The 54,363-nt window shown below is 38.4% G+C and overlaps 1 long non-coding RNA gene and 1 other non-coding gene across 2 annotated transcripts; both read left to right on the top strand.

Annotated features, from left to right (window-relative positions):
* The first annotated feature begins 19,609 nt into the window (after window positions 1–19,609).
* On the top strand, window positions 19,610–19,718 carry LOC138872265 (small nucleolar RNA Z279/snoR105/snoR108). Its single transcript, XR_011400732.1, has one exon. It is a non-coding gene; the product is annotated as a small nucleolar RNA Z279/snoR105/snoR108 (small nucleolar RNA).
* An 8,299-nt stretch (window positions 19,719–28,017) lies between these two features.
* LOC104241742 (uncharacterized) lies at window positions 28,018–35,183 on the top strand. Its single transcript, XR_011400251.1, has 6 exons — window positions 28,018–28,107; window positions 28,523–28,609; window positions 28,998–29,268; window positions 29,346–29,441; window positions 29,528–29,652; window positions 35,110–35,183. It is a non-coding gene; the product is annotated as an uncharacterized lncRNA (long non-coding RNA).
* Window positions 35,184–54,363: the final 19,180 nt, after the last annotated feature.

Genomic DNA, 54,363 nt, shown 5'->3' with positions numbered 1-54,363 from the left:
CGTATGAATGTCATGTCGTGCATAGGTACATGTTTGATAATATCATCAGCCTCTGAGGGCATCCCATCATATCATATCGGCCATTGTGGGAAAAATCATCATCGTATACCAGCTGATCAGGTGGTGGTGCGTATATAACGCCATAACCTTTCCCATATCCCATATACATATATACATACATATATACGCGTATATAACGCCGTTTGAATCATACTTACATATATATATATGCGTATATAACGCCGTTTGAATCATATTTCGGCCACTGTGGGCAACATCATCATCATATACCAGCTGATCAGGTGGTGGTGCGTATATAACGCCGTAACCTTTTCCCATTCCATATACATATATTTACATATATACGCGTATATAACGTCATCTGGTCATGGGTCAATGCACATAAATGCAATGCATGAAATGTATGTCAATAAAATCATTCGGAAGGTCATAAGACCACTTTGCCTCTTGAGCAATATCATAAAGTAACATCTTTTTAACTTTCGTATTTTTCTGAGACCCATGAACAGATGATAAAATATTATGACACATGGGAATTAAAGAACATAGATATTTCTATTACTTCTATGAGTAGAGTCACTTATGGAATTTGTGCATTTGCACGTTTCGTTCATATCGTATGGATCATGCCAAAAGAAAGAAGGGATAACCTTAACATACTTGTTTTTTGAATTATTTGAACGAATCTTCTTCTGCGAAATTCTTGAACGGAACTTATACTTGGATTTTGAAATTGGAACGAAATCTCCTTCTTCTTCTAGCGTTCTTTTGGCTTTAAGACCAAAAAAGAATGAGATGCAATCTACTTCTTAACTTAGTTCCAACATTTTCTTTGTTTGAAATTTAAGAAGAAAAACGTTTATGATTCTTGAAGAATCATTTGGGTTGAAATTTGAATGGTCTGCTTTAGCTACAATTTGGTTTCAAGCCAAAGTAACAAAATTTGTTCAAACAAAGATACTAAAATGAAGGTTAGAGGCATATTGGACAAGTCTTTCTAATACTTAGCTTTGAGTCATTATTTCATATATAGCCACATGGAATTAATGACTTATGAGTCATGTTTGGACATTGTGGCTTTATGCCACGTGGGAGGGTGCTTAATTATTATTTATTTTTTAAATACTTCATATATACTTTATATATTATACTACTGTGGTCATATGGTACCTTGCATGATACTAGTTCATAAATATGGGGTATTAACGCTCGGCCTGAATTGTACCCCTAACATGCCAAACTTGGACGAAAATTCATTTTGTTTGACTTTCTTCCGCTCTCACTTTCTTGAATTTTCTCATCACTCATTTGAAATAGTATAATCCTTATAATCTCCAAATAATCTTTCCCTTAGACTGATGTCAATTACCTTACGACAACTTCAACATACAATACTACAGGGTACAACATCGTCGTAATATAACACTACGGGACGTAATATCGACGTAATATTGCGGAGCATAATATTTATCCCCAACTGGAATATATGCCAAACTCCCCATACTCACTGCCTTTCGGCTCAAAGCATCGGCCACCACATTGGCCTTTCCCGGATGGTACAATATAGTGATATCACAATCCTTAAGCAACTCCAACCACCTCCGCTGCCTCAAATTGAGATCCTTCTGTTTGAACAAGTGCTGAAGACTGCGATGATCAGTGAACACCTCACAAGATACGCCATACAGGTAATGCCTCCAAATCTTCAAAGCGTGAACTATGGCAGCCAACTCCAAATCATGAACGGGGTAGTTCTTCTCATGGGGCTTCAACTGACGAGAAGCATAAGCAATAACTCTACCCTCATGCATCAACACACAACCAATCCCAACTCTCGAAGCATCACAATACACGATATAGGAACCTGAAGCTGCTGGCAAAACCAACACTGGAGTTGTGGTCAAAGTTGTCTTGAGCTTCTAAAAGCTCTCCTCACACTCGTCCGACCATACAAATGAAGCACCCTTCTGAGTTAACTTGGTCAAGGGCGATGCGATAGATGAGAATACCTGAACAACCCAGCGATAATAGCCTGCCAAACCAAGAAAGCTGTGAATCTCTATAGCTGAGGACAGTCTGGGCCAACTCTGAACCTCCTCTATCTTCTTCGGATCAACCTTAATACCCTCGCTGGACACCATGTGCCCCAAGAAAGCCACTGAACTGAGCCAGAACTCATATTTGGAGAATTTTGCATAAAGCTTCTCCTCCCTCAACCTCTGTAACACAACGCTCAAATGCTCCTCCTAACAACGCGAATACACCAGAATATCATCAATGAAGACTATGACAAACGAGTCAAGATAAGGTCGGAACACACTGTTCATCAAATGCATGAACGCTGCTGGGGCATTGGTCAGCCCAAAGGACATCACCAATAACTCATAATGACCATATCTGGTCCTGAAAGCCGTCTTGAGAATATCCGAGTCCTTGATCTTCAACTAGTGATAACCTGAGCGGAGATCAATCTTGGAGAACACTCTCGCTCCTTGAAGCTGGTCGAATAAATCATCAATGCGAGGCAAAAGATACTTGTTCTTGATTGTTACCTTGTTCAATTGTCTATAATCAATGCACATCCTCATAGTGCCATCCTTTTTCTTCACAAATAGAACTGGCGCACCCCAAGGTGACACACTAGGCCGAATGAACCCTTTATCCAGGAGTTTCTGAAGCTACTCCTTTAATTCCTTCAACTCCGCTGGTGCCATACGATACGACAGAATAGAAATGGGCTGAGTGCCCAGCACCAGGTCAATACCAAAATCGATATACCTATCCGGTGGCATGCCCGACAGGTCTACAGGAAACACATCGGAAAAATCCCTCACAACTAAAACAGAATCAATACTGGGAGTCTCAGCACTGACATCCCTCACATAGGCTAGATACGAAAGACAACCCTTCCCAACCATACGCCGGGCTTTCAAGAATGAGATCACTCTACTGGGAACATAATCAGTCACACCTCGTCACTCGATCTGTGACACACCCGGTATAGCCAATGTGAATGTCTTAGCATGACAATCCAGAATAGCACGACACGGAGATAACCAATCCATGCCTAAAATGACATCAAAATCCACCATGCTCAGTAGTAATAGATCCACTCGGGTCTCTAGACCCCCAATAGTCACCATACACGACCAGTACACATGATCTACAACAACAGTATCGCCCACCGGGGTAGATACATGAACAGGTAAAGCAAGAAACTCATGGGGCATACCCAAATAACGAGCAAAGTATGAGGACACATAAGAAAAGGTGGAACCGGGATCAAATAATACAGAGGCATCTTTGTGGTAGACTGAGATAATACCTGTAATGACAGCATCTGAAGCAATAGCATCGGGTCTGCCTGGAAGTGCATAGAAACGGGCCTGACCGCCACCTGATCGACCTCCCCCTCTAGGGCGACCCTTAGCTGACTGACCTCCACCCCTAGCTAGCTAGGCGGGTGGTGGTGAAGTAACTGGCGCTAAAGCCGATGACTGACCCCTCTGCTGAGATGAACTCACAAGACGACAAGGGCACTGCCTCCACATGTGGCCCATCTCTCCACACTCATAACAACTCAAGATATTCCGTGATTCTCATACACCTACGAAGCATAACATAACCTTTTCCTCTACTCGAGCCATCCTCGATCTCAAATATTTGTAAGCCATAACTGATTCTCCCGAACGCCTCAAACTGGAACCAACATAGCACATAACCGTGCAATCAATTAGTCAGTAACAGACTCCCCCACTTGGCTCGAAGCCATAGATCGAAACATACACAATAACTCATAACACATATACTTTATTGTTGTCATAATACCATAGTGAGATTAGACTCAATCCTTCATAAGCTCGTGGAACACAGACCATCTGGTACTTTATATCTTCTACAAATCTCGCATTCACTCTCGTAGTAGTTAAACTCACTCTCTTAAGTGACCCAAATTTAAATTGCAACACATATATTCCACTTATAAATGAGATCTTCTAACATACAACATAGGGATCACACAACCTCAAAACACTCCGCAGGAGATAACCCACCTGTTTTGCCTCAAACTGGCATTTCTTTATACCTTCCTCCGTCATAAATGTTACGCAGTCACTTGATCTTCCAGAGTCTGAACTCATATCGCAACATGAAATTTACTTCACTTCCATCTAGAAAACATGAAAAGATTCTCCACACACCCACAACTCAGGGTTATACCTCAAATCAAGATGAAAATCGAGCACCTAATAGTCCTTTTATCCTCCAACAGACCCTTCTCGTCGCTTCCAAATCACATGAATACATCTCGCAGTCACATCACACTCATCACATAACTATCCAGTCATCGCCTCCCTTAATAGGGACACAACAGAACATATGGATCCAGAAATACGCGCTCACAAAATCAACAGCTCATGGCTCAAGCTATAGACAAAAATCCAGCCTCGAGTCCTCCAGACTGGCCCAACATCAACGCACAGAGATCACATCTCGCCCCTTGATCGGGGAAATCACAAGCCATCGATGCATATCCGATACTGAGGGCTCGTGCGCGCATACGAACGCGTGGAAGGAATTCAAAGAGTTACTTTTCAAGCTGAATCAAGGACGCACGATAAGAATTTCAAGAATATGAAGTTTTTCCAAAAGGTTCTGCAGCCTCTCGAGGATAAATACAGACGTCTCCATACCGATCCGCGAGACTCTACTAAACCTGCTCATGAATCGTGAGACCTATGTAACCTAGGCTCTGATACCAACTTGTCATGACCCCAAATACCGGTCGTGATGGCGCCTATCACATTACTAGGCAAGCCAACTAATCAATAACAACAACCCTCTTTCTAATAACATTAAGCCATTTTCTAATGCAAGTTTTAGATACCAAATTCATTATAAGCATTAAGGCCACAAAAGATATGCAAAAAGTCAAAATAACAATAAACTACACAGCCCCAACAATCTGGTGTCACGAGTCTAGAGCCTCTAATACAAGTCTGAATACCTAATACATCAATAGTCTAGGAAATGCGTAAAAGATAATAAGATAAGAGGGAGAGAATAGGGCTGCGGACACCATGCAACTACCTTGAAATCTCCGTCAAATACTGGAATAGCTAAAAGCTCTCACTCGGCCGCTCGGGCACCTGGATCTGCACACAAGGTGTAGGGAGTAACGTGAGTATGCCAACTCAGTAAGTAACTAGAGTAAATAAGGACTGAAAGTGGTGACGAGCAATTCAAAAATATATAACTAGATAATCAACAGAATATCAGGTCACCTTTACAGTTTAAAAATCAGTTTTCATTATAGAATCACATTTCAGTTTAAAACATTGAAGTCAGTTGCTTAGCAATATATCTAACAGAGGTTTATTTAAAAGAAGAGTGAAATCAGTGAAAACATCATAACAAGGCCTCTTGGGCAAGGAATCACTCAGAATATGGCCCCTTGGGCAGCCTCTCAGTCACTCGTGACTCGACTCTCGTAACACAGTACTCACTCTAAGCACTCGGCTCTTTCGTATCTCATAATAATAGAAATCATAGTAACCGTTGCGGCATGCAGCCCAATCTGTAATTTATAGTCGACTACGCTCACTGGGGGTGTACAGACTCCGGAGGGGCTCCTACAGCCCAAGCGTCATATTGCTGCGACGCGCATCCCGATCCAATATACATATCACTGCGGCATGCAGTCCGATCCAATATATGTGTCGCTACGGCGTGCAGCCCGATCTGCTGCGGCGTGTAGCCCGATCCATAATATATACATATCATATCCTCACTATTTGGTTCTCAACCTCTCTCAGTCATTAACCTCACAACCTCTCGAGCACAACAATAGAAATTAGGGAACTCAGCCCAAACAGTCCTCACAATTAGAAGTGAAAAGATAAAACCAGTTTTAAACATTTAAACCGGCAAGACATGACTGAGGATATTTTTTTAGCAAGTAATAGTGAGGAAAAATAGTCAAAATGCCCCTAAGGGTTTCTACAGGTCAGCACAAGGCCCAAACATGGCATACAACCCACAATACAGTATAACTATCCAAAATACAGAATAGTATAACTATCCAAAATACAGAATAGTATAACGTTTCCAAATCAAATACGCAGCTCAATAGTCGCTACGGGACGGGCCAAGTCACAATCCCTACCGGTGCAAGCCCACACGCTCGTCACCTAGCATGTGCGTCACGGCGTTTATCAAAACAAGTCAAATACCGGGGTTTCGTACCCTCAGTTCCAAATTTACAAAGGTTAATTACCTCAAATCGGTGAAATACTACTCCGCGACGCCTTTGCCTCTCGAATCGGCCTCCACGCGCATCGAATCTATCCAAAATCAGAACGAGGACGTCAAAATATGCCAAGTGAACGAAGCCCAAGAGAAAACAATCGAAAAATACCAAAAATCCCAAAATTACCAAAACCCAACACTCGGGCCCATGTCTCGAAATTCAGAAACTTTTACATCAATAGATTTCTCGTCTTCCCACGAGTCTATGCATATCAAGAACACTAAAATTGTAGTCCAAATGACCCCTCAAATCCTCCTTCAAAGGCTTCTTAAACTCAAGCCCTAATCCTCCATTTTTAGCCCTTTAATTCCTTTAATTACACCCTTAATCCATGGAATACTACCATAGAAATGTGTTTTAGGTCCACAATCCTTACCTTAACGAAGTCTCCTTGATTTCTCTCTTCAAAATCGCCCAAAGCTCCCGAATCTGTGTTTAAAAATGGTGAAACCTTTCAAAAATCGTGAAGGAAGACATATATACATTTTGCCTAAGGATACCCGCATCTGCGGTGAAAAACCTGCTTCTGTGGTACTACATATGCGGTCTATCCTCCGCTTCTGCGGAAATCACTTAATGGACCAATTCCGCATCTGCGATCCAGTCTATGCACTTGCGACTCCGCAGGTGCGGCTCAATTACCGCATCTATGGTTCCTGCCTCTTCCTCTCAAATCCGCTTCTGCGGCTCCACTTCCGCACGTGCGGCGCCGCACCTGCGGTCCCCAAACCGCAGGTGCGAAAACACCAGAAGTAACAAAGTTCAGCAGCTGCAATACATCTCAACTTCCCCATTAACCACCCGAAATCATTCCGAGGCCCCCCAGACCTCAACTAAAAGCATAAACATAACCCAATAACTTATTCAAACTTGTTCCAATCATCAAAACGCCTCAAACAACATCAAATATACCAAATCACATCGGATTCATGCCTAAGTTTCTAAAATCTTCCTAAGTACGCTTTCGATCAAAAATCCAACCAAACCACGTCCGAATGACCTGAAATTTTACACACACATCCCAAATGACACGACGAAGCTATTGCAACTCTCGAAATTCCATTCCGACCCCTATATCAAAATCTCTCCTACCAACCGGAAATCGCCAAAATATCAACTTTGCCAATTTAAGCCTAAAACTACTCCAACCCTCTAAAACCTATTCCGATCACGGTCCTAAGCTAAATCACCTCCCATAGCTAACCGAACCATCGGAACTCGCATATGAGGCCTTTAACACATAAGTCAACATCCGGTTGACTTTTCCAACTCAAACTCCCTTACAAGAGACTAAGTGTCTCAAACCTTACCAAAATCATTTCGGATTCGATCTGACTAACCCGATACCATAAAACACGGATAACGAAGCATAAAAAAGCAGAAATGGGGGAAACAGAGGGGTAACTCATGAGACGACTGGCCAGGTCATCACAACGCAAGGTAATGGATGTAAAGTATGTGTCTACAAAATATATGTTAGCAGATCCATTGACCAAGCCTTTTTCTAGAGATGCATTTGAGAGACACACTAGGTCTCAAGGCTTATGTAGACTCTAAGATACTTTATTTTGTTATTTATTTTTTCGTGTTCACAAACTGATGTTCTTTGATTATCAATAAAGTTGATTTGCATACATACATATTTTTACCGTTGAATGTTATGTGCATTATTTGTTTTTTTATAAGTATGTCGAGTAGACAAGAGGTTGTCCTTCTCACACAGGAAACCGCCTCCTTATCTTAGTGATGTGAGGAGATGAGACATGATTTTAAGCAAAAATATCATAAGGATAATTTGAGAGCGATTCGCTTAAAATCAGAATGTCGCTTAAACAATGACATAAGGTCATTAGGGTGAAAAACGTTCACCTAGTCTATTTTGTGAGGCAGATGCGAGTTAAAAATGATATTGTAGATCAAAGAACTCAAATTTAGATACTTATGATGTCTAAATATCATCTGTACAACATTCTTTATGAGATAAAGACATACTCTCCTTGAGAAAAAGGAGAAAATATTGTAGCACATGTTTCATACCATGTGTGCTAATGTCGACCAATTGGGTTAACATAAGTCAATTCTCAACTTATTGTTGTGTGAGACCCAGAGCTTTTATGATAACTCAAGATTTTGTACCCTTAGAGACTCTGATCAGATACTTGAGACTTAGTGTGATGTTAGCTATCTTAGTGTGTTTCCAAAAGACCGTGGATACAGATTCGGTCTAGCGGAGCATAACTAGAAAAGTAGTCATACTAATGTTAAGGGAATCGTGAGAAGAGGAAGATCATTGATGGAATCTCATTTATTTGTATTCACTGGTGCGCCAATTATAACTTATGAGTTATGATTGTGAAAACAAGAAATAATGATATATGAGATTTTGAGACTATATCAAATGTGATTTACATGATCTAGGGTACTGCATACTTTATGATCTACTTGCAAGTTTGCGCTCGACGAGAGGCTATATACTCCTAACAGATGTATAACACTCAGCTCTCACAGTATGCTGGTCGCACGGTCTACTTCCCTGTATGAATGATTGAGGAGATGCGTTGAGAATATGTTTCTCAAGCTAGATGAGCACTCCCATTATGTATGAGTGGGACATGTAGGAAATATTGGGTACACCCATAAGGGATGCTCTAAGGCCCAATATGGTTATTAGTTAACCCTAATATTCCCTATATAAGTACACTTAGTGTGTACATTAAAAATACTCTAAGCAGTTTTTTTTTCTATGCTTATAGCCTGTTTGGCCAAGCTTCTTTTTGGCCAAAAGTGTTTTTTTTTTGCCAAAAGCACTTTTGCCCAAAAATTGAGGTGTTTGGCCAAGCTTTTGGAAGGAAAAAAAGTACTTTTGAGGATAAGCAGAAGCAGTTTTGGAGAAGCAGAAAAAAGTAGTTGAGGAAAGGATTAACAGTCAATGCTGTTATAAGCTCACAGCAAGATGAACCTTTGTTTCTGACAGGCACTGCCTCTGGATTATGGCATTTAACTGTACCTGATGCTGAACCTAACATAAAAATGATTACAATTAGTATACAAAAAATTTCATGCAACTCCAGATTTTTCACAAATGAAAAAAAAATAAAAAATCAAATTTTAACATTTTTACAAGCCAAGATAGAGATCAACCTTTGTCACTGAGAGGAGTGAATGATCTAACTTATAATAGACAGTACCCCCCTCCTTTTCTAGGCTTGGCATCGGATGCGTTGTTGTATAACTCAAACACAGGTGGAGTTAATAACTTTTGTTTTCTTCTTCTTGAGATAAGGATAAGTTTTTCTTAGTGAACTTGTATGATAGACCTTATTACTCGCAACGTGATTACATGGTAAACATTTTAAGGTATATATTCAACACATCCCGATAATATGAAGCTAATTAAAGACAAAAGTGTTTTCATCAATTGCACAAGCAGAGCACCTATGAGAAAGCTTTGTGAATAATTTGATAATCTACATTATATTAGTCATGCTTTCCCTTACAATCGTATTTATGCATTTAGGATGGTATTTGAGTTTTTGGCCTCACCATCGGTTAACCTACATAAGTTTAAAATTTTCAATTATTGAATATACAGAAAGCTACTAAATTTATAATTCTTTTAAGGCATACCAACTATTTAAGGAATTTTTTTTTTGAACATAAAGATACTTATTTATTAAACATAAGTACTAAGCATTACAGGAGTAGTTTTGATCATGATGATCAAGGATAGATGGTAACCCATGCATGGCATGCGAATTATCCATAGCAGCTAGAGTTCTACAATACTTAACAGAAATTATTTTTTCACAAACTTCATCACACTTGTCTTCTAGTATCCTGGCCAAGACAAAAAGGTGGTGGATACAACCAAAATGCTAATTTATTTGAGACTAAGCTGGTCATTCCATGCTTTGCCAATTTGTGAGCTACTTCATTCCCCTGCCTGAAGAGGTGATGCATTTCCACGGTGTCCCTTTGTTCCAGAAGTAACCTGCAACAATTTATAATAAAATCATAAGTTTTGCATCCATCACGAATAAAAGTGATTATCTATGTAGCATCAATCTCTATTTCCAACGGATAGAGTTTCCTGTTATTTGCAATACAAAGTCCTTCATAGAGAGCCATGAGTTCCGCTTGAACTGGATTTCTTACACTTATCTTTGAAGCAAAACCAATTAGCCAGTCCCCTTTCTCATTCCTTATGACCCCTCCAATGCCTCATATACCTTTTTCCTTATTATAGGCACCATCTATGTTTAGTTTATACCATCCCCTACAAGGTTTCGTCCAACTGATGGTGAGAATGACTTTCATATTCCAATTAGACTCCTTATTTGTAAGTAACATGTATTCGATTGATTGATCAATGATCTTACTGAGGGATGAGCGAATGGTAGTATTATTAATATTGTTATATTCCAGATAATAAAGGGAAACAAGGTGTTCCAATTGATTAACTTATTGGGAATAATGGGACTTTTTAATTGGAGAGAATGAAGCCATGTTTGGCTTGAAAGATGAGAATTGGAAGTGTCAGTTCCCAGATTATCCAAAAGGGTTTTAGCATTTGGGCATACGAGAAAAATGTGCTTAAGAGATTCAGGTTCCTTACGACAAATAGTACATGTTTTATCTATGTTCATGCCAATATGGGAAAGGTATTTTCTACATGGCAATCTATTGAGGTTGCATAGCCACATAAAGTGCTTAATTTTATTAGTACAGTGCAATTCCCAGATCCAGTCACTTTTGATTTCAGGGTGAACTTTCCCTTCCAAAAGTTCGTAACAAGACTTGGTCGTAAATAGACTGTTTGAGTTACTATCCCAGGACAAAGAATCAGATTTGGTGTCATTGGGGATTAAAGTTGATTGTATTTTAGATATAATTTCCTTAGGGATATCTAAGGAAATATTACCCAAATCCCAGTTATTCCTAGTTCTAATATCAAATACCCTAAGGGAGGATTCCTCTTTAGTTAAAGGGCCAATGACATAGCTTCTAAGGGCTTTGGAGTTGGTTATCCAATTATTATCCCATAAGTTGAGGGTTGAAGAATTATGAATAGTCCAAGACATACCTTTTTGGCATAGTTCCCATCCCCTGATCACACTTTTCCAAATGAAGGAGCCCTTATCTTTTGGCTTATGAGAGTATTTTTTTAAGAAGTGTTGAAGCCCAAAGATTAGTGGTATTGTTTGCTAATCTCCATGCTAGACTTGCTAGTAGGGTTATGTTTTTTGACCGAGCTTTCCTTAGTCCCCAGCCCCCCTTCCTGTTTAGGTATAGTAACAATACCCCAATTAACTAGATGTAATTTTTTCCTATTTTCGGTTGAGCCCCAAAGGAAATTTCTTTGAATTTGGTCAATAGTCTTAAGGGTTTTTGGGGGAAGCATAGTATATTGCATGTAGTAAGCAGGTAGACTTGCTAGAGTAGATGTAATTAGGGTGCATCTATCGGCTAGGTTAAGCTTGTCACATTTCCATCCTGAGAGCTTACTCCTCATGGTATCAATGATAAATTGGTAGTCTTTGTGATTGAGGTTTTTGCTAATGATGGAAAAACCTAGATATTTCCCAAAAGAATTGCATTCCTTAATACCAAGGAATTTAGAGATATTAGATCTAGTTGTCGTACCACAATTTTCTAAAAATATTATCCAAGATTTTGTAACGTTTATTGTCTACCCAGAGATGGCACAAAATTGCCTAAGAGCAGATTTTATAGAAGAGGTTGTATTATTATTTGCTTTGCCTATTAGAACCAAATCATCTGCAAAAAACAAATGAGATAGTTGGGGGCAGTCTTTACTAAGGGAGATAGGGTCCCAACTTCTTATATCTACTAGGTGATTTATATAGTTTGATAACATCTCCATGCATAGAATAAAAATATAGGGGGACATAGGATCCCTTTGCCTAATTCCTCTACTAGGTTGAAAAAACATAGTTTTTGTTCCATTTACTAAAATAGAAGTGGATGAAGTCACTACACATGACATAATAAGTTTAGAAATATTAGGAGGAAACTTGAAGAAAAGAAGAGTCTTGTATATGAAGGACCATTCAAGTTTATCAAATGCCTTCTCAAGGTCAATTTATATTAACATTTTCCCATTGTTTCCTTTTGCTTTTTTGAAAGAGTGAATGAGATCTTGGATGATTATAGCATTGTCACTAGCTCTCCTATGTTTTATGAAGCTAGATTGAATAGGACTAATGAGATTGTTTAGAAAAGGTTTTAGCCTATTTGCAATAATTTTGGTGATTATCTTGTAAATAGTATTACATAGGCTTATAGGATGAAAATTATTGAGGTTGTTAGCATTAGGAAATTTGGGGATAAGGCAAATATAAGTAGAGCTTATTTCTGGAGGAATTGCATTATCCTTAAAAACTTTGTGACAAAAAACCTTCACTGAATCTCCTATTATCTTCCAATATTTTTGGTAAAAAAAAAGATGTAAACCATCCGGTCCGGGAGATTTAAAAGGTTTGAATGAGAATATAGCACTATTAATTTCTTCATCTATCAAGGGTCTGTCCAGAGCAGATAGATCTATTGTATGGAAACTAATTGTGCTATGAAGTAAGTGAGTCATATCTGTAAGGGTGTGACTAGTGCAAAATAACTTAGAGGAGTGATCAAGGGTATGGTTAATAATGTCAAGGTGATTGTCAATCCATACTCCTTCACTATTCTTAAAAAAGCTAATATGATTTTTTCTTCTCCGGTTAGATGCACTTATTTGAAAAAACCTAGTATTTGCATCCCCTTCGTTTAGCTAGGTGATTCTAGATCTAAGCTTCCAATAGTATTCCTCTAATTTGAGAATGTTATTATAATTTGTAATTAGATCTTTTTCTAAACTTTGAAGGAAAGAACTAGAGGAAAGATAAGGGGATTTTTGTATGCCATTTATTCTGGCTAGAAGCAATTTTTTTTCCCTAAATATGTTTCCAAAGTGGTCATTTCCCCATTTCTTAATAAAGGTAGTGAAGGAATTGGTTGCCCCCATTAGATCTTTATTCTTCCATTGGTTTGCAACTATATTACCAAAATTAGGATGAGTACACCAAATATTTTCAAGTCTAAAAAAATTTTCACAGTGGTGAGTAATAATATTGAGCTTAACAAGGATAGGCTTATGATCCGAGTGTGTCTTAGGGAGGTGAGTAATGGTAACATTAGGGAATTTTTTACCCAGTCGTCATCAGCTAGGACTCGGTCTAACCTTTCCATAATTAACCTTTTTTCTTCCTATGATTGAACCAAGTAAACTTACTTCCATTGAAGCCAAGGTCTATTAACTTGCATGAGTCGATATTGTCCCATATTTTAGCTGCCCTATATTTCTTTAGAGGTCTTCCTCCTATTTTTTCATTTGTGCTAATAATATCATTTAAATCACCCCCCAGCATCCACAGACCTTTATAATTTTGTGAGATAACTTTTATGTTTTCCCACATAATATCTCTATGTTGAACTTGAGTACTAGCGTAAATAGCTGTAAAAAGCCAATTAAAATTAAAAGGACGAACCTGAAGGAGTGCATGGATCTCCTGACCATTTCTGGTGAAGTGCTCAACCGTAACTATGTCATGGTTGTAGAGGACAACCATTCCTCCTGATTGGCCTTCAGCAGGTACCTCTATGAGTTCAGAAAAATTAAATTCATGGAGGAGGGGTGTATGCAAATGCATCCTAGTTTCCAAGAGAGCCACCAAGCAAGGTTTGTGGGTATCGATTAAATCCCTAAAGTTACGACGGAAATCATCATTATTAGCACCTCGGACGTTCCATTATATAATAGTGGTTTCTCTATTCATTAGAGGGGATTGAGGTTGGATCACAGTGGACTCCCTTTCCACTGAGTTGTGAATCCTCCTTCTTGATGGAACTAGAATGATAGCTTGTTTTCCTACGGTGGGATCTTGTGGTGGACGAACATGCATTGAGCATTTGTACATGGTGCTCGGGCAACTGGAGATGTATTTCTTGCTCCATAGTTCAGGGAAGAGAAGTATTTTTACTTCGTTTAGGCTTGAGAATTCTACACTCGGTTGAGTACCTTGTGGATGGTGTTCTTCTTCTTCCTCTACTGGAGGTTGTGGAGGGCCTTGTTTTGGAGCATTGGCTTGAATAATTGGATCTAGGTTGACCAGGGCCATGTTTGGAAGATTGTTGTTTCCCTGGGATGCATGGTGACCCCATGGCATAAAGATTGGGTTGATCATCATGCTCTCCTCTGCTGGGAAGAAGGGGAGAATCATTGGGAGATTGATATATTGGTTGGGAGTTTGAGGGAGGTCCCATTGACTCTGTATTTCCTGGATCAACGTGTGGTTCATATGTGGGGATAAGGGGTGGAGAATGTTGTTGATCCAAGCTTGGTTTGTGTAGTTGTTCATAGCCAAGTACATCCCCTCCGCTATTAGTTGGGCTAGGTAACGAGTATTCTGTATTATTATTACCATTTCCTGACTATTGATATGAATATTGAAGGTTATTGCATGGCCTAGGAGACCTGCTTCTAGCCAAGAGGTCGGTTGGTAGTTCTGGGATTGAGGGGGTGATGTGAAGAAGAGGGGCTGGTTCTGTAGTTGTGGAGGGTTGGCCATTTGAGAGGGTCTGAGTTGGTTTGTTAGGTGAATCAATCGAAACCTTCTTCTTGCTGATAGTGGGAGTCTTGACATTGTTGTCTTGGATGGTATTTATGATGTTTATACCGGTAGTAGGAGATTTAGCTTTTGTAGGATTATTGATTTCAATAGTGGTCTTTTGATGCATGTCCGGTAATTGGTTTAGCGTGTGTTGATATATAATATCTTTAGAGGATATTGAGTTTGCTAAGAACTCTGAATTTTCTGCCATTTGGACGTCCCCCTTTGCATGCATGGCCATGTGTAATGTAGATTGGATAGGGATAGTAGTGTTATCTGGATTAGTACTAGTATTGTACATTAGATTAGGGGCAACCGAGTCATTCCTAAGTTTGTCTTTAGTGGAAACTTCTTGTAATGATTGCGATGAGGGTTCCAATGTGGGAGTATTACTTGACACATGTTTAATTTTGTCTTTTCTACTTTCCATGCATTGGGCAATAGGGATTGTATCCGGATTGTCATCTAAAACATCATCCAAAACCATGTGCTCTATTAAGTTCAGAGCCTCAAAAAAGTTTGGATTCTTTCCAGTATTGAGGAAGCTATTTTTTTCCTTGTACTGTTTATTCATTGGCATATTACCAGTAGTATTGGATGGTTCTTTACTCAAATTTTTAGAGGTATAGTAGGGATCATTATGAGGTTTGGAGGACATACCTGTGTCAGTGCGAGATGGATTCATATGTGTACCTTGACTGTTACCTTTTGCAGTGTGGACTTGATTTACTCCATTGGCTTTCTTCTTCTTACTGAACGTGACAGTTACCCAATCGAGGAGTCTTGTTGTTGAGGTCCTGTTATACCTCCTTGGATATCATTGGCTTTATGGGGTGGTGAGGGTACTAAATATTTTAATTGGTTATGACCTAATTTCCACATTTAATACATAAAAAGTTTTTCCCCTCATAGTGTATATGTTGCTTGTAATTTCCAATATAGACGAATGGCTTTACTGGTTTGTCCATAGGAACTTAAACACAAAGTCGAGCATATCTTCCTCTTAGACTTGAGGAAGTGCAGGCATCAATCCTCAATAGACGACCTATAGTATTCCCTATTTTTTGAAGAATGGTTAAGTCATAAAATTCAATAGGAAGTTGTGGTAATCGAATCCACACGGCTGATTTTAATTGTTTTGCCTCACTTGCTACAAAATGAGGTTCCCATAGGTGATAGCCATTAACAAACCATGGTCCGTTATTGAGGGCTCTGGACATATTCTCTTCTTTGGAGAATTTTACTATGAAATAATCAGCCCCTAGATCCATTAGGGTGAAATTTTCGTTTGGTTTTCACAGTTGGTATATCTTCCTTCTGAGGTATTGATGGAGGATACGTTTTCCCATGAGCTTAATAATAAGAGAATATTTTCATGGTTGGTATATCCTTTGAAGATCACCTACTGAAAAGGGAAAATTGTAGGTTATCATTTGATTCTATGGTGTTTTGTGGACTAGTTATATGGCTAGGCAGACCATAGGAATTATAGTCTAGTTGCGTGGGAAAGACTTGAGTGGTTTGTGGTTGCATGGGGTTTTGAATAATTTGGCCGCTAATAGTGTCCAATAGAAGAGCTTCCTTATATGAAGAACCTTGAGGTTGAGGTATTTTATCTAGCATGATTGGTGAGGAGGAGTTCTCTGCATCAATCATTTGATTTCCCCTACTAGTAGAAAGAATATGCGGATTAATTTCTTCACAATTATGCTGTATATCAGGTGGTTTGGGTGGGATTTGGGAGGCTGGGTGAGTGGATAGTGAGATAGTTTCCATGAAAGTGGAGATAGGGAATGTAGAGAGAAGGGAGAGTTTCTCTCTCTTTCAAGTGTCGGTTGATACGCTTCTAACTTAACTACATAACTTCTATTTAAGGAGATATTGATATTCAAAAAAGAGCTCTTAGGTCAGGTTGAGAATCTTGAAGATTTGGAGTAAGTATCTTACTGTAACATGAGAGTAATTTTTTACCAAGTTAGATCATCATGAGTTTCCAAAATTTGAATTTGGTGAAAAGTAATAAAAAAAATCAAAGAGAAGAACGTAGCTAAATCCAGGGGAAATCGGAGAGCAGAAGCAAAGTAAAAGAATGAAAAAAAAAAAATGGCGACCTCACGGGATAGCTATGAAATTAAGATTCCGAAACCTAAATGTTATTGATTTTGACTCAAAATACGTTTTTAATGTGTAAAAAAAAGTTACTTTTCTATATATAACGCGATTTTAAACTGTGCTATACTTTAACGGTGTTTTGACCGTTAAAGTATAGCGCGGTTTAAAACCGCGTTATACATATAAGTGTTAGAAGTTAGCTTTGGCATTGAGGTGATGGGTTCGAATCCTTATACAAGCATTCCTTTATTTTCCTATTTTTTATTTCTTTTCATTATTTGGTTTAAGTATTTAGATATAAATACTTTAATAGAAAAGCCTTTTATTATTTCTTTAAAAAATCAACCGACATTTTTAATAGTTGTTCTTTTGTGCTATACGTAAAACAAAATTATTTTTTCTCATTTTCAAATTAGAATTATGAGTTTTATTTTATAGTTAAAATTTTCATAAGAGAATAACATATATAATTTAATCTATTGGTTGAATTATTTTATTTTTTGATATAAAAAAATATGTTCACGCACACAACCAAAAAATTAGAAGGTACCATAAATTAAAAGAATTGTCAGTAGACTAGTGTGCGAACATATATTCATCTAGTGCAGGGCGGACGTAGCACTAAATCTATCGGTTCAATTGAATTCATAATTTTCGATTTGAACTATAAACTTATGTGTAAATCACTAAAATTGTAACAAATAGTATATATGAACCCATAATTTTTAAAAATATAATGGGTTCAATGCTAAGAACCTTAAAAATTAAACTCATAAAGTTTAAATTCTAAATCCACATACGATCTAGCGGAGGATATTAATTATCACAGTTACTTGTTTCATAAAATACTCTCATGATTAGCGTGATTACATTTACATATGCTGTAATTCATGGCCTAAACTAGCAAGACTTAGATTATGGAAATTAGAAATTTTAGAGAAGAAAAAACAAATTAATTAAGGAAATCCTACTTTAGTCTAATAAATTAGGAATAAAATGGTTAAAATGTTAGCAACTTACTTTAATTAGGTATGAAATTATTTTGGGGGATTATCGTGATACGATATATCTTTCTCCTTCTCATTATGTAAGTTATTAGGGAAACTCTACTTGGTGGACATTTTTTTCCTTTATATACCTTGATATAAGTTTTATAAATAATATTATATCAAAGATAAAGTTTTTGTCTGAATAAGCAAAATATGCCAATATTGTTTGCTGAAGGAATTTATTATTTAATGTGAAAAGGAATAAATAAAATAAAATAGTTAGCAGGCATATGTGCATTCAAATTTAAAGACTAGTGTTAATTTCAACGCACAATTGTTTTGCTATATATTTGAAATAAATAAAATAATTCAACGAATAGATTAAACTATATATATTATTCTCTTATGAAAATTTTAACTATAAAATAAAACTCATAATTCTAATTTGAAAATAAAAGGAGAAAAAAATAATTTTGTTTTACGTATAGCACAAAATAACAACTATTAAAAATGTCGGTTGATTTTTTAAAGAAATAATAAAAGGCTTTTCTATTAAAGTATTTATATATCTAAATACTTAAACCAAATAATGAAAAGAAATGAAAAATGAAAAAAAAATAGGAAAATAAAGGAATGCTTGTGTAGGGAAAGGAACCCAACACCTCAAGGCCAAAGCTAACTTATCAGCTATCATTTAATCATTGCACCACCCAACACTTATGTAGAAAATGCGGTTATTAAAGGTGTTATAGTATAACGCGGTTTTAAACCGCGCTACACTTTGACGGTGTTTTGGCCGTTAAAGTATAGCGCGGTTTAAAACCGCGTTATATATAGAAAAGTAACTTTTTTTTACATATTAAAAACGTATTTTAAGTCAAAATCAACAATATTTAGGTTTCGGACTCATGAAATTAACCTGAAATCTTTTTCTGAAGCAAGCCCACCATCACAATGGCGTAACAGACATTTTAAGACAGAAGCTACCTAAAGCAATTAAGATATTAATTTGGGTACCTCTGTATTTTAAAGAGCTTCGTAAACTTAGTATTGTCAAATTATATCAGTAGAGGCAAATACAGACTTAGATGTATAACCTATTTTCATTACAATGAACCAAGCATTCATCTTAAATTGCATATGCATTAAAAATAGAGACAATTCCAATATACAATCTTTGTAATATCATCTTGCTTAACTTTATTTGACAACCAAACTACCTTTAATGTTTGCGACAGTTCTGTAGAAGGAATCAATCCCTATATGATTTTGTGAAATGTAGTAAAAGCATGTTGAATTTGAAACGTGTCCTCAAAATGACATCTTTTATTTCTCGATGTTGAGTCTTGAGCTTCTCACTCCCCTATTCTGTATCATTCAGAAGTGAGTGAGAAAATTTGAAAGTAACACTCCCACATCGAAGAATGAAGAAAGCTGAAGGCTGATTGAATAGAATAAAGAATAGATGCAGTGGGCTGTGGAAAAGCATGATCCTTCAGGCAAGTTTAAAGGGGATGTGATGAGTGGTCGATGCTCGCAAATAAAATATGCGAGAAGGGTGTCACAGCCCAAAGCCTGGTTACGACAATCTGGGCGCCTAGCTTTTACCAATCTGATCCCTATTCTTGAATGCACCCCCCGCAAATATTTGTCTAGTTTAAACTTTAATTATTGTCAGCCTTTTTCTAATGTTTATTTCGTTTCATCTTGTTTGTACATTGTTTTTTATTAGTTTATTAAGTAAGAAATGACACAGTTCTAAATTTTTTTATGACAAGTTTCAACTAATTACACAAATGCTATGAATTATTTAGAATTAAAAATTTCAAAAATCTTCTTTTAATAAAATATTGTGTTAACTCAACCTATAACAAACAAAGTAAAATGAAAAGAGTAATTTTTACTTGTTCTTATCCCAGTTTCTAAGCTTCTCACTCAATTTAGTATCATTGATTTCAATTTCAGTAAAGGCAATTTCCTCAGAATAACAAAATTCAGTAAAGCGTTGACATCTGTAAAATGATGATGGACTAGCTTGCCAATCATAGGTCTAAACACCTATGTTAGTACTTTTTACCCGTTAAAAAAAAAAGACTTTCGAAAATTTATGGTCTTAAAAGTTTAAGGGGTAAAAGCTTTATGGGGTCATGACATTTGTGTAGTTATAAAAATTTCTCATTAAGGGTAAAAATGAAGAGTTTAAAATTGAATTATTTTCTAAATTTAGAAATGTGTTATTTATTTTGGAACATACCAAAAAATAAAATACATCATCTAATTTGACATGGAGGGAGTAATTTATAAGTAATAATTTAGATGTCTACTCAAGGAAACAAGTATAAGACCACACTAGAACGTTTACTGCGTGAACCATTATCATTAGACTTTACCTTAAAGAAGAAATATAACTAGACATTACCATTTTTCAAAGCTTGATCGTCTTTTATATATATAAGTCAATCACATTTGAATGCGAATACCAGTTTAAACTAGTAATGCTTATGTTATCTTTAATCAACCACCAATTTTGTTATGATTTAAAATACTAATTTTGTTATGAATTTAATTTTTTCTAATGGTGTAGCATTTATACATGAAACAACATTAATGAGTTGACTCAGGCTCCGTGCCATCGTTAATTCTCCTAGAGAGAGAGATCAACTTCTCACTAGAATTCCCAACCATTTTTTTCCTTAATCAACTTTTTAATCCGATGGAAACCAACGGGGAAGAAAACATAACACAAATGTTCCACCAAAATCCTCAGATAACATCATGCAACCAAACTTCTCAAATCCCTCCTACAAGGAAAAACTCCTACAAGATGAAGTTTTTTCTACCAACCCACAAAATAATATCACATCATTTCCTATGGACATACAATTCCCAGAAGAAGATGCTAGAGTGGAAGGTGACTCGTTAAAGGATTTAAATCAAATAATCTTAACGGGCATTGATAGACAACGTATTTAATACTCGGTCATCATAAAGCTTATGGGGAAACGATTGATGCAGCACAACCTAAAGAAGAAGATCCAAGATTATGAAGACCTACAGAAAATTTTTCTCTCGTTGATCTTGGTGAAAACTATTATACTGTAAAATTTGCCAAAGAGGAAAATATGCTAAAGGTGCTTCAAAATGGCCCCTGGTTTATTAATGGTTTCTTCCTCTCAGTTCAAAAATGGATACCAAATTTTATGGTTAAACAAGCCCGGCGGTGTTATTCAGCGGTGTGGGTAAGATTATCCCAACTACCTACTGAATTTTACGATGGAATCATCATAATGAAAATTGACAATGCCATTGGGAAACTACTAAAGGTGGACGCCTGTACATTAGCCACCTTACGGGAGAGATACACCAGATTATGTGTTGAAATACCATCAGAACAACCAGTTCCAACACAAGTACTAGTAGGATTACACAAGTAACAAATCCTATATAAAAGAGAAAATATATTATGCAAATCCTATGGAAGACTACAACATGTAACAAATCAATGTCCCTACAACTCTCAACCAATCCAAGCAAAGGGAGAGCACACCATTCCATGCCCATTACAAGTTGAACAAGAAAGAGATCAGGAGTGGAAGACGATTTCTATTCCCAAAAAAGGCACGATCAGAGAACTTAACCAGTTCAAAGCAATGTCAGGCACTCCAAAAGTCCTAGGTATAAATGTTCGAACTTATGATGCATCAAAGGGTAAGTACATTGATACTCAACATCTAAAATATGTCAATAAGCAATACTTAGCGGATGCAGATTTGCCTACTAGTAACCATAGACAATTTCCTAACTTGAACTCCACAAATTACATTGCCTCCCTTAGTGCTAATAGTGCCAAAAATCTTACCAACAAATATGCTCTACTTGAAGAAGAACCCATGGTTTTAGGAAATGAGACTAGTTACCCAAAAATCACTAGCCTCTTGCATGACTCTAAAAACTGGAAGCAAACATGTGGCCAAAATGTGGCAAATCCTACATGCACTACTAATGACATTCAAATTGATTTTATTAATCAAAATCTCAATAACTACAAAAATCCTATCATTACTAATCACTACACTATAGACTCTAACAATAATGATAAAAAACAAACCTACCACAATGCCAACGGATTAACCCAAGATCACCAACATGCAAAAACCTCTGCTACTAACCAACTACAAAAGGAACACATGACAAATGGGAAAAGACATGTGGATATGACAATATCCATACAAGATCTTAATAAATCCTTCACGCAAGACCCTTCAAAATTCATGTAAATAGACCAAATCATTACTACCCCTACTACCATTTCTCTAACTAACACTCTTGCTATATAGAAAGATCTAAAAAATGCCAAGGATTCCAATGACACTAAGAAAGAGGTACAGATTGATCCAATTGTACCGAGTCTATCGGAACCAAAACATGAACAATCTCCCACCTCTCCCTCCCCACTTCCCTCAAAATACAGTAATCTATGCCCAACCACCAAACATACCAAACCACCATCCTTAGTTATGGGTGGAGCTGGGACTCATAGGACATACCATATCCTTCAACTTGGAGATCAATGGCTAAGAGTCCATTTTGATCATCCAAAATACTCACTACCTAGATCAACTCATCTTAGAGGGGATGAACTTAGCAATGGGCAATTATATAAACCGAATGTGGATAAATAACATATTGCAACCACTGGCTCCATTCATGAACCAGAACTTGATACAAAAAATGCACCACATGTGGAACATACCGACCAACTCTAACAACAACATCCCACAAAATGTACCACTGACTCTACCTTTCTTTTCACCGGAAGAACTGACCCTTCACTCAAGGGATAACTCAACAGATGGAAGCACACCGAAGCACACCAAATGGCACACAACCACAATGCAGCCCCTATGGAGGATCAACAATCGGTTGCAAATATGGAAAATCAGGAAGAACAACAAGAAGAAGAAGAAGAAGAGGAGATCTTACCTCACCTAAGGTAGCCAGCAGTGGCTTTTTCAAGCTTCAACGAGGTAAAAATATTAATATTCTAGGAGAGACTAGACAAGAAGTGTATCTTCAGTTGTCCAGTGACAGTATACAAGTGCTCACTAGACATAAGGCCTTCTCAGGATCTGACGGTGGGGAATAACGTGGTAATCTAGTACCATCACTAAGAAGGACCAATGGACCTCTAGTGAGGGACATTCTAAACAACAACCAACAAACCAACTCCCAAATAATGAATCAAGCAACTAACTTCATTATTTGGAACGTGAGAGGTGCAAATAATAATAATTTAGAAGAAATTTTAGGGAGCTTATGGATATCCACAGACCTTGCATGGTTGCTCAGTTAGAAACAAAAATGGCAAGCCACACCTCTATCTTGGAAGACTTTGACTTCAGTGAAATGATCGAAATGCCAGCTATAGGTCAAGCGGGTGGCCTTGTAATCTTGTGGAATCATAATATGGTAACAGTGAACAACTTCACAAGGAGTGGCCAGGAAATCCATGCTATGATCTAGGTAAGACTTAAACAAATCCCTTGGCTTTTTAGTGCTTTATATGCTAGTACCAATATTTTGGATATGAATGTTCTATGGGGTAATTTGAGAAATATTTCCAATAGGTATAAAGGGCCATGGTTGGTTGTGGGATTTCAATGAGGTTATAGATCACAAGGATAAATTTGGAGGTAGAACCATTAATCAAAATAGGGCCAAGTCTTTAATTAATTGTTTAAACAATTGCAACTTAGTTTACCTAGGTTTCAAAGGGTGTAAATACACTTGATCAAACCATCAGAGAAGGAAAAATGGCTTGATAATGGAAACACTGATAGGGTCTACTCGAATGTGGAATGGTTAGAGAATTACCCCAACATGAACATCACACATCTACCAAAAACTCACTCAGGCAATAACCCTATCCTCATATCCCTTAGGTATAAGATGTACAATAATATTGAGAACCTTTTAGAATAGAAACTATATGGTGCTCTCATCTGGACTTCATAAATATTGTCTATAATAGTTGGAATGGTAGAGACTTTATTGAAGGCACAATTTGTTTTTCAAAATTACAGTCCTTAAGTGGAAAAGGAACACCTTTGGTAGCATCTTCGACAAAAAAAGGAAAATCCTAGCTCGATTAGAGGGTATCCAGAATTCTCCTAAGTACCCGTTTAGTAATTTCCTTTGTAACCTTGAAGAGTCACTAATTGTTGAATATAATGATATCCTCAAACTTGAAGAGGACTATTGAAAACTAAGATCAAGAGTAAATTGGCTAAATGATGATGATGCGAATACTAGATTTTTTCATATAAAGACTACTAGTAGAAGAAGGAGGAATAACATTGTCTATTTCAAAGATGATAATAGAAACTGGTTGGATGATCAAAATGCCATAACGACTCACACAATAAATTTTTTTGCTAAACTCTTCACAACATCCCATGACAATTTGAACTGGTCATACATTAAAAATGATACCCCGAATTTCCATACTATTGATCTATCAAGCCTTGATAAACCTCTTAGAAATCATGAAATTAGGAAGGCTGTTTTCTCTTTCAAGCCATACAAAGTCCAGGTTCGGATGGGTTACACCCTTTCTTTTTTTTGAAAATATTGGCACATAGTGGGTAGTAAGGTTATTAACCTTTGCCACAATGTCTTTCAAACAAAAAAATCCCCCCAGACATAAATGATACTTATTTATGTCTAATCTCCAAAATTAATAATGCAAATAATCTAAAAAAAATTAGACCTATAAGTCTTTGCAATACCATATAAAAATCATTACTAAAATAATCGCAAATCGTATCAAGCCCTTCCTAAATCTTCTTATTAGCCAAGAACATGCTAGCTTCTTAAGAAATAGGCGGGCTAGTGATAATTCTATTATCATTCAGGAAATCATTAGGAAGTTAAACACGTCTAAGGGCAAACCAAGTTTTGTTCTTAAAATTGATCTAGAAAAAGCTTTCGATAAACTGGAAAGGCCCTTCATCTATAGAACATTAAAATTCTTCAAATTCCCTCCGAATATTTCCTCCCTAATCTTAAATTGCATAACTACGAGTAATATTTTAATTCTTGTTAATGGAATCAAATCAAAGACTTTCTACCCATCAAGAGGAATTAGGCTAGGAGACCCTATGTCCCCTTACCTCTTTATCCTTTGTATAGACATGCTTTCAAAAACGATTAACAACCATGTAGACACAAGAAGGTGGGATCCTGTAAAAATAAACCATAACAGCCCGTATCTATCCCACATTATTTTCACAGATGACCTAACCCTAATGGGGAAGGCAAATAATAAAATAATGCTCACCATCCAACAATGCTTGGATAACTTTTGCACCCTCTCAGGACATAACATCAATAAAAACAAGTGAAAAATATTGGTTTCAAAGAATTGCCATCCACAAATTAAAAATACCCTCACAAACTTCTTCGATATTAACATTAGCAACTCCTTCGAAATGTACTTAGGTTTTCCAATAACTCATAGCAAGCCAAAAGCAAAAGACTACCATTTCCTTATAGATAGAATGAGGTTCAAATTAAATAATTGGAATGCCAAGTGGCTCAGTATGGCTGGGAGAAGCACTTTAGCCGCCTCAACACTCTCCCAAACCATATAATGCAATTATCCGTTCTCCCCGCAAAAACTCTTAACACCATAGACAAAATCCAAAGATATTTTATATGGGGTAGCACGACGGGAAAAAGGAAAATGCATCTTATTAAATGGGATATTATTACCAGACCTAAGGAGCTTGGAGGCCTTTGCATCCGGAAAGCAAAGTCAAAAAATCTTGCCATATTAACCAGCCTAGCATGGAGAGCTCTTAATAACCCATCTGCCCTATGGGCAAAAATCTTGATCAGCAAATACAGTAACAACGGAACTACAAAGTCAAGCTCACACACTTGGAACAGTCTCTTAAAAGGATGGCTCAATTGCAACAAAGGTATTCGATGGACGGTTGACAAAAACTCCCTTCTAAATATATGGGATAATAATTGGATCCCAAGGGTCAACAATCTTAGGGAACATATCGTAGGTCCTTTAAATAAAGAGGAATCGTGTTTGAGAAAAGGAGACATTGATGGAACAAGAGAATGCTACCTAGGAAAAATTTCCTTTAAAATCCCAAATGATAGCATTAATCACATAAAAACAGTGGATTTAACCCCTAACCAAAACAATAATTCTCCCTTATGGACTCTCAATAACAGTGGTATCTTCACAATGAGCTCCTGTTATAATCTTTGGGAAAATAACGAGCATAATGACAAAAACTTCAACTGGATTTGGGAGCTTAAGTACCCCAACAAAATAAAATTCTTCATGTGGAAATGCTTTCATGTTAGAATCCCAACCCCTGATTACCTTTATAAGTGTGAAATAAAAAATCGATCCGGTATGTCCAGTTTGTAAAACCTCAAACGAATCCATAAGCCATATTTTTTTTTGGAATGTCATATTGCAAAATCCTTATGGGAATTGATGGGATAGAAAATCACCGCCAATAATGAAAATGTACACTCGATCGATCATCTAAAGGGTGCTAACATAACACCTCACAATCAACATACATCATGGGAAGAATTATTTCCATTCACGCTATGAGTCATTTGGAATAATAGGAACTTTAACAACTAAAACAACACATCCCATGGAATTAACTCAAACAATATTATCAAGCTGGCATTAGAATTCAAGTTCTTAGCTACTAATCCAACAACATATACGATTAAAAAAGATATTAACACAATTTGGTACCCTCCCCAAAAAGGATGGTACAAAATCAATATTGATAGTGCTTTCAACAATGCTTGGAGGCATGGGAGGAGTTTTACGTAATTTCAAAGGGGAATGGATCACCGGCTACCACAACAAAACATATGCACTGACTCCGCTCCAAGTAAAATTACAAGCTCTATAACAAACTCTCAAACTAATTTTGCAGGAGAATCTACTACCCATCGAAATGGAGACGGATGCAACTTATGTAATGCATATGCTTGATACAAACTACGCTACTTATGCAAATTTAATTTCACAATGCAGGTGACTAATGGGTAAAGCAATGCAAAGGGGGAAGTCGTGCTGAAGCATAATTTTCGTGAAGGAAACTTGGTGGGACACCTTTTGGCTAAGGAAGCACTTAAACAGACCAGCATAAATAAATTATGTGTTTTTGTTAAACCTCCAAACTATGTGGTGGATGCCCCACAAAGATCAGGAAGGTTTTTATTATGTAAGAAATACTTTTACTAGTATATGTTGTAAGCTGCCTGCTCTAGGAAATGAAAATGCCCTAGGAGGCATAACTGTAGCCCAATGCGGCAGTAATGAAGACAATGTTACCTAGTTACTACTTTATTATTATTATTATTATTATTATTATTATTATTATTATTATTATTATTATTATTATTATTATTATTATTATTATTATTTTATATCTATATATATTAAAGAAAAGAAGTTTGCCTCCTCATTTAGCCAAGTGGCAAAATCTTAAAAATACACATTGCAAATTAATTTCTTAAAAATCCAAGTTGTAACAATTTTTTTCGGTCTACAAACAATCAGCAATCCCAAATTTATTGCCTGATTTTCGGCAATAAAAACAGTCAATCCTCCCAAAATTAGTGCCTCTGTTTTGTAAAATTACTATTATTTAATAATCAAAAAATATTAAAAAGTAAAAAAAATTCGTGTGATCTCTGCCTTCCTAAAAAAAATGGGTTTCATAGCATATTTACCATCTAATCTCTTTGTCTTCCTAAAAACATTCCCAATTCTCTTTGTCTTCCTAAAAAAACGGGTTTCAAGATTGCTTACCGTATGATCTCAAGATAAGAAGATACTCATCAACAATAGCCAATGTTATGTCTACAAAATCATACTCAAGCAACACTTCCTCAGATCTGAATCTTTATTAACTAAAATTTAGGGATTTCTACATGGAAAGGATTCTCAATCAAGGTATGTTTATCCTCCTTAATTTTGGAATTTTATATATATCCTCCTTAATTTTGGAATTTTATATATAAACCCTAAATGTAGACTATTGTAATTTCATAAGAACTTTTTTTCGATATAAACTACATAAGATTTGTAAATCTATATATAAACCCTAAATTTCATAAGAGCTTTTTTCGGCCTAGAAACTATTTTACGGTTCTTTTTTATGGAAATTTCTGCAAGTAAAAAGATTTTATATATATATATATATATATATATATATATATATATATATATATATATATATATATATAGCTGCACCGAGCATATACTTTACTAAAACAATCCTCTTATCAAATTTTCTCTAAGAACAAATATGACGATGTTTGACTATATCAGCAATATATCGAGTAACAAGATGAGTTGGAATTTGAAGGTACGAGTAGTGAGATTGTGGCATGTTCCAGACCGCGATAAACCAGACAACACCGTCTCCCTTGAATTAATTATTCAAGACGAAAAGGTGTATTCTTTTTTAGTTGCATTTATATTTTCCCGTAATTTGACTACAATCTCCATCTTCTGCTTTGTACTATGAAATTCATTAGGTTACGCGTGTATTTAATCAACTGCAATTTTAATTTTTATGATCTAGATGGAGATACCTCGAATACAGCTTTTCCATATATATAGATTAGGTGTAAATGATGCTAACTCTTAATCTGCAATTTTGTATTTTATGTGCGAGAACTTTTTGGGATATCTAATATGTTGTATGTGTTATTTTGGAAAGGCAAGCATTCACATATAGGATTTACCCATTGATGCTTCACTGTTTAATATACTCTGTGACAACACTGTACAACTGAGTATTTGTCTGACTCAATATTAATTATGATTATTTTTTCTAGGGCGATCGTATTCATGCGACTGTTGGTCGGTCTCTTATACGTATGTTCAAACCAAAGATACAAGAATTGGGTTTGTACTTTATGAAGAACTTTGTGGTTGGACCAAATTATACGAAACTTAAATACACGCGGTATAAATTGAAGTTGACATTTACTCATAAGACGATTGTAGAGGAAGCAAATGATCATCTTTTTGGTGTGAGTATCTTCGACTTAAAACCTTATGAGTATTTGATAAACAAAATTGATGTTGAAGAAAGTGAACTCTTCGGTAAGTATTCAATTCACAGTTCTTTTATTTGAATGTCTTATCAACTTTCTCCTGATCATTTTTTTAAATTATTATAGATGTCATTGGAGAGGTTGTAAGTTATGGTGAAGTAGAATCCCATAACCAAGGTGATAAAAAAGCACTTATATGAATGTGGAACTTGAAGATCATGAGTAAGATTGCGTCTATGAATTACTTTGTTATATATTAACATGATAACTTATCATTGTCTGATTAAGTTGTTATATAAATTACACAGGAGGAATAATATCTCGACAACATTTTGGGGAGAATTCGTTGACCAAATCTTGCCACATTTAGAGGGATCACCCCATCAGCCGGTCATAGTTGTTATGCAGTTGATAAAAGCTCACAAATTTCAAGGTATTTCTATTGTTTTGATGACATGGGATAAATTTTTTATGTTAATTTTTTGGTTCAGAAACTAAAGTTATATATAGGCAAATATTCTGTGCGTAATACTTGGCATGTCTCAAAGCTCTGGATTAACCCGGATCTTCCTCAAGCTGTTGATTTTAAGTCCAGATTAGTTATTTCATAAATTAAGTTTATGTGGATACTACGCAAATAATTGTTTATGGTTAAAAGTAATACAACCTTGCGTAAATACAGATTGGCAAGTGTGAATGAAGCTAACTCTGCCAGGATCAGTCAAATACCTTCTTAGCGTAGTTATTCTCTTTCTGATGAGTTGGCTACTGGAACGGTAGAAGTTAAAACTATTAGAGAATTGGTCGACTGCATGGAGGTGACTAATCTATTAAACTCCTTTAGTATTTAACTAATGTTATGTTGTGTATGTGTAACGATCTGACCGGTCGTTTTGAGCTCTAGCGCATCGTTCAGTAGTTGGAAGTCATGAACAGCTTTATTTTAGGTATATTGACTTGTACGTATGGTCAGAGTTGAATTTCGGGAAATTCGGAGTCAAATTGGAAAGAAACTTTTCATTGCGGCAACCTTAAGTTGAAGAAAATGGCTAAGATTGGAATTTTGAGTAAACGACCTCGGAATTGGGATCTGAAAGTTCCAGCATGTTCGAATGATGATTTCGGACTTGGGCGTATGTCCGGATTTGGTTTTGGATAACCCGTGAGCATTTCGGCGTATATTGTGGAAGTTAGTATTTTAGAAGAATTTCATAAATTTGGGTTGGAAGGCATTTCAGAGTTATAGATGTCCGTTTGGGATTCCGAGTCTGGGAATAGCTCCGTATGGTGATTCTGGAGTTGAGAGAGTGATCGGAAGTGAATTTGGATGTCTGGAAGTCATTTTGAAGTCATTTGGCTAAATATAGAAATTTGAAGGTTTTTGAGGAAAATTCGACCGGAAGTGAAAATTTTGATATCGAGGTCGGCATGCGATTCCGAAAGTTGGTGCAAGTCCGTAATGTCAAATGTGACTTGTGTGCAAAATTTGAAGTCATTCGGACTAGTTTTGGTAAGGTTTGAGACACTTAGTCTCTTTTAAGGAAGCTTAAGTTGGAAAAGTCAATCGAATATTGACTTATGTGTTAGAGGGCTCGAAATGCGAATTTTATGGTTTGGATAGCTTCGTTAGGTGATTTGGGACTTAGAAGTGTGTCCGAAATATTTTTGTGATGACCGGTGTAGAATTAAGCTTGAATTGGCAAAGTTAGTATTTTGGCGAATTCCGGTTGATAGGTGAGATTTTGATCCGAGGGCCGGAATGGAATTCTGAGAGTTGATGTAGCTTCGTTATATCATTTTGGACTTGTCTGCAAAATTTAAGGTCATTCGGACGTGGTTTGGTTGGGTTTTTGATCAAAATGGAATTTGAAAGTTCTTGAGATTCATAGGCTTGAATCCGATGATGATTTGATGTTATTTTGGGTGTCCCGAAGGTTGGGACAAGTTTGAATAATATTGTGGGACATGTTGATATAATTGGTTAAGGTCCCGAGGGCCTCGGGTGGATTTCGGAAGGTTAATGGAATGGAATTCGGACCCAAAAAGAAAAGAAAAAGCTACTGCAATTTCTGCTGCTAAGCTGTCTTTGGACAGCAAATGTACAGTCGTGGAGCGTACTTCGGAGGCCTATATATTTTGATCTACAAGGAATTTTGGGATTATTTAAAAATGAAAGTTGTAGCCCTTCGTGTTTAGTTTCCATAAAGCTAAATAAATCGTAATTTGGACATATGTAGAGAAAGTTATGATCGATTGAAGATGACTAGTGGAGCAGTTTCTCCAGAATTTTCGGATTTCAGGGAGCCGACTTTAGAAGCTCATATATCGAGATATATAAAGAGTTATATGGTGTAAAACCTATCAAATTAAAGATATTCGAGTCTAGTTTCTAAATCTTCAAACCGTTTGTAATTTGGATATTTATACAAGATGTTATGGGTGTTTAAACAGAAGGTGTCCGACAAGAAAATTTTTTAATAGGATGTACAACTTGTATAGCACAAGTGCAAGGTACAACTCGACGAAGCACAGGCAGATTCTTTAAACACGGATTTGCCTTATTTGGCTTATTTCTTTCATTTCTTTCATTTGGCTTGGATGATTTTGGAGAGAATTTCAAGGGGGATTTTATCAAGCATCAAAGGTGAGTTGTTTCTACTTATTTCCAAGTTAAATACAAGATTATATGTGAATTAGAACATGAAAATCAGTAGAAAAGTGAGGTTTTAGGGCTTGTGCTTTTGAGATTTTCTAGGGTCGATTTGAAGGGTCAAACGAGCTCCGATTTTTGTGTTCTTTATATGTACGGACTCGTGAGAGGACGAAGAACATCTTGGTATAAAAAATTTTGAGTTTTAAGATGTGGGTCCAGGACTCGGGTTTTGTCAAATTCGTGAATTTTGATATTTTTCGATTGCTTTCGATTGGGTATTGTCCCTTTAGCATAATGCGACATATTCGTTGTGATTTTGGGCAGATTCGACGCACGTAGAGGCCAATTCGAGGGGCAAAGGCGTCGCGAGCTAAAGAAGTAGCCGATTTGATGTGAGTAATTGATGTAAATGATGTCCTGAGGGTTTGAAACCCCGGAATTTCACATCGTAACGCTATATTGAGGTGACTTGCATGCCGGATAACGGACGTGGGGTAGAGCACCATTGGGGATTGTGACTTAGTCCGTCCCGACAGATATTTTTACCGTATTTTCTACTTGGATTTAATTGTTACATTTGGGCTTCTTGCCAATTATTTGAATCCTTCAGAGATTGACATCACTGTTTTCTCATACATGCATATCATTTGATCTTAGTCCAAGGTTTTACATACTGTTTTGCAAACTCAGCCATCTTTCTAAGATTTGAAAACTTAAATGATATTTCTAAATGATATTTCGGGCTGAGAACTACTATTTTACAAATGCCCAAGGGGCTTATTATGATTTCTGGACTGAGCATGGATCGGGCTGCGCTCCGCAGCAGTGATTTGAAACAGTGGTAACAATGTGTGACGACCCGAAAGGTCATCACCGTAGTTCTTCCTTGTTCCGCACTTTTCGAGGCCTTGAAAACCTCGCTTTTAGTTGCCTCGATTGGCGTGTGTAGTTCGGGCGCGTAGCCGGAAAGTTTTTATGTTAGAATATGTGAATTATGTGAAACATTTGATGAATTTTGGTATTAATATGCATAATGTTGACTTCGGTCAACATTTTGGGTAAACGGACCCGGACCTGTGATTCGACGGTCCCGGAGGGTCCGTAGAAAAATATGGGACTTGGGCGTGTGCCCGGAATCAAATTCTGAGGTCCCAAGCCCGAGAAATGAATTTTTGAAAGAAATTGTTTTTCTGAAATTTGATATGAAAATTTGAAATGAAAAAGGGGTTAGAAAATATAGGTATCGGGCTCGTATTTTGGTTCCGACGCCCGGTACAAGTCTTAAATATGTGTTAAGCACTATCTGTAAAGTTTGGCTAAAAACGGACGTCATATGACGTGTTTCAGACTAAAAATGGAGAATTTGAGTTATGAAAGTTGAAGAAAGAAAATCATGTGTTTGAGGCTTGATCCTATGTATATGATGTTATTTTGGCGATTTGATCGCACGAGTAAGTCCGTAAGATGTTTTTAAGGTTGTGTGCATGTTTGGTTTGGAGCCCCGAGGGCTCGGGTGAGTTTTGAATGGGGCCCGGGAGGTCTTGGACTTAAGAAAATGCAGGTTCAGGTGTTGCAGACACCAGCGCGGCCGCGGTCATTTCCGCGCGGTCCGCGCTGGAGCCGCGCGGCCGCGATGCCTTTCTGTGCGGTCCGCGTGGCTGAGTCTGAGGGCTAGGGTTTCAGGTTAACCAGCGCGGCCGCGCACCAAAACAGTGCGGTCCGCGCTGGAAGGGTTCAGAGAAGCCCCAATTTTTCTCCCACTCGGCGCGGCCGCAACACATTTTTGTGCGGTCCGCGCCAGGTCCTCAGAAAGGTATACAAGTTCGGAAAATCTCAGTCATTTTTCACTTTTCAAAAACCCAAAACCTAAGAGGCGATTTTCCAAACAACTTTATTTTCTCCAAAACGATTGGTAAGTGATTTCTAACTTAATTTCTTTATTCCTTAACATCTTTTAACATAATTTCAACTTCAAATCAAAGATTTTCATGGGGAAAATTGAGTGTTTTGGGTAGAACCTAGGTTTTCTACAAATTGAGAAGTTGGACCTCAATTTGGGGTCCGATTTAAAAACAAATCATATATTGGGATTCATGGGGGAATGGGTAACCGGGTTTTGGTCCGAACCTCGAGTTTCGACCACGTGGGTCCGGGGGTATTTTTGACCTTTTTGGGAAAAACCTTGAAAAATCTATTTTCATGCATTGGGGATGATTCATTTAGTAATTATTAATGTGATTAAGTAACTTATGACTAGATTCGAGCGGATTGGTGGTGGAATCAAGAGGTAAAGCTATACTAGAAGCGTGAGTTGAGTTTGGAGCATTCGAGGTAAGTGTTTGTTCTAACTTTGGCTTGAGGGAATAGGATTAGGATGATATTTGCTACTTGCTAATGTGGAGTACGGTGTATAGGCATGGTGACGGTTATCTATGCACCGGAGTCTAGCATGACCGTGAGTCTTGATTGCTTTTAATTCGAATAATGTGACACAAGCTCCTTGTTTATTTGATAAGTTTCATATAATGTGAACGGTTGAGGAAGAATGATTTAAAAGGAGAATGTGTTGTGAATACTCCCTTGCCGGGATGTGTAGACTGATATATATATATATATATTCTCCCTTGTCGGGATATTTTGGGCTGTTAGCTGTACCCTTGCCGGGTTAAAGGTATTGAGTTGTTATTCTCCCCCGAAGGGGTCTACTATATGAAGTCAGATATTACGATCTATATTATGGGATCGTGTGGCATGCCGTCCACTTATATATGATATTATGGGATCGTGTGGCACTCCGTCCACTTATATATGATATTATGGGATCGTGTGGCACGCCGTCCACTTATATATGATATTATGGGATCGTGTGGCATGCCATCCACTTATATATGATATTATGGGATCGTGTAGCATGCCGTCCACTTATATATGATATTATGGGATCGTGTGGCACGCCGTCCACTTATATATGATATTATGGGATCGTGTGGCATATCGTCCACTTATATATGATATTATGGGATCGCGTGGCACGTCGTCCACTTATATATGATATTATGGGATCGTGTGGCACGCCGTCCACTATATATATATATATCATGGAAACCGGAGTTTCTTCTATTTATTTCCGATATTTCATTTTTATCTTTTACTCCCCGATAGCATGTCCCCTCCCAGTTTTACTTTGTATTATCTTATTATTGTTTTCTTGCACTTGTTGTATATATATCTGTACAGGTTAATTGTGGTAGGTACTGTCTAGCCTCATCACTACTTCGCCGGGGTTAGGCCAGGCATTTACCAGCACATGGGGTCGGTTGTGCTGATGCTACACTCTGTGCATTTTTGGTGCACAGATCAGGGAGCAGCTTACGGACCGCAGCAAGAGGACTTCTGGGAGCTATCTTCAGTCCAGGGACTCTCGAGGTAGCCTAGCTGGCGTTCGCAGGCTGAAGTCCCTTTCCATGTTTTTTTGTTTGTTTATCTTGTATCAGACAAACATGATGTATTTTCCCTTCAGACATTGATTATAGTATTCTGTAGTAGTCCGTGAGCTAGTGACACCAGACTCTAGGTAGCATTTTGGTTCAAACTTCCGCACTTTTGGTTTTCAGTTGCTTTAGATTTAAAGTCTTCCGCCTAGATTTTGTCTCGTTTATTATATTGTTTGAAAGAAAGCAGGAAAGGTGTTTTAAATATTTGGCTTGCCTAGCTCCGATAGTAGGGCCTCAATTGGCGTGCGGAACAAGGAAGAACTATGGTGATGACCCTTCGGGTCGTCACATTCTCCACCTCTAAAACAACCATTCGTCCTCGAACGGACAAAAGAAAGAAGTACTTGAGTCAGGAAATAAATGAGGATAACGGCTCCGCATATCGGACTCGGACTCCCAGGTCGATGCCTCAGGAGGCTGACCTCTCACAACTCACGGACAAGTTCAGTAGAGTCTGAGGGATCGGTACGGAGACGTCTGTATTTATCTCGCAGAGGCTACTGAGTTAGGAAAACTTCACCTTGTTCATTCTTGTCGTGCGATTCTGTTTCTCAAGTACTGATTGTCTTTCCACTCTGTTCTTTCGCAGATGGCGAGGACACGTGCTTCATCTTCTACCGTGCAACAGCCTGAGCCCCCAGCAACAGCCCCTATTAAGGGCAGAGGGCGAGGGCGAGGCCGTGCCAGAGGCCGAGGCCGCGGTAGAGCTCAGCCCCGAGCAGCATTTCTAGCCACGGAGCCTCAGGTCGATTTTGAGGAGGAGGTTCCGACCCCAGCTATTTTAGTGGGCCCATCTCAGGTCCCAGAGGGTTTCATAGCCACTCTAGTGCTTCAGGACGCTTTGTTCCGACTGGTAGGCTTTATGGAGGGCATTTCTAAAGCGGGTTTGCTTCCCGTAGCTCCAACCACATCTCAGGCTGGGGGAGGAGTTCAGACTCCCGATACTCGTACTCTAGAGCCGGTAGCTCCTCAGGCTCAGGTTCCAGCAGTTCAGCCAGCCGTGGCAGTTCAGCCAGCTGTGGCAGCCCAGCCAGGTATTGCGGCTCAGTCCAGCGATAGTGTGGCTATGTCCGCGGATGCTTTGTGGAGGCTTGATCGTTTCACCAAGCTCTTCACAACCACATATAGTGGCACCCCTTCAGAGGATGCTCAGGATTTCATATTCAGCTGTCATGAGGTTCTACGGACTATGGGTATTGTAGAGACCAATGGGGTCGACTTCACCACTTTTCGCCTGGCAGGATCCGCCAAGACTTGGTGGAGGGATTTCTGTTTAGCCAGGCCAGCAGGGACGCCATCATTGACCTGGGATCAGTTTTTAGAGTTATTTCTGGGGAAGTTTCTTCCAGTTACTCAGCGAGATGCTCTTCGCAGGCAGTTTGAGCGTCTCCAGCAGGGTCCTATGACGGTCACCCAGTATGAGACCCGGTTCATTGATCTTGCTCGTCATGTCATTGTGATACTCCCCACTGATAGAGAGAGGATGCGGAGGTTTATTGATGGGTTGTCCCAGTCGATCCGTGTTCAGATGGCCATGAGTGCCGGTAGTGAGATTTCATTTCAGGAGGCGGCAGATGGTGCCCGCCGGATAGAGATGGCACTTGCTCAGGGAGGTGGTCATGGGTCTGATAAGAGGCCCCGTCATTCTGGTAGATTCAGTGGTACCTCGTCTGGAGGTAGGGATTCTTATGGTAGAGGCCATCCTTCGAGGCCCTTTCAGTCAGCTCTCCAGGCTTCTCATGGTACACCAGGTGGTCGTGGTTCTCAGCCGCAGTATTCTGATCAGCAGCTCTTTAGTTCACCATCAGCACCTATCAGTGCACCACCACTTCGTTTTTCTCAACAGCCGAGGGCTTGTTATACTTGCGGCGATGTGAGTCACATTGCCAGATATTGCCCTCGAGCTTCCAACAGCTCGCAGCAGCAGGGTTCTCGCCCGATGATCCAGGCACCAGTTGCCCCACCGCCTGCCCAGCCAGCTAGAGGCGGGGGTAGACGACATAAAGGTGGAGGTAGAGGTCTTAGAGGTGGAGCTCAGACCGCTAGAGGTAGGGGTCAGCCAGCAGCAGATCGTCCCAGGGATATGATTTAGGGAGGTGGGTCCCAGCCCCGTTGTTATGCTTTGCCAGCCAGGACAGAGGCTGAGTCATCAGATGCTGTGATTACAGGTACCATTCTGGTCAGTGATAGGGATGCTTCTGTGCTATTTGATCCCGGATCTACGTATTCATATGTGTCGTCCTATTTTGCACCCTATTCGGTTATGCCTAGTGACTCATTGAGTATTCCTGTTTATGTGTCAACACCGGTGGGTGATTCTATTGTGGTCGACCAAGTTCATCGTTCTTGTATCGTAGTGTTTGGGGGTCTTGAGACCCGTGTTGATTTGTTGCTTTTGGACATGGTCGACTTCGATGTTATATTGGGGATGGATTGGTTATCCCCGTACCATGCTATCTTGGATTGCCATGCCAAAACCGTAACCTTAGCCTTACCGGATTTACCCCGTTTAGAGTGGAGGGGGACTTCTGGTCATTGTACCCGCAGTGTTATCTCGTATGTGAAAACTTGGCGTATGGTCGAGAAGGGATGTTTGGCCTACTTGGCGTATGTTTGCGATTCTAGCACGGAGGCCCCTTCTATTGATTTTGTGCCCGTTGTTCGGGAGTTTCCTGAGGTTTTCCCTTCAGACTTGTCGGGTATGCTGCCCGACAGGGATATCGACTTTTGTATTGATTTGGCCCCGGGCACTCAGCCCATTTCTATCCCGCCATATCGTATGGCCCCACCGGAGTTGAAAGAGTTAAAGGAACAACTGCGGGATTTGCTTGAGAAAGGTTTCATTAGACCCAGTGTTTCGCCTTGGGGTGCGCCGGTGTTATTTGTTAAGAAAAAGGATGGTTCGATGAGAATGTGCATCGATTACAGACAATTGAACAAGGTTACAATTAAGAATAAGTATCCACTGCCGAGGATCGACGATTTATTCGACCAGCTTCAGGGTGCGAGGGTGTTTTCAAAGATAGATTTGAGATCTGGCTACCACCAGCTGAGGATTAGGGCGTCTGATGTCCCTAAGACAGCATTTCGCACTCGGTATGGGCACTATGAGTTTTTGGTCATGTCATTTGGATTGACTAATGCCCCAGCAGCGTTCATGGAGTTGATGAACCGAGTGTTCAGACCTTATTTGGACTTGTTCGTGATAGTCTTCATTGACGATATTCTTATATACTCCCGCAGTCAGGAGGAGCATGAGCAGCACCTCAGAGTGGTCCTTTAGACCCTAAAGGATAGTCAGTTGTATGCTAAGTTCTCAAAGTGCGAGTTTTGGTTGAGTTCGGTCGCATTCCTGGGTCATGTCGTATTAGGAGTAGGTATTCAGGTAGACCCGAAGAAGATAGAGACAGTCAAGAACTGGCCTCGACCAGCTTCAGCTACGGATATTCGGAGTTTCCTGGGGTTAGCAGGTTACTACCGTCGGTTCGTGGAGGGGTTTTCATCCATTGCAGCCCCTATGACCAGATTGATCCAGAAGGGTGCCCAGTTCATGTGGTCGGACGAGTGTGAGACGAGCTTCCAAAAGCTCAAGACGGCTCTGACTACGGCATCAGTATTGGTTTTGCCCACAGGTTCAAGGCCATATACGGTCTATTGTGATGCGTCTCGTATTGGGCTTGGTGCAGTGTTGATGTAGGAAGGCAAGATCATTGCTTATGCTTCGAGGCAGTTGAAGATCCACGAGAAGAATTATCCGGTTCATGATCTCGAGTTGGCAGCCATTGTTCATGCCCTAAAGATCTGGAGGCATTACTTATATGGCGTGACGTGTGAGGTTTACACTGATAACAAGAGTCTTCAGTATATGTTCAAGCAGAAAGAGTTGAATTTGAGACAGAGGAGGTGGTTAGAGTTGCTAAAGGATTATGATGTTACTATCTTATACCACCCGGGGAAGGCCAATGTAGTGGCCGATGCATTGAGCAGGAAGTCCGCCAGCATGGGTAGTCTTGCTTATATTCCAGTCAGCCAGAGATCGCTTTCTTTGGATGTACGGGCCTTGGCCAATCGTCTTGTGAGGTTGGATATTTCTGAGCCTAGCAGAGTGTTAGCATGCACGGTTGCTCGTTCCTCACTATTAGAGCATATCCGCGAGCGGCAGTTTGAGGATCCCCATTTGTGTGTCTTGAGAGACACGGTGCAGCGTGGAGGTGCCAAGAAAGTAACCTTAGATGATGATGGTGTATTGAGATTGCAGGGGCGAGTTTGTGTGCCCAATGTTGATGGGATTCGAGAGTTGATCTTAGCGGAGGCCCACAGTTCTCGATATTCTATTCACCCGGGCGCCGCGAAGATGTATCAGGATCTGAGGCAGCACTGTTGGTGGCGATGAAGAAAGACATCGTTGCGCACGTGGCTCGGTGTTTGAATTGTCAGCAGGTTAAGTACGAGCATCAAAGACCCGGTGGTCTATTTCAGAGGATTGCACTTCCCGAGTGGAAGTGGGAGAGGATTACCATGGATTTCGTTACTGGACTCCCGATGACTCGGAAAAAGTTTGATGCAGTTTGGGTCATTGTTGATAGGCCGACCAAGTCAGCGCATTTTGTTCCTGTTGCAGCCACCTATTCGTCCGAAAGGTTAGCCAAGATTTATATCAGAGAGATTGTTCGCCTTCATGGGGTGCCGCTATCCATCATTTCGGATCGGGGTACGCAGTTTACCTCGCATTTTTGGAAAGCGGTTCAGCGAGAGTTGGGCACCCAGGTTGAGTTGAGTACAACATTTCATCTCCAGACGGACGGTCAGTCCGAGAGGACTATTCAGATTCTTGAGGACATGCTCCGAGCCTGTGCCATTGATTTTGGAGGCTCGTGGGACCAGTTTTTGCCTTTAGCAGAGTTCGCCTACAACAACAGCTACCAGTCCAGCATTCAGATGGCTCCGTATGAGGCGTTGTATGGTAGGTGATGTCGGTCTCCAGTTGGATGGTTTGAGCTGGGAGAGGCTCGATTATTGGGTACGGATCTGGTTCAGGAGGCCTTGGACAAGGTCAGGATTATTCAGGATAGACTTCGTACAGCTCAGTCCAGACAGAAGAGTTATGCAGACCGCAAGGTCAGAGATGTTGCTTTCATGGTCGGTGAGCGGGTATTGCTCCGTGTATCGCCTATGAAGGGCGTGATGAGATTTGGGAAGAAGGGCAAGCTCAGCCCTAGGTTCATCGGTCCATTTGAGATTCTTGATCGTGTGGGAGAGGTGGCTTATAGACTTGCCTTGCCACCTAGCTTGTCAGCTGTGCATCCCGTGTTTCATGTATCTATGCTCCGGAAGTATCGCGGAGATCCATCGCACGTTGTTGGATTTCAGCACTGTCCAATTGGACAAGGATCTGTCATATGAGGAGGAGCCGGTGGCTATTCTAGACCGGCAGGTTCGACAGTTGAGGTCGAAGAGTTTTCCTTCGGTGCGTGTTCAGTGGAGAGGTCAGCCTTCTGAGGCATCGACCTAGGAGTCCGAGTCCAATATGCGGAGCCGTTATCCTTATTTATTTCCCGACTCAGGTACTTATTTCTTTTGTCCGTTCGAGGACAAACGGTTGTTTTAGAGGTGGAGAATGTGACGACCCGAAGGGTCATCACCGTAGTTCTTCCTTGTTCCGCACTTTCGAGGCCTTGAAAACCTCACTTTTAGTTACCTCGATTGGCGTGCGTAGTTTCGGCGCGTAGCCGGAAAGTTTTTATGTTAGAATATGTGAATTATGTGAAACATTTGATGAATTTTGGTATTAATATGCATAATGTTGACTTCGGTCAACATTTTGGGTAAACGGACCCGGACCTGTGATTCGACGGTCCCGGAGGGTCCGTAGAAAAATATGGGACTTGGGCGTGTGCCCGGAATCAAATTCTGAGGTCCCAAGCCCGAGAAATGAATTTTTGAAAGAAATTGTTTTTCTGAAATTTGATATGAAAATTTGAAATGAAAAAGGGGTTAGAAAATATAGGTATCGGGCTCGTATTTTGGTTCCGACGCCCGGTACAAGTCTTAAATATGTGTTAAGCACTATCTGTAAAGTTTGGCTAAAAACGGACGTCATATGATGTGTTTCAGACTAAAAATGGAGAATTTGAGTTATGAAAGTTGAAGAAAGAAAATCATGTGTTTGAGGCTTGATCCTATGTATATGATGTTATTTTGGCGATTTGATCGCACGAGTAAGTCCGTAAGATGTTTTTAAGGTTGTGTGCATGTTTGGTTTGGAGCCCCGAGGGCTCGGGTGAGTTTTGAATGGGGCCCGGGAGGTCTTGGACTTAAGAAAATGCAGGTTGAGGTGTTGCAGACACCAGCGCGGCCGCGGTCATTTCCGCGCGGTCCGCGCTGGAGCCGCGATGCCTTTCTGTGCGGTCCGCGTGGCTGAGTCTGAGGGCTAGGGTTTCAGGTCAACCAGCGCGGCCGCGCACCAAAACAGTGCGGTCCGCGCTGGAAGGGTTCAGAGAAGCCCCAATTTTTCTCCCACTCGGCGCGGCCGCAACACATTTTTGTGCGGTCCGCGCCAGGTCCTCAGAAAGGTATACAAGTTCGGAAAATCTCAGTCATTTTTCACTTTTCAAAAACCCAAAACCTAAGAGGCGATTTTCCAAACAACTTTATTTTCTCCAAAACGATTGGTAAGTGATTTCTAACTTAATTTCTTTATTCCTTAACATCTTTTAACATAATTTCAACTTCAAATCAAAGATTTTCATGGGGAAAATTGAGTGTTTTGGGTAGAACCTAGGTTTTCTACAAATTGAGAAGTTGGACCTCAATTTGGGGTCCGATTTAAAAACAAATCATATATTGGGATTCATGGGGGAATGGGTAACCGGGTTTTGGTCCGAACCTCGAGTTTCGACCACGTGGGTCCGGGGGTATTTTTGACCTTTTTGGGAAAAACCTTGAAAAATCTATTCTCATGCATTGGGGAGTGATTCATTTAGTAATTATTAATGTGATTAAGTAACTTATGACTAGATTCGAGCGGATTGGTGGTGGAATCAAGAGGTAAAGCTATACTAGAAGCGTGAGTTGAGTTTGGAGCATTCGAGGTAAGTGTTTGTTCTAACTTTGGCTTGAGGGAATAGGATTAGGATGATATTTGCTACTTGCTAATGTGGAGTACGGTGTATAGGCATGGTGACGGTTATCTATGCACCGGAGTCTAGCATGACCGTGAGTCTTGATTGCTTTTAATTCGAATAATGTGACACAAGCTCCTTGTTTATTTGATAAGTTTCATATAATGTGAACGGTTGAGGAAGAATGATTTAAAAGGAGAATGTGTTGTGAATACTCCCTTGCCGGGATGTGTAGACTGATATATATATATTCTCCCTTGTCGGGATATTTTGGGCTGTTAGCTGTACCCTTGCCGGGTTAAAGGTATTGAGTTGTTATTCTCCCCCGAAGGGGTCTACTATATGAAGTCAGATATTACGATCTATATTATGGGATCGTGTGGCACGCCGTCCACTTATATATGATATTATGGGATCGTGTGGCATGCCGTCCACTTATATATGATATTATGGGATCGTGTGGCACGTCGTCCACTTATATATGATATTATGGGAACGTGTGGCACGCCGTCCACTTATATATGATATTATGGGATCGTGTGGCACGCCGTACACTTATATATGATATTATGGGATCGTGTGGCACGCCGTCCACTTATATATGATATTATGGGATCGTGTGGTACGCCGTCCATTTATATATGATATTATGGGATCGTGTGGCACGCCGTCCACTTATATACTATATTATGGGATCATGTGGCACGCCGTCCACTTATATATGATATTATGGGATCGTGTGGCATGCCGTCCACTATATATATATATATATATATATATATATATATATATATATATATATATATATATATATATATATATATATATATATATATCATGGAAACCGGAGTTTCTTCTGTTTATTTCCGATATTTCATTTTTATCTGTTACTCCCCAATAGCATGTCCCCTCCCAGTTTTACTTTGTATTATCTTGTTATTATTTTCTTGCACTTGTTGTATATATATCTGTATAGGTTAATTGTGGTAGGTACTGTCTAGCCTCGTCACTACTTCGTCGAGGTTAGGCCAGGCACTTACCAGCACATGGGGTCGGTTGTGCTGATGCTACACTCTGTGCATTTTTGGTGCACAGATTAGGGAGCAGCTTACGGACCGCAGCAGTAGGACTTCTGGGAGCTATCTTCAGTCCAGGGACTCTCGAGGTAGCCTAGCTGGCGTTCGCAGGCCGAAGTCCCTTTCCATGTTTTTTTGTTTGTTTATCTTGTATCAGACAAACATGATGTATTTTCCCTTCAGACATTGATTGTAGTATTCTGTAGTAGTCCGTGAGCTAGTGACACCAGACTCTGGGTAGTATTTTGGTTCAAACTTCCGCACTTTTGGTTTTCAGTTGCTTTAGATTTAAAGTCTTCCGCTTAGATTTTGTCTCGTTTATTATATTGTTTGAAAGAAAGCAGGAAATGTGTTTTAAATATTTGGCTTGCCTAGATCCGATAGTAGGCGCCATCACGACACCCGATGGTGGGAAATCCGGGTCGTGACACAATGACACTGTATGATGTGACTTGAAACAGTGGTAACAATGACACTGTGTGATATAAATTGGTTAGGTAACAATGACTGACCAGGACTTGATTGATGCCACGAGATGGCTTGTTATTGCGCTTGGGCTGTAGGAGCCCCTCCGGAGTCTGTACACACCCCCAGTGAGCGTCGTCGACGATAAATAAATATGGATGGCTCGGGCTGCACGTCGCAGTGGGTATCAGAGGGTACCGTCATATGCATTGCATTGCACTCATGCATTTAATCCTCATCTGCATTATCCGCCATAATAATTATGTGCTCTTATTTAATTGACTGGTTGCTTCATACTGTTCTGAGCCTGAGGGGCTGATACTGTTCTGAGATACTGAGCCCGAGGGGCTGATACTATTCTGAGATACTGAGCCCAAGGGGCAGATTTCTACTTATTATTTTGATACTGAGCTCGAGGGGCAGATTTCTACTTATTATTTTGATACTGAGCCCGAGGGGCAGATTTCTACTCGTTGTTTTGATATTGAGCCCGAGAGGTAGATTTCTACTCGTCATTTTACTGCCAAATTACCTGTTTTTACTGGTTTTAAAGAAATTTCACATGATGTTTCACTGAATTGTTATTTTAAATGATTTCACTGCTTCTGTATAGAGTGTTGTGTGCCTTAACATGTTTTCTTACCCTAAGTTATTATTTATATTTATTACTCACTGGGTCGGAGTACTCACATTACTCCCTGCACCATGTGTGCAGGTACAGGTATTTCTGAGGCATAGAGCGAGTTTTCTGCTATTCAGTTTTCATCGGAGTTATCGAGGTAGCTGCATGGCGTTCGCAGACCCGTTTTCTCCCTTATCTTCTGTATTTATGATATCTTCAGATGTCGTTCCTAATTCCATACCTTGTAGAATTTTAGTAAACTCTGTAGTAGCTCATGACTTGTGACACCCCTGTTAGGGCTGAGTTGGGTTGGATTTCCGTATTTTATCTATACTTTCCGCTATTGGATATTATTAAACCATGTTTATACTATAATTATGTTAATTAATTGTCTTAAAAGGATGAATTGGGTTGAATGGCTGGTCTTGTCTTCACGAGAGGTGCCATCACGACCAGGTTCGGGAATTGGGTCGTGACAGTATGTATAACTGTAACGACCCGACCGGTCGTTTTGAGCTCCGGCGCGTCATTCAGCAGTTTGAGGTCATGAGCGGCTTCAACTTAGGTATATTGACTTGTGTGTATGGTCCGAATTAAAATTCAGGAAGTTTGGAGTCAAATCTAAATGGAAATTCTCATTTTGAAAGCTTAAAATTGAAGAAATGAACTAGGATTGGAATTTTAAGTAAACGGCCTCGGAATTGGGATCCGAAGGTTCCAACAGTTTCGTATGATGATTTCGGACTTGGGGGTATGCCCGGATCGGGTTTTGGATAACCCGGGAGCGTTTTGGAGCCTATTGTGGAAGATAGCATTTTAGAAGAAATTGCATCAGTTTGGTTTAAAATGCATTTCAGTGTTATTGATGTCCGTTTGGGATTCCGAGACTAGGAGTAGCTCCGTATGGTGATTTTGGATTTGGGAGCACGATCGGAAGTGAATTCGGAGGTCCGTAGGTCATTTTGGAGCCGTTCGGCTAAAGATGGAAAATTGAAGGTTTTTTAGAAAATTTGGCCGGAAGTGGAAATTTTGATATCGGATTTGAAATGCGAATTTTATGGTTTGGATAGCTTTGTTAGGTTATTTGGGACTTAGGAGTGTGTCCAGAATATCTTTGTGTTGAAATATATGAATTATGGGGAAAATTTGGAAAATTTTGATATTTAATATTGTTAAAGTTGACTTTGGTCAACATTTTTGGTAAACGGACCCGGACCCGTAATTTTTCGGTCTCGAAAGGTTCATAGAAAAATATGGGAGTTGAACGTGTTTCCGGAATCGAATTCCAAGGTCCCAGGCCAGAGAAATGAATTTTTTCGTGAAATTATTTTCTGAAAATGTTTAAGGAAAATGAAAATGAAATTTGATCAGAAAGTAATGGTATCGGGCTCATATTTTGGTTCTGACACCCGGTACAAGTCATATATGTTGGTTAAGCGCTTCCTGTAAAGTTTGGTTACAAACGGACATTGTTTGACGGGTTTCGGCCTTAAATTGGAAAATTTGAAAGTTTATGAAATTTGAAAGAATTCTTGGATTTAAGGCTCAAATCATTGATTTTGATGTTATTTTGGTGATTTGATCGCTCGAGCAAGTTTGTATGATGTTTTAGAGTCAGTGTTCATATTTGGTTTGGAGCCCCGAGGGCTCGGGAGTGTTTCGGAGGTGTCTCAGAGTGATTTCGGACTTAAGAAAAATTGCAGAAAATTCTGCTGTGCCCAGAAAATTTTAGGTGCGAGTAGTCCAATTTGGAAGCTCATATCTTGTAATCTATAAGAAATCAGAAAGAGTGCAAAACACGAAAATTTTAGCCCATATATTCTAGTTTTTGGAAAGTTAAAGCATTCATGATTTGGATATCATCTCAGAAAGTTACGATGGATCGAAAAGGGCTGCTGGAGCAATTTTGGCAGAATTTACGATGCATTTTAGAAGCTCATATCTCGGGATATATAAAAAGTTATATGGTGTACAACCTATCAAATTAAAGATCTTTGAGTCTAGTTTCTAAATCTTCAAACCGTTTGTCATTTGGATATTTATACAAGACGTTATAGGTGTTTAAACAGAAGGTGTCCGACAAGGAACAATTTTAATAGGATGTACAATTTGTATAGCACAAGTGCAAGGTACAACTCGATGAAGCACAGGCAGATTCTTTTATACACGGATTTAGCTCACTTTTCTTCATTTCTTCAAAGTATGGACGATTTTTGGGGAGCTTCAAGAGGGGATTTTCATCATCAATGTGAAGGTAAGTTATCCCCACCTATTTTGAGTTAAGTACATCAATTATGTATGGATTTGAGCATGAAAATTGTAGAAAAATTGAGGATTTAGGCCTAGGGATTTGAAAATAAGATTTGGTGATTTGAGGGGTCAAATGAACTCCGATTTTGGTAAATTTTATATGTACGGACTCGTGGCGAGACGAGGAATCCTGTGATGTGACTTTCATAATTTTTCGAGAAGTGGGCCCGGGGCTCGGGTTTTGCAAATTTCGTGATTTTCGATATTTTTCGAGTCTTTTCGATTGGGTTATATTTCCTTAGCCTATTGTATTATCTTCCTTGTGGTTTTGGCAAGATTTGACGCTCGAGGAGGTCGATTAGAAAGGAAAGGGCATCACGGAGTAGACTTTTGGCCGTCTTGAGGTGAGTACTAGATGTAAATGTTGTTCTGAGGGTTTGAAACCCCGGACTTTCACATCGTAACGCTATATTGAGGCGTGACACGCACTCCATGGCAAGTGCGGGGTCGGATACTATTGGGGATTGTGACTTGGTCCATCCCATGTGATGTTTATGCTATACTGGTGATTGATACACATACTTCATTGATATTACTGGGCTTGATGCCATGTTTGGGGCCTTGTGCCGATTTGTAAAATCCTTCGAGGATTGATATTACTGCTTAGCATGATTTGCATATCATTTAATTTCAGTCCAAGGTTTTAAATGTTGTTTTGCAAACTCAGCCATAATTCTAAGTGTTGAAAACTTAAATGATATTTTTAAATGTATTCCGGGCTGGGAACTTCTGTTTTGTAAATGCCCAAGGGGCTTATTATATTATTTTCTGGACTGATTATAAAGTGACTTGAAACAGTGGTAACAATGACACTGTGTGATATACTTGAAACAGTGGTAACAATGACACTGTGTGATATACTTGAAACAGTGGTAACAATGACACTGTGTGATATACTTGAAATAGTGGTAACAATGACACTGGATGATATACTTGAACAGTGGTAACAATGGCACTGTATGATATAAATTGGTCAGGTAACAATGGCTGACCGGTCAGGTAACAATGACTGACCAAGATATTGCGCTTGGGCTGTAGGAGCCCCTCCGGAGTCTGTACACACCCCCAGTGAGCGCCGTCGACGATAAATAAATATGGATGGCTCGGGCTGCACGCCGCAGTGGGTACTGGAATGTACCATCATATGCATTGCATTGCATTCATGTATTTGTATTTATACTGGTGTTTAGCTGCTCAGTTCCATATGTTGTTGTATATTCGGATTGTAGCTTACTTTGTGTATTTACTGGATTTTCTTATCTTCGGACTGTAGTTACTTTTATTACTCACTGGGTCGGAGTACTCACTTTACTCCCTGCACCTTGTGTGCAGATCCAGGGCAGTCTCAGGCTCAGTAGATCCAGTTGATCAGCAGATCCAGCCTCTGGGAGTATCGAGGTAGCTGCACGGCGTTCGCAGCCATTGATCTTCTCCCTCCTATCCTATCTCTTTATTTCCGCATTATCGGACTTTGGATATACCGTGTATTAGGATGATATTCTGTATTCTAGAGGCTCAGATTCGTGACACCGGGTCCTAGTGAGATTATATTGTGTATTTTGTTAAAATCTTCAGTACTTTAATCTTGCTTAATTGATATTTCTTTCCACTATTTTTGATAAATTGAGTTAAGTGTTGAATAATGGTCGGGCTTGCCTAGTAGTGTGCTGGGCGCCATCACGACCGGGATTTGGGTCGCGACAATAACACTGTTAGGTCTATAAATACTATTTGTTTTCCTAAATGTGCACATATATGTTTTTTGGAATCCCTGTTACATAAGTTGGTAGGAAAACTTTGTTATAGACATATGTCTTGGCCTCACACTTTCTTTACTATTGAATGGTTCAGTTGGAATCAAATTAGCAATTTTATGTGTATGTGGAAATGTAGCATTATTTTCCGTGTGGATTGGTTCTATTTGTTGGGTATTAAAATCTGAAATCTTCCCCTTAAGACTTAGAGCCCAAGCATCAGCTTGGTGCAGTGGAAAGGAGGGTTAGTAGTAGTGTGGTTGCAATGTCTTTCCTCTCTGTTTCTCGAATGATTACAGTAGGAGGAACATTGTACAACTGAAATCCTAAATGCTTTTGTTGATGTGATATTCTCTTATGCATTCGAATGCTTACAAATTGAACTATTGAAGGTATCATTTAATGGAACTAATTTAATATCTATGCTTAGTTGTTTATCTTTTTTGGTTTTGGAAATAAATGGAATTTTCACAGCTTATGCTCTTGGCATTTATATATAGATTCCAACAATCAAATTTGCAAGATACATTGCTATAACTTGACTTCTTTTCAGGAAGGACATATTTGGATTGTTGCGACTGTAGTGAATCTTCTACTTGAGAAAGAATGGTCATATTTGGGGTGCAAGAAATGCTCGAAGAAGGTTGACAAAATTGGAAGTAAATTTCACTGCAAGAAATGTGATCGCCTTGATAGTTCTGTCACTCATAGGTTTGATAAGCTTCAATATTTACTGTGAAATACAACTAAAGTTGCAAGTTACAAAAATAAGGACCAATTTTACTATAAAATATTAAATAAAACTAAAGTTTCAATTTCTTATTCTAAACATGTCTTTCAGGTACAAGTTTCGAGTACAAGTAATGGATCACACTGGCTTTATATCTTTGTTGCTTTGGGATCGTGAAGCAACAAGTCTCATTGGGAAGTCTGCTAATGAGTTAAATGAAATTTCAATTGAGGTATATTTTTTTCGTATTAATTTTTACTATATTTTTTCAATGAAGGTAAGAAAGGTAAATATGGTATATTTGCAAAATTATAATTAAAATTAACTCGAACCTCCAGTACACCCTTAAATTAATTGGAACTAACCATTTGTTATATCACTCAAGAGGAAGAGCCCTAATATTTTTTTTGATTCCATTCCTACCAGAATGAAAAGTAGGATAACGATTTAAGGGATGGTTTAGTAGTTATACTTTTTATTTTAATTCTTTGTGTTTTACCATTTCTAACACTAATTCGGTCTTAGACTTCTGCTGTTGCTGATGAGTGTTCTTATCCAGTGGAGTTGTATGATATTCTTGACAAAAAAGTCCTGTTTAAAGTGACTGTCAAGAGCTCCATCATTAAAGTGCATGCGGAAGTTTATAATGTTGTTAAAATCAGCGAGGACGATAACCTTATACAACAATATAGTCAACCTGCACAAGATGATACATTCACTGTATGTGATCGTTACTCAAATACTTCATAATACACTAATTTTCCTTCTGATTTTACATAAGAGATTATCAAGTTTTAATTAATTATGTTACTATTTTCTTAATAGGACCCTGATTTTGAGTGTGAACAATACACTAATGCAGACACAACTTTCAAGGTGACTAATTCAAACTTTGCCTATATAGCTTCTTATCTACAATATGGTTTTTAATAATTAATTTTTCTTTTGTAGGATTTAATGGCTAAAAATGAGATGACTTCTCATGCAAAGACTCCTGCCAAAAGAAGTAGAGAAGAGGATGTGTCATCTGTAGTAGATGTTGGTGATGATCTTGCACAATTTTCAAGTAACAAGCTTAAAAAAGTGATCAAACAGGAGAAAAATCCGTGAATTGAAACATTTACTTCCTTTTAAATGACATTATTCGTACAATTTCATTAGCAAGTACTTTGGTACAGTTTGAAGTAGTCTGGTTTGTATTTTAATTTGGTTTCTACCATTTAGGATTATGATTTAATATCTGAAATTAGTTAACTCTTTGTGATATGAACTTCACTTATGTCAGAAGTAACTTTTGAATGTTATATGTGAGTTAAGTGAATGAATCAAGTGCTGAGTAAGTGTCTTTGTGTAGTTAAGGTTTCTGTATCTACTTGTATTTGTCTGCGGCTGAGAAATATTGCGTCTGCTGCACCATCTTTAGTTCTCATCACGAAGATCTTTTCATCAAAGGAATGAAGTCTTTAACTTCCAAAGAAGGGATTAGGTAGCAGACTGCTCCAATGAACATTTCCTTCAAATTTGGAGCAATTATCACATAAGTACTACTGTGAGATAAAAGATCAAATACTGTCATATGTGAATCATATTGCATCAGATGTTACTTTTGATACATCTCTAACTCAAGGTAAATATATTTCACAAAATCACTGGAATGCAGAATAAAACGACTAAGTGAAACTTCTGCGGAGTATGATTGAGATGAAATGTAGCCGAACTAAGGGGATATTCTGGGACAGTGGCCTAAATGCTAACAACAGACTCATGATGTTAGAGCAAGAAACAAGCTTTACCAATATTTCTGTAATTGTATCCTGTACCTCAGAACCAAATATCACATGCAACCTCAAGGTAAAGGAACCATTTCATTCAAGCAGATATTAGAGTCCAATAAAATGGGACATCACCAATATAGTCAAATGGAAAAAGGTTCCTAAAGTGTAACCTTTATGTATGAGATATTGAAGTCCCATTATGATGTACATTATTTGAATCGGATGAAAATCTCAAAAAACCCTGTACATACTCCATGTAGTTTGGATGGGGGTAAAATCTGAAAGGCTTTCTCAAGCTCCTCCGGCAGCACCATGCATAGTTCCATTCAGGCACCCTTATATAAGTGCTTCTCATTATTTGTACAAATATTCTACAGTAAACATCAGCAATAATTATCTTTGCATCAGTCAATTAGATGAATGCAAAGTTTTTTTAATTATGTCGTTTAAGAGTAAATATGATAATACGAAAAAATCCTAACATTTGCAGTAAGCTTCAACTAAATGTCGGACGATAAATGAGCAACAGAGGATGTAGTCTGGGTTGTTAGTAAACAAAAACCGCAGTAAAGTAAGGAGTCTAAATTAGTTGGAAATCAGGAATGATGTGCGTTACAGAAGAATTGCATTAGATAGCAAAATATATTGAAATACCAATTTAACCATCCATCAATTAGATTATTAATATGCACTAGCACAATGTATAGAATATACCAGCTGAACACTTAGAAACTATTCACAAATCAAAATATTACTTATAACACTTAGAAGCTTCACTAGAATCTCAAGGTACATTTTACTAGGTTTACCAATGAAAAATATAATTATGCCAAAGAAAATCAAGAACAAGAAGAAGCCAATCGCTACATACAATCAATTCTATAAACCTGTAGGAATCACTTTAAAGTAACAAAAAAAAAAATACTAAGGCTCTTAGAGAGCCGTACACTCTGCATCTGCTATATAGTAATTACTTTTGTATGATTTTGCTTATGCTATTTCTCATAAAAATCTAAGTATGTGTGTGCAGGGAACCGATCAAACTATGTATTTGTGTTCACTATTTATTTAATATGTACAAAGTATCTTTTCATAATCATATAAATAACATAGATCCAATAAGAACAAATAAACTAAAAATCCTGGCTTCGTTCTGTGAGTGCAATTATTTTCTGCGTTTGAAACAGAACTAAAATAGCTTTAATGTGGCTTCATGTTTTTTCCATTTTTGTTCAATAACAAAAAATAGTAAAAGTACATTTAACTAGATATTGGCTTATAAAGGTTGGTTGAATGTAATGACAAAAATAGAAAAAGAAAAACGTTAGGAGTAGTAGCTTAAACTTTAAGACCACTGGGATATATCTATCTTTCTCTAAATTAAAAGGATTGGAAAATACAGAAATAATAAAAAATTAAAACAGATTAGCACATATGCCTCTAAAATAATTCCCGATTTGTCCCAAACCATCTTCGCGCTGTCTCCGTCATAAAAATTCCCAATTCTTCTTCGCGCGCTCTCTCTCTCTCTTCTTAAAACTTTCTCAATTCTCAGCAGAAATCCATTTTCAAGGCTACTTGGACATGGAAGATCAGAAGAAACTGGCAAGAACAAACAGAATATGTATACGAAATCAAAAGCGGACTAAACACTTCTCGGATCGCAATGGTAAAAACTTATATTGTCGCGCTTAGCTTTGATGTATTTAACCTTTTTCGTGTTATAAATTAATCGATGTTAGATATAAACCCTAAATTATAACACAAAATATTCGATTAGAAATCAAGGGTTCTTCTCCAGGTACTGAGAATCGACATATTATTAGTAAAACATTCTCATTTTGGTGTACTGTCTTCTACAACATAAAAAATATGAATTCAGAAAAAAGATGGTTTAGGCTTTCTATGATCCAATTTATTTGTTAGTAGCTTATTTCGATCGAGAAATTCTTTTGATCCAGCACAGTATGAAATGAGCATAAAGCTTTATATCTTTTGTTAGACTGTATGTTGAATTATTTTATATTTTTCCTTTTCTGTAACTCATTTTCGAAAATTTCATGTGTTCTATAGAGAATGTTGTGTTAGGGATATAGTAGATATGCCCTAGATCCAATATCATATTTGATGTTTTGAACATATTTTTATAAAATATATATGGCATTTGATATTCTTTTATCATTGTTATTAATTGCTTGATTAATTTGATAAGGTCCTTGATTAAATTTTGAGACTTGACATTGTGATGGAGATCATGATAATGAGAGTAAAGTTTCTTATAATTTAATCTAAATTTGTTCTTGATCGTAGGATTATTAATTTGGACATTAGTAATCCGGTTAGATCAATATTTATGTGATCATCTTTATGGGATAAAGATTGGTTGATCTCATTAACTAAATTACATAGATAGATGATGCATATAGAGATATGATCATTGAACCGACTCATTGGATAATTCCTAATGGTTAGAATTACCATAAACTGTCAATAAGATATTCTCTTGAAGAATGTGATGTAACAGTTTCCTTTGACCTGAGATCGTCATAGTAATTGACAAGTTATTTATTGTGCTTTGATACTAGACATCTATGGCCCTAGGGCGATAGTTGAAAGGATATTGGGTATGATTAAATGCTTGTAGAATTAGTGATTGTTCAAGATGGAATCTGTCAACTCTTGGTAATGAGTTTAAGCTCCATGTTGTCATGAATTATAAACGACCAAATTAAGACCTTGGCCATGGCAATTGAATGAAAGAAGAAATGAGTTTCTTAGCTTATTCGATGGTCGATTATATTTGACATGAACACATAGTTGGTCGCCTATTAGGATTTGACAGTTGAACCATATCCTAGGGTGATCCAGAGCTATAAGGACAGAAGGAATTACTACATTATTCTTCTACTGGTTCTTGAGAGTAAATTGTATACTTCATATTATCGGGTCGTTAAGGAGTGTTGCTAGACGCCACCCTTGATTAGTATATTGATGTGGTCAATTTACTACCGACTTAGTATTGAACCTATGAGGTCGCACACTAACAAGTGTTCTGATCTTTGCTAAAGGATTAATTAACTTATTATTTGATAATTAAATTAAGGAATTTAATTAGTCAAATGCATTTAGTTGTTAGTCCAAATG

The sequence above is a fragment of the Nicotiana sylvestris genome, chromosome 6 (assembly GCF_000393655.2).
Source record: "Nicotiana sylvestris chromosome 6, ASM39365v2, whole genome shotgun sequence".
Lineage (NCBI taxonomy): Eukaryota > Viridiplantae > Streptophyta > Magnoliopsida > Solanales > Solanaceae > Nicotiana > Nicotiana sylvestris.
The sequence above is the reverse complement of the archived record's forward strand: the minus strand, read 5'-3'. Positions and strand labels throughout refer to the sequence as shown.